Raw genomic sequence first — 72,089 nt, 5'->3', positions numbered from 1 at the left:
ACATCATCCACAGGTTTGGGGTCCCCAACACCATCATCACCGACAACGGGACGCAGTTCACCGGCAAAAGGTTCCTGATGTTTTGCGACGACCACCACATCCGTGTGGCCTGGTCGGCCGTAGGACACCCAAGGACCAATGGCCAAGTAGAGCGTGCCAACGGCATGATCCTACAAGGCCTCAAGCCAAGGATTCACAACTGATTGAAAAAGTTTGGCAAGAAATGGCTCGCCGAGCTCCCGTCGGTCATCTAGAGCCTGAGGAACACTCCAAGCTGAGCCACGGGATTCATGCCTTTCTTCCTAGTCTATGGGGCCGATGCCATCCTCCCCACCGACTTGGAATATGGTTCCCCAAGGCTGCAAGCCTATAACGAACAAAGTAACCGCACCACCCGAGAAGACGCCCTTGATAAACTGGAGGAAGCCCGTGATGTCGTGCTACTACACTCGGCCAAATACCAGCAGAGCCTGCAGCGCTATCAGGCCCGACGCGTCCGAGGCCGAGACTTGAAGGTAGGCGACCTGGTGTTGAGGCTAGCACAGAGCAACAAGGGTCGCCACAAGCTGACCCCGCCATGGGAAGGACCGTACATCATTGCCCGAGTGCTGAAGCCCAGGACCTACAAACTAGCCAACGAGAAGGGCGAAGTCTTCACCAACGCTTGGAACATAGAACAGCTACGTCGCTTTTATCCCTAAATTTCCAAGCATTGTATATATCGTTTCTCGAAATACAATTAAAAAGCGTTCTTTAGTTGGTCTAACTTTTCGAGAAACCCCCCGAGCCCATCGTAGGCCTCAGCAATACAGTGACACGGCAAGGGAAACTCGGTTCTGCCTCGGTAGAACCAAGCCTCCCTCGGGGGCTAGATAGGGGACCCCCCCTAGGCGTCCCCTAGGTCCCATGCACCATTCTTCAGTTGTTTTTCGCAAAAAATTCCTACGCCAAGTCCCTAGCAGGCCCTGACGAATCAGTTGTAAAAACCCCTCGGACCAAGGTGTGTTTCCTAAGCAAGAGGCCGGTAGAGTCGCGAGACGGCCTACGCCTCTGGGCTACGGGACTCCCTCACTACCTCTCGCTCAAGGGACGGCTTAGGCCCCAAGGGGGTGTTTTGCAAATGAAATCCGATTAGGAGCGACAGAGGGCAGAGGCTCGGAAACATAAGAAAAACAACTAAGAAACACAAGTACTTCAAAAGTAAGGGCCTCGACGGCCACAAGAGTTACGATACAAAAAATAACCCCTATTCTATTTTTACATAGCCCCCGGGGCCCAGATCAAGGCTCAGGGCCTTCAGCACCGGTAGATGGTAGGGGAAGAACCACCTCCTCTTCGAAGAGCGTCGCCAGCGCCGTGCTAGGGCCTTTCGCCGCCTCCATCAGCTTCGCAACCGCCGCATCGGCCTCCTCGTCATCATCAGGCAGAACATAGCCATCACTGATGGCCGGGAGGTCGACGCCAAGGTAGTGAGAGGAGATGACGGCCAGCGCCCGCTTGACACCCGTGTGCAGTGCCCCTCGGAGCTGCTCGCGCATCTGGCTGCTCAGCGCAATCAAGTGGCTCCCAAGGGAGCTGCCTGACTGAACCCCCTCGACCTCCAAGGCCTCGTAGGCGGAAAGGGCAGCACGCTTCAGCGCCTCGTGCTCCCCGATCTCGGTCTCGAGCACCGTCTGCACTGCGCTGGAAGCCTCGGCGGCCTGAATGATCTCTGCCTCTGACTCTGCACCGCGGAAAATGGAATGAAGTCGAGCGAGAGAAAGGACAACCTAAGTTAGGGACGGAAGCCCATAGAACTCACCCTTGGCCTTCTATTCCCAGCGATGGGTCTCGGCTTGACAGGCCTTGGCCTTCTCCTTCAACCGTTGGGCCTCGAACCTAGAGGCCTCAGCCACCCTGGAAGCTTCACTTCCCAGCTCTGCGTCATACAAGGAAGTCAGGGAGCAAACATAAGGAAAAGGAAACAAAACAAGGGGACTGGAACTCACCCTCGACCGTCCCCTTCAAAACCACAGCCTCAATTTGCGAGGCCTCAACCGCAGCAAGGGCCTCGTTCAGAGCGCCTTTGGTCAGCCGGTGCGCACTCTCCTCTGCCCCCAGCTGCCCGGCAAGGGCCTTGCCCGAGGCCGTCGCTTCTTCGGCCCGAGACCTAAAGGCATCCCGATCGCTGACCGCGCGGGTAAGCTCCTCCTCCAACTCCTTGACCCGCGCCGCCAAGGGGGTGAGCTGCATCTGGGCTGTGGCCGCCTCGACCTTCGTGTCGGCACAGCGAAGGCGAAGGTCCTCCACCTCCGTGCTTCGCGCCGACAGAAGCTCATTAGCGTTGGCAAGAAGGCCCCTCTGCCGCTGAAGCTGGTCCTAGACACCCCTCTTCCGCCGGAGAAAGACCGACTTCCCAAGCGACCGGGTCTCGAGCTCCTGGGGAAGCAGAACGAGGGTCATTGGTCGCAACAAAACCAAGAAAGGAAACGTCGCGCGAGAAAGGAAAACACGAACCTGGGCGACTCCGGGTAGTTCGTTGGCCACCACGGACAGCGCCGTTCGTAGCGACCGCTCCGCCAGCTGGCGGTACTGCTCGAAGGTGTTCCAGCGCCCACCCTCGGTCGCGTCCTCAAGGGCGAACAGAGGCTCCCCTCAGGGTCGTCCTGGCTCCGCCACAGTACCCGCGGGTGATCCCACCCGCGAGGCTCGGGTCGGACCCGCACGAGGGCCGAGCTTCCCTCGTCCAAGAGCGGCGCCGGCTGCTCCACGGCATCGGTCTCCTCGGCGTCGACCACCTCCCGCGCCCGGGAAGTATCATCGGAGGAGATCGGATAGACCTCCGCCTCCTGGGCGCTCTCTCGCAACAACAGCGGGCCCTGAACCAAGGGCACCACTAAGGCCTCCGCCGCCTGCATCTCCACCTCCTGGACAGACAGCCTCGCCGCCATCACGATGGCCTTGGTGACCTCGGGGGCTCTGGCCTCTGCAATTACGGCCTCGACGGTCTTAGGGGCTTTAGCCTCCGCCATCGTGGCCTCGGTAGAAGCAGAGACACCAACCGCGGCCACCGTGGTCTCGGCGATCGTGGGCGCTGTGGCCTCCGTCGCCTCAACCTCGGAGACCCCGGGGGCCTCGGCAACCAAGGGCACGCCGGCCCCATCCGACTCGTGAGCCTCGCCCCCACGGGATGGGAGCGATCCCTCTCTCGTCGATGTAGGGGCCGCCTCGGCAGCCCCTCCTTGGGCGGCCGGTTCTTTCAGGTCGACCCTCGCCGACGCCACGCCGCGGTGGATGGCGGCTTGTGCCTCCACCACCCAGTGGGCAGAGGAGCCGGGGCTCGCCTTAAGCGCCTTAAGGGGCGCCAAGGGGAGGTCGTTCGCAGGCCGCTTCCGACTAAGGAAAACTAACCTACAGGGTCAGCGCAAAACCAAAAAAGCGACTGGAAGGCACCATGACCCTGCCAAGAATACACTTGCCTTGAACGGGGCGGCCCCCGCTTCGCCATGGCAAACCTCATCCGCAGCGGCAGAGGCGTCGCCTCCGTATCCATCGACGCCAGTCGGTCTTCAGCGGACCCCGGCGCCCCTTCGGTCCTCTGCAGGGGCAGTGGCATCGCCTCCACCGCCACCTGCTCCACCATGGCCGCCGAGCCTACCGGGCTGACGGCGCGTTTGCCTAACGCCCACGCCTCGGGCGTGTCGACCTCGGCCCCGGAGCGGGCAACCGCCGGCCCTAGGTCTGCTTCTCCTCCCCTTCCCGAGGGTGCTGGGCTGCTTGCCGACACCCCGAGCGCCACCTCCACGATGTCAGGAAGGTGGTCCAGGGGACCTCACCCTCCCTCGCCCTTGTCGTTCCCGTCCGAGGCCTCCGTCGATAACGACGTCGACGGGGATTCCTCCAGCTGGAGACCGTCCTTCCATTGTTGATGGCGGCGCTTATCTAGCTCCTCGCGCGAGAGGATGTGCTTCGTGCGCTTCACCGCCTTGGCGTCCTTTCGCCTCTTCTGCGCATCGGCGTGAGCGCGGTTGATCGCCCGCCGCCCCGCATCCTCGGGAACGGGCGGTGGAGAGGAGCGCATGTCCCTCATCCCCTAAAGGAACGACAAACGCACATGAGGGAACAAGGGGTAAGGGGAGACTGAGGAGATTTAGAGGCTACAGCGGCACATGACTTACCAGTGAAAGGAACCCCCACGACGGCCGCATCGCGATAGGGGTCAAGTTGCCGCCCCTCAGCTTCGCCTCTACCGTCTCCCCCACCCGACGAAGAATTTCCTCGTCGGAAAGGGCGGAGGAGGACATCCGGGTGCCCTCAATGGGCTCACCCGGCTTCATCTCGAACAGTCGCTGCCGTTGAGCCATCAGCGGCAGCACCCTCCGGTGGTGGAAGGCAGCCACGACCACAGCCACGGTGAGGCCATGGCCTCGCAGCCTCGCCAGCCCCTCCAGGAGCAGCTCCAGCTTGGGCTGGTCGACCTTCGGGACACCCCACTTCCATTTCTCCGGGCAACTCCCCACAATCCGCCCGATGTAGGGGGGAAGCCCTCCGTCGTCGTTGTGGAGGTAAAACCAACTCGTGTACCACCGGCGGTTGGAGGACGCGAGATGGGCCAGGATGTAGAGGTGCAGGCGGTCCTGACGCACTTGGAGAGTGCAGCCTCCGGCCCTCGCCACCTTCCTCTTACCCAACGTGCCCGTCGGCTTGGTAGTATGCCCCGCCCAGAACAGATGGAGCCACAACTCCCAATGGGGAGCGATCCCTAAATACCCCTTGCAGACGGCAACAAAGATAGCCGCCTGAGTGATGGAGTTGGGATTAAAATTGTGGAGCTCCACACCGTAGTAGTGCGGAAGCGCCCGCATGAACCGGTCCACCGGGACACCGAGGCCATGCTCGTGGAAGGAGACGAAGCTTATGACGTAGCCGTCGCGAGGCCTCGGCTCCGGCTCGCTATACGGAGCAATCCACTCCGGCCTAGTGGGGTCTGTCACCGGGCGGAGGAGTCCACTGTCGACAAGCGACTAGAGCATCTCCTCAGTGACATCTGACGGATCCCAGGGGTCCGCCTCGACAACAACGATGTCACCGGCCATGGGTGTGATGGAGGAATCAGGTGCGGCGGTGAGTTTTTTCTCTCCCTCCCACGCTCTCGCTTTTTTCTCGCTTTCTCCCTAGGCTCGCTCTTCCTCCTCTTCTTCTCGGCACCCGCTGCTCTAGCGACGGCTCGACGGGGGCGGTGCTAATGCAGGCAAGGTAAGACGAGGAGGGGCGAGACTCTTCGGGTATTTATGCGGGGAGGAGGCGAAATGAACGGACGATGAAATCGGGGAGGTTCCCCCCCCCCAATCCGGCGTGGTTAGCCACGAGCCGATTTTGCCGGCCCACGCGCCCACGTCTCCCGCATTAAATGCGAGGACAGTTATGTCCCATCCACCATGCCACGCTCGGCCACTATGGCAGTAGGTGTCGTTTCAACTCCCCATGAAACTGCCTCAAAAGGCGCGCTGCCCGTACCGAGCCAATAGGGAAGATATTCCCTGCGGCCTATTCCTTTCGTATGAAGGAACCGGGCTCTGAACCTATTACGATCCAGGGGTTTGAAGGCTAGGCCCCAAAGGGTTTCGACAGCCGCCCCAGGATAACAGAGTCAGGGAAGACCACGGGCGAGCCCATACGGGGCCGAGGCCCAAGCAAGCGAAACGCTTGGGACGCCCAAAGTTGTGTCCGAGACCGGAGGAAAGTCTCCGAATGGGATCCCACCGTAGGGAGGCACCGAGCCACCGAGGCCTAGCGAATAGCCTCGGCACCCACTAGAGACATCCTCTGGTACTCTTGGAGTGTGTCTCTGGACCGCTAGCCGTCCCCTAGCGAACGGGGTATGGGCCTCCACTCAGACTACCCGATAACAGCTCACCGGAAGTGCCACCGCTCGTGCCCATCGAGGGTAGCGAGGCACATTCCACCCCTCCTTCCGAGCGAAAAGGAAGTGCGAGGGTCGCACAAAAAGTCAGGGGAACCCCTGACGGCCTTCTCGTTTTATACAGAGGCTAGGGGGCTCTTCCTGCAATCTTGCCGAGACCCAGCGACCCCAGCTCGCACTCAAAGGGGCTTGGCAAAACAAACCCTCCTTCCGAGCGAAAAGGAAGCGTGAGGGTCATACAAAAAGACAGGGGAGTTCCTGATGGCCCTCTCACCCTATGCAGAGGCTAGGGGGCTCTTCCTGCAAATACGCCGAGACCCCACAACTTGGGCCCGCGCCCAAAAGGGGCCTCGGCAAACAAACCCTCACGCGCGAGGGGCGTATAAAAAGTCAGGGGAACTCCCAACGGCCCTCTCGCTCTGCACAGAGGCTAGGGGCTCTTCCTGCAACCTTGCCAAGACCAGAATGGGCTCGGCAAACAAACCCTCCGTCTGAACGAAAAGGATATGTGAGGGGCGGATGAAAAAGTTAGGGGACCCCCGACCATCCTCTTGCTCCAGGCGGAGGCTCGGGGGCTCCTCTTGCACCCAAAGACCAAGACAAACGGTTCAAAGCCACGCTAGAGATTTCATTACAAAACACGATAAAGGGCACCGAGCCCGTTATGGTCCAGGGGTTCGAAGGCTGGGCCTCCAAGAGGTTTCGACAGCTGCCCCAGGGCAACAGAGTCAGGGACGACTTCGGGGCGAGCCTATGAATGGCCTAGGCCCGAGCGAACAGTCGCTCGGGGCGTCCTAAGTCGTGTCCGAGACCAGCAGGAAAGTATCTAAATGGAATCCCACCGTAGGGAGGCACCGAGCCACCGAGGCCCAGCGAACGGCCTCGGCACCCACTAGAGAAATCCTCTAGTACTTTTGGAGTGCGTCTCTGGACCGCTAGCCGTCCCCTAGCGAACGGGGCTCGGGCCTCCACTCAGACTACCCGATAACAGCTCACCGGAAGTGTCCGCGCTCACGCCCATCGAGGGTAGCCTGGCACATTCTACCCCTCCTTTCGAGCGAAAGGAAGCGTGAGGGTCATACCCAAAGTCAGGGGGGCCCTGACGAACCTCTCACTCTGTGCGGAGGCTAGAGGGTTTTTTTCTGCAGCCTCGCCGAGACCCCCGCAACCCGAACTTGCGCTTATGGGCTTGGCAAATGCAATAAGAACTAATCGCTCAAACGCGAAAATGGAGAAAGCCCCTGGAGGAGTAACTTCACTCCTCCAGGGGCTCGGGGCTACACCCAGCGGGTGCGCTTGCGCGCACCCACTGGAACCTCAAAAAAAACAAACCAATTCCTACGGAGCAGGCATAAACCCAGCCTCGACAAACCCTCAGGGAGAGTGCACGTACTCCCCCGAGGCTCGGGGGCTACTGTCAGGTACCTTAGAACGGGGTACCCCAAGCAAACATCAAATGGGTCGCTAAAATCCCATCTAAAAAATAAAGCTAGAAGGTAAGCCGTGGGCCCCTCACCTGCCATGACCAAGCCCACTGGGTCCTCCTCCTCCTCGCCTTGAGCCTCGAGCAGGAGGTCTCCGCATCCTGACACAAACTCTGCCTCACGCGAGGCTCCCCAGGGAAGGCCTCGGCAGGGAGCGCCGTCTCCGTCTCGCCCGAGGCTCTCCACAGAAGGCCTTGGCAGGGGGTACATTCTCCGTATCGCGCGAGGTGTCTCGCGCAAGGCCTCGGTGAAAGGTCCTAATATGGCTAGAGGGGGGTGAATAGCCTATTTAAAAATCTACAAATCAACTAGAGCAATTTGATTAGTATGACAAATAGCGTAATGCAAACTTGCTCTAGCTCTACAAGGGTTGCAAGCCACCTATCCAACAATTCTAGTTGCAATGAATACTTAGGCACACAAACTAGCTATGTAATTACTCACTAAGAGCTCTCAACCTTGCTACTCTAAAGAGCTCAACTAGATGAATGTAAACAATAAAGCAAGCTCTCAATTCTAATTACACTAAAGAGCTTGTATCAACTAGTTTGCAAGAATGTAAATGAGTGAGTAGAGTGATTATACCGACGTGTAGGGGATGAACCAATCACAAGATGAATATATAGCCAATCACCGGGAGAATGACAAAGAAGAGAGACAATCGATTTTCTCCCGAGGTTCACGTGCTTGCCAACACGCTACGTCCCCATTGTGTCGACCAACACTTGGTGGTTCGACGGCTAAGAGGTGTTTCACAAACCTCGTCCACACGATTGGACACCGCAAGAACCGACCCACAAGTGAGGTAACTCAATGACACGAGCAATTTACTAGAGTTACCTTTCGGTGCTCCGCCGGGGAAGGTACAACTCCCCTCACAATCACCGAAGATGGCCACGAACAATCACCAACTCGTGCCGATCCTTCACCGCTGCTCCAACCGTCTAGGTGGTGGCAACCACCAAGAGAAACAAGCGAAATCCGCAGCGCAATACGAATACCAAGTGCCACTAGATGAAATCACTCAAGCAATGCACTTGGATTCTCTCCCAATCTCACAATGATGATGGATCAATGATGGAGATGAGTGGGAGGGCTTTGGCTAAGCTCACAAGGTTGTTATGTCAATGAAAATGTGCAAGAGTTGTCCCTTGAGCCGGCCATGGGGCTATAAATAGAGCCCCCATCAAATAGAGCTGTTGTACCCCTTCACTGGGCAAAACACGCTCTGACCGGACGCTCCGGTCATACCGACCGGACGCTGGCCCTCAGCGTTCGGTCGCCCGATGGACGCCACGCGTCACCAGCTTCAAACGCTGTTCGTCAGATTTCAACGGCTACGAAGCTGACCGGACGCTCCGGTCAAAACTGACCGGACGCTGAAGCCCCAGCGTCCGGTCGTTTCCAGTAAGCTCCCCGAGGCATGTTTTTTCGACCGAACGCGTCCGGTCCACCTTGACCGGACGCAGACCAGCGTCCGATGCTCAACCCTACCCACTATGCCGTCTGACAGCTCGACCGGACGCAGCCTTTCAGCGTCCGGTCGCTGAGTGACCCAGCGTCCGGTCAGTAGACCGACGCCAGCATCATTTCGACCAACTCCATTTCAACTCTAACTTCTTCACCCTTGCTCAAATGTGCCAACCACCAAGAATTTTGCATCCGGCGCAATAGAAAATAGACATTTCATTTTTCCAAAAGCGCCGAATCCCACCGAGCAAGCTCGGCGGGAGGGAGAGAGGGACCCAAACCCATCTCAACCCTGCAAACACCTTGTGCACATGTGTTAGCATATTTTCACAAATATTTTCAAGGGTGTTAGCACTCCACTAGATCCTAAATGCATATGCAATGAGTTAGAGCATCTAGTGGCACTTTGATAACCGCATTCCGATACGAGTTTCACTCCTCTTAATAGTACGACTATCTATCCTAAATATGATCACACTCACTAAGTGTCTTGATCACTAAAACAAAATGGCTCCTATATTTTATACCTTTGCCTTGAGCCTTTTGTTTTTCTCTTTCTTCTTTTCCAAGTTCAAGCATTTGATCATCACCATGCTATTACCATTGTCATGATCTTCGTCATTGCTTCATCACTTGGAGTAGTGCTACCTATCTCATAATCATCTTGATAAACTAGGTTAGCACTTAGGATTTCATCAATTAACCAAAACCAAACTAGAGCTTTCACTCGGCGAGAAGCCCGATCTTCGTCTCGTGCGAGGCCTCAGTCTCCATGTCGCTTGAGGCCGGGTCGCCCGCAGCCCATCACCCCCCGCCTCGACCAACCCTCCAGACAACACGTCATGTCTCATTAATGCTTCAACCACTCTCGCAATCTCAGCCGGATGATGGCTCAACACCATAGAATGGCCGACGCGACCCGAGGTCGCATCAGCGCCATACCGGCCGGGACAGGGCACGGCGGGTATTACCGGCCACTATGTCCTAACACTGTGTCCATGATCAGTGCCATACCGGCTGGGATAGGGTATGGCGGGGATTACCAGCCACTGTGTCCTAACGATGTGCCCACGATCAGCCGCCGACTCGAGGCCTCAGCACTGTACACCAAGGTCTCGGCGATCTTGGGGTTCGCGCCTGCCGAGACCCCTCCACCGCGGTGCAGCCTCGGCACCGACCAAGCCTCGGCCTCGCACACAGTCCGTCCATAGTGGCTTGCACGTGCACCACCGCACCCACTCCGAGGCAGTCCCGGGGTTCCCACGACGCACAAAATCTGATGGGACGACCACGCCGCTCCAGTGCTCTAAGGACGGACCACTCCGACGACCACGCCGCCACAGGAACAGGCTACAGGGCCCGGACATGCCGCCTCTATGCACACGACGCCGTATAGTTAGCTCATGTACCGTCCTAGTCCTCCCTTCAGGCTATAAAAGGAGAGGACTTGGGCCGTTTTAGGGGGACGAAGAAGAACACCTTGTAACACACACACACACACATACGCACATCCCTGCCGCCTGAGAGCAACGTCTCAAGCGGCCCGCACAACACCCTGTCGAGACCTGGGACTAGCTCCCTCTCTCCTTTAGCTTGTAACCCCCTACTACGAGCACTTTGGTGCAAGGAATACAAGATCGACCTCTCAGACTGGACGTAGGGCCTCGATTGCCTGAACCAGTATAAACCTTGTGTCTCTTTGCATCACCATCCAGAATCGGGAGCACGCAGAATAAATTCACTGGTTGGTTGAGGACCCCCGGTCCGAAACACCGACAACATGGGTTTTAGTTCTTCTTTCAATGATTTCTTAAGGCGTTATCAAAAGCCAATGGTCCACAAGAATTCTGGAGCAAATGTAAAAAAAAGATATAGCTCTTTTAAGCAAAACTAATGCATCTACTCATGCAAGTATGTGCAACATTGCTAGAACAATAGTAAGAGTTCGGTTCAAATGTTCGAAACAAGCTAGCCAAATGAACCAACCAATATTATTGGATACAATGTCACAGCCATACATTTGAAAATCTTACTCTTTTGACCAACTCAGATTCAACTGAACATAATTTGAGCAAAACAAAACTAAATGAATTTCTTTCCACCCCATTCGAAATTTTGATTCCTTTTCAAAAGAAGAGAACATGGGGCCACTTAGGCTAGTGATGATGATGACATTCTACTGACTAAAGATTAAGACACAATTTCGTAGTTTTATATATCTATATCGAGCCTATTAAGTGTGTTTGCATTACTCCACTGGTCCTGACCGACAGAGAATGGGCATGTCCATCCAAATAAAGAATCGTTGGTGTTCTAGTCACATGAAAATTTTCACGGCATAAACTCGAATCTCATTGTACACCGACATCATGAGTACCAACAATCTAACTTTGATACTTAATATCTTGCTGTGTTTCTCTCACGATTTGTCATTTCCACGTACCACGAAATAAGAAGATATTGTTAGGAAATTTAGGTATAAACACAGAGGTTGTTCCTCTCCCATGACATTTTTTCAATAGTAGTTAGAGCTCTTTATATAAACCATACAACAGTCTTAATAATTCTTTGCAGCAACTGAAACTTTGTTCTCCTCTATACAATGGGCACTATATTTTTGTGATCTTCCTAAAAATGTCAATAAGCTACCATACAACAATATTGTTCATCCAATTTTCACTATATAGAACTCTTCTTGTGTAATGTTGTTGCGAGATAGTAGGGAAATTCCATGCCTCGAAAAATAAGATATAGTATGAACATAGAATAAGTCGCCACAGCCACACATAGAGCTGAGCTATACAACATGCCTCACATTTCTGAAGAGAAGAAGTCCAACAACATATAGCTATTGATTAGGATCGGCAAGGAAGCAACTGTCCAGGTTGCAACCTGCATCAAGATGCCGAGGTCAGTTGATAATGCTGTATAGTGAATTTGCAATTTGACGGAACTACAACAACTAAGACATTCAAATTCCCATCATTCAAGGATAAGATCAAATTCAGACTTCCTGAGCAATTAGAGCACACATTGAAAGATAATATGTCAGTCGTTTAACACATAAATAATATGTTTGTGTTTGTCTGTATTTGGTAGATAGGAATGTAACCTAGTATCACCATATGTAACTAGAGAGGTGTCTGCCTCCTGAGTCTCTATACTCTATTTATACTGTCTGAGAGGCTCAATGTAATACATCTGCATGCAATCTTTCTACTTACAGTTAGAATCTAAATGGATTCACCAAAGAGGCTCAACACAATACATCCACACATTGTATGTAATCTCGCTGCTTATAGTTAGAACCTAAATTATTTATACGGGAAGAAACCATACAGTGACAATATAACATTGAGTTAAGAAAACAATTTTTTTAAGAAACCAAGAAAATTTGACACCTTTACATGAGATGAGAAACTCTGAAATCACTAAATTGGGCTATCATTAAGAAAATGAACAACCCATTATATTTTTGGGTAATAGGACACTGATGATATATGCAAGCTATGCCTGCCAATGTTTGCAATAGAGCCGACGATATTTTAGCGCAACAATATCTACCACCTATTAATAATCATTGGTAATGTTGCAAAGGTATGTAAGCTTACACACATGTCCCAAACAAGTAGTATGATTATAAAGTAAAGCACATATCAGCATCATAATGCTCCTAGACGCTAGTTCTAGATGATAGGTATTTTTTTGAGAATGTGCCTTAGCATGAGTTAATTATTGATAATCTCTACAAACAGTATTTAAATGTGAAGTAAGAAACACACAAACTAGGTTTGTCATAAGGCGTAGTTTGGTAAGAAATTTGAGCTTGGTCTTGGAATGGTAAATGAGTGAGCTAGTGCACCAAAGCTCGTCAAGCCTCATGAGCTAAGATCAAGCAGTTTGGGAAGGGTTCAATTTAGTCAAACCAATATTAGCTTATCAAGTTTACATTATCAATAACCATTACTTACTTTCATTCTTGAACCTATCTTGTACACCCCCATGACTTCCTCCTTGGAAACCATTGAATTGACTGAGAACATCCAGCTCAAAGCCAGATTTGTTGAAGAATAAAGCAACGGTTATAGTTGGCACAATCGCGAAGCTTCTAGTGATCAATGCTCTGATCCATTTTTTCAACCGCCAATTCAGAAATCCACCCATTATAAATTGTCTAGTATAAGTTCCAATTATGGTACTACTAGTGCCAGCTGCTAACAATCCAACACCCCAGATATAAAGGATAGGGAAAAAGTCCCCCGAAACTTCTCTTGTAGATATTTTCCAGCATTCTCGAGACCGATATTATCTGCTTCCTTGGTACCATGAAATCCTTTTGCAAAAACTGTTATGACAAATAAATTTATCATGAGGGGCACTACCAATGCTAGGGTCGATTCAATGGAATAGTACCTCAACGCTTCACGAACTTTATATTCCTTGTCTAGGTCAATTTTTCTTGATTGCACAGGAGCATAATGGAGGAACACATTATGGGGTGTGATAACACCTCCAACAAGACCAACAGCTTGTTTTATTGATCTTGAGCTCAGTTTTGGAAATAGAATACCTATTGTACATAAATTACAATGTGATAAACTGAAGATAACATCACATCAAATGGCTATTATGTAGTAGAGTCACTTGTTGCACGGATGCCCACCACCACCACGGGTTTAAACCTCGGCCTAACCATCTCACTTTTGATTGTGAGCTCTTTTACAAATTTTGAATAAAAAAGGAGGTTAAGAAGAAATAGACACTCACCGATTAATAGATCTTTGCCACTAGGCTCGGTCTCTACAAACATCCATGCGAAGGAACATGCCATTGTTGTAATCAGAACCACAAATAGAGCTTCCAACTTTCTCACCCCATAGTTCTCCAAGGAAAGAAACATAAAGCTGATGAAAATAGTATTATGGTAAGTAGGGTGCAAGTACAACCCTCCAACCATCTAAGCACTAAATACGACAAAATCAGTGCTCACAAGTCATGATGTTAACAATAAACTTTGTAAGGTCGTATAAAAAACATAAGCTTTGTTTTACATGGCACTCTTATACTACTCATATTGTTGGAGACATATTGGAACAAGTGCACCATATGTCCATACTAGATAAAAACCCTTGTTCAGAGCACTATTGTATATGCTAAAAATTGGAGAGAGAAAAATATCATGCGCTTGTGTTGTTATAGCTCTTTATACGCAACGTAAATAGAATAACTAAACATAGTAAAGTTTGTTGATCGGTTCTTCTAGGTCACCATGTTAATACCATCAACATTTATTTATCTCACGTGCATCCAAGTGCTTTGTTGAACTATATGCAATAAATCACTAATAATCTACTAGCAGGCTAGACAAAAAATAGAATATCTATCACATTTTTTAATACTTTATATGATAAATATTGGAATATAATTGGCTATGTTCTTTCAAGACACATCTATGGGAACCCTAGGGTCAAATAGACAAATTTTACTACCCTTATGCTACACTCTATCTAAAAAAATTAAAAAGGCAAGAAGGTTATCTAGCCGATGACCACCGGTCTCCAAAAAACATTGTAGTGACAAGGCCTAAATACCCCAATCTAAAAAATAGCTTAAGATTTAGCATCAACATCACTCAACCATTCATCATATATGCGAAATGACTGTCGGGATTTAACAACATTCCATATACCAAGAAGAGGCAACCAAAGATGCCTACCAATCCAAAGTGGTAATGACAACGCCGGCCCAGAGCGGCAATAGGCCATGGTGGAGGATCTTGATGGCAATGGCACTTTCGATGACCTCCTGGATGTCGGCACTGACCAAGGCAACCTCAACCATCAACCAAAGCGCACGACGCGCCTAGTCCGGGTACTCATCACAACTTAACTCAGCAAGGTGCCTTCCCGTGGCCACCACGAGGCGCGCAGCGTGAAGCTGCATGAGTAGGCCCATGGTTGTGGCCCACAGGAGCACCCAGAGCAGTGTGCGGCCTGCCGTGGCACCGGCCTACAGGTCGCCCTCGATGTTTCCTGGGTCCATAGATGCAATGCTCATTAGGAAGCCAGGCCCGTGAATAGCCACAACTTGCTCCATGAGAAAGGTGGCATGTAGCCCCCCGAGGCATAGAATGATAGAAGGCACCCTCTTCATTGGCGTCGCCTTTGGGGTTGCCAGAGACGGAAACAATGACCTTCTCAGATGGCTCAAACGCACGCTCCTCACATCCTTCATTGTTGTCAGAGATGGTGGAGATGAACGACGATGGTCGGAGGAGGGCGCGGTGCTAGGCTTCATAGGCGGGCGGAGAGACACTCACAATAGGCTCTCTAGCGGCATCCGCATTGTGGTTGCCGGCCATCGAGAGGTAGGACTAGGTAGATACACAAATTAATGCTAGTGGGCCCACATGGTTTGTGTTGAAAACAACCTATGTTTGTTGCCGCGCATCTTAGGGACTCCTATATTTAGAGCCTATAGGACATGAGGCTATGGAAAACTAACATGAAGAACGCTAGAAATGAGACGACGCCGACTTAGAAAGGCAGTAGAGTAGCAAAACAACACTTACATAAGCAGCATAGAGAGGCTAATGCAGAAAAAAGCAAATCTATATTTTTTATTTACAATTAGGCCCTAACTTTCTAAACTAAGGGCATGCTTATTTTATACTTACATGCGTATTGATCATAGAATGAGAATTTGGAAACCATAGATTCTATTTTTAAAACCATTGACTCTTGAATCCTAATTGTTGATCACTGAAGCTATTTGGTATTCTACAATTTGACCATATACTAAGGAAAAATGAAACCCCATCATTCTTATAAGGGTGCTAGATGAAATGACCGACGACATGAGGTGAATAATGATAGTATTTAGCAATCTATAATACTAGAAGCATACCCCACACGTTGTTGCGAGAATTGCGGATTAGGGATTGCATGGTACGATGACGTGTTCAACAAAATGCTTACGTGTCTTGCTTACGTGGACATTACATTGTATGTGCTAGTAAATTTTAATTGTATGTGATAGTGCATTGCTTAGTTGGACAGCTTGCATGTTGAGATAAATAGTCAGTGGGGTTTTGCTTAGTGGATTTTAATGGTATATGATAGTGCATTGCCTAGTTGGACAGCTTGCATATTGAGATAAATAGCTAGTGGGGTTTTACTTTATAAGAGTATAGATAAGATAAGATAAGATCATCTATCTACAGACTACACTGATCAAATTGTGTTGCTAGTTGTATGAATTTATTCAAGTTGAGTTATGGAAAGGTTATCCTACTTGGCGTAGGGACCCATCATTTTGTTGTTGTTGTTTAAAGTCTAATAAATAGCAAGCGGTGCATCGTGAAATCATGTTGTTACATCCCCGTAAAGATTCATACAAATGGGTAAGATCTAGGGATGGTAACTAGGCGGATTTGGGTCGAGTGAAGGCTCTGCAGATTCAAACCCGAAACCCAAACTCAAATCCAAAACTGCCCTAACACCGATTCAGGTGAAAATCCACCCCACCATCAAACCTGGTGGATCCCAAAACCCAAAACCCACCACTATATGGCAGTACAATAAAAACAATAAGGAATTTTTGGAAACATATGCATACTATATATAACATATTCACATGTATAAACAAGAGTCAACAAATAACACACAATTCCATGACTCAACTTAGAACAAGCCTAATAACTTACATAAATAATCTATTAATTAAGGGCATGAGTTTTTATTCAAAATGATTTATTTTGGATCTCCATTGGGTCTCCGCAGGTGGAAACCAAAACCCAAAACCTAACCCAATAAGTTTCGGGTCCCTGAATCCGAAGAACGTGGGGGGAGGGGAATCACCCCGCACCCACAACCGATGGACCCGAAACTTGCGTGCCCCAACCCAAAACTGCCCACTGCCATCCCTAGTAAGAACAATGGCAAAAATAAGAGATGCGTATGATATTGTAACATGCAACATTTTAAATTGTCATAATTTAAAATATTTACCATTGAGTTCATCATATATTATTTATTCTTCTTCTTCGCTTGTTTGGAAAAGCTCTCGAGTAGGATAAATGATTATAAGTGGTTAAGAGACCTAATTTTGGTTTTGAATTGAGCTAAGAGCATGACAAGTGAAGGGGTACAAGGCCATTTGACTATGGAGTGTATTTGGCACACATTTAGTACTCCAAATTGAAGATCAACACCAAGCTCAAGACAAAAATGAAGTTTGAGTTCAAATGATGATCAAGATCGATTGGAAGAAAGAAAAGGACTCAAACAAGAAGAAAGAAAAAGACTCAAATAAGGAATCAAGGATCAAAATTGAAAACAGATTGAGTTCATCATACAAGATCGTCAATCAAATAAGTTATCATATTTCAATTGGTACCAATTGGTGGTCCTTTGGTGACCGACCGACTTCGCCCTAGTGCTCGAGTTGTTGTGCATGTGAGGCTATTAGGTGCCTGAGCTTCTGTACTCGTGACGCTAGTGAAATGGTGATCTAAAAGGACATTAGCGGTATCACATTGAAGAATAAAAAACTGATCAAGAGCAAGCAAGTTACCCCAAGAGAAAGCAAGCTTTGGAGAACAAAGAAAGTGATCATTTCTACAAATGGTATTACCGTCACAAGTGAGTATCATGACCAACAATAGTTCTCACAACATGTGGTATCTATCAAGAATCGTAGGCCAACCACAACAAGAAAAGAAGCACTTGATCATTAGTGGTGTTTACTTCATGCAGGTGAAGAATATATTTCAATATTGATGATTGGTCTTGACCAAGCTATTAATGGACTTTACATTGGTACTGGAGAAATGAAATTAGAGTCTACCTCTTCTTCAACATAACAAAGGTACCATTGTAATATGCATGATCATTTCATCCCTTATTAGGGTCATGCATAACAAATGAAAAGTTTAAATTCATGCTCTATTACTATAGCTTGAATTGATTGTTTGATCTAGTGGTATTATATGAATTTGTTAATGAGATAGTGAACCCAATGCAAGTATCTGATCTGTTTTGGATTGCAATGCATTCCTATACTCAAGAATTAAATATAAAAATAATTTAACCTAAGTTTGAACCTTCATCCATCCATTTCTTGTCACATTGATCATGCATATTTGAGGGTCTTCATCACTTCATATTTTGAGCATGTCAACCGTGAGCTTGTGACTGAATCAATTCACCTATAATTTCTAGCCATAGATTTCAAGTCAGGCCTTGTTTAGATCATCTCCAAATTCCAAGTTTTTTCACTCTTTCTCCATCACATCAATTTTTAGCCACTTGCATGGAGCATTAAATGTAGGTAAAAAAAATAACTAATTGCACAGTTTAGTTCGAAATCACGAGATGAATCTTTTGAGCTTAGTTGGTCCACAATTGGACAATATTTACCAAATAAGACGAAAGTGCTACTATTCATCGAGTTGAAATTTTTTACAATCTAAACATGGCCTCACTTACTTCTATTGATCCAACAATGATTTATCCTCCACAACGATATGGCTTTCATAGATTGACTAGTACCTTGACTAAGTGTAAGTACTCTTTTCTTCAACCTAGCTAGGGTGAAGATAGGAAGAAAATGGATAAATATCAAGAAAAAATTCAAAATTAAACGCGTTTAAAACCTTTTACGATAAAAAACATAAGACACAACCAGCACAAATCCATGGTATGAAATTGCATTCGATATTAATATATGTTGCATTCATGTTATCTCATATTTTTTGTTCCATACAACGTTTGTCAAGCACGTTTAGACATTGACTAGAATGTTTTTGAGAATTTTCTAGATTCTTTTGATATTTTATCATTTTCTTAGATTTGAGGTTATAGAGATATTTTCATGAGCACTAAATATTTTATTTAAATTCTTTATATCCAAATATGTCTCTATATTTTCTCAAAAATTTTAGTTGCTTAAATATTTTTTGCTTAAAAACCTTGAGAAGTAATTATCGGACTTTTTAACTAAAATATTAAAAACCAAAAACCACTTCAAACCAGGATAGAAAAGGTGATTTGAATGGTTTAAAGTTTGAGAATAAAAATTAGACTACAGCCTATTGGCAATAGCTCGGGTTAAGATTTTTACCGGTAAGGGTGTCCACAGCTGTCCTAACTACCGGCTAGCTCGGAGACTGCACGCTAAAAGCTAGCAATCCAAAGGACTATGTATTGAAGCTACTCCCTTCCTAAATAACTGTCATGTGCGCCGTTTAACTCGATTTATAAAAAATACGTGCAATATTTGCATCTCTAAATAAATTTATTAAAAACTAGATTTAAAGATCTTTCCAATGATACTAATTATGTACTAAAAATATTAATATTTTTTAATATATATTTAGTTAAATTATTTCTTAGAAAACAAAAATGATAGATATTTAGAGGCAGAGGTAATAACTATTTGAGATTTTTAATACTTCCATGCCAAGCCATACACACAGAGAAAATAGTCTGTTGTCTCGTGTTGTGTGCGAGATAGGTGACGAGAGAATCGCAGGCTCAATCTTCTATGCATGTTCTCTTTTCTCCCCGTAAGATACATGCTGATGTGTATACTCAAACAGCAAGGTGAGTCAGCCTTGCTGAGGCGCGACCCGTTGCGCTGCAGGCGAGCGTGCATGTGCGTGACCAGACCCACTTCCCTCCCCGCTAGCCCTGCATGCGACCAGACCCACTCTCCTCCCCACTACCCGCTCGACCGGACCCACTCCCCTCGCCGCTCCTTTCTATTTTCAAGTGGCCGTCGATGAACCATGCAAATGTCGCTTTCCATGTGACGTCAGCCAGAAGCAAATTTTGAACGGTGTGTCTATTTTCAATTTAAGTGCAGGGTGTAGTTTACGTGAGGAGACGAACAAAACTAGACCGCACAACTTACATATGCTTCGTAGAATTTTATTCCTGTAGCAATTTATATGTAAATATGTGCTAGTAGATTTATTAAGGAGTTGCTACCGTGGAATACTAAAGTTGTTACTGCAAAATATACTAAAGTTGTTACATAACCCTGTTCGTTAATGCTAAAATTTGACTTATGCTGATACTTATGCTAAAATATTGCGAGAGAAAAATACTATTCCATGACTGAAAAATAGTTCTGAATAAGCTCAAGCGAACAGAACCGTAATATGCACATCGGTTTTTATAGAATAATAAAGTAAAATTGTTACATAGTATTGAATAACCTGCCAACTGGGTAGGGAGTATCATACAACCCAATGTAGGAGCCGGAAAACCGGACTAGCTAGCCACTCCAAGGTATTTATTACGAAAACAAGAGTAGCGGTCAAAAAAAAGACAAGCTACAACTTGAGGTACAAATTATTAGGACAGATATAGCGTAAGCTGCCAATTGGAGAGGCACGTTATTATACAACCCATTGCAAAAGTGGCACTTCCCATAAAATTTCTCAGCAACAAACTTATACAGTTCATCAATAACTTGATTGATAAAGACAAAAATAAATAAATAAATAAAAATACCAACATGAAAATTGAAGGAAAAGACAACTATTCTTTAAAATACACGACAACTTTCTCGTTGATAACTCATTTAACTAAAACTAAAAGAAACATTTTTACAAGAAAATGAAAGATATTGAAGAACAACTAATAAATAGGATTTAGGAAGACACTCAGCCTCAAAGAGAAAAATGAAACTCATAACTCATTAAACTGAAAGGGTGACTGAAAAAATAAAACTCATAACTCAATAAACCGAAACTAAAAAACAATGAAACAAAAAAGACACTAAAAGGAACACAGAAACTGAAAAAATGGAACTCATAACTCATTAAACTGAAAGGGTGACTGAAAAAAAATAAAACTCATAACTCATTAAACTGAAACTAAAACAAAAAAAATGAACAAACCGAAAAATTGAAAAGCATGAAATATTGAAGAACAACTAATATGAACGATTTAGGAAGGCATTCGAAACGAAAACGGAAAGGGTGACTGAAAATTGAAAATCATGACACATTGAACTGAAACTAAAAAAACAATTTTACAAAAAAAGAAAATTTTAAAAACGGGAAATATTGAAGAACAACTCATATGCAAACTATTACAAACTTGTTGAAAACTGAAATTGAAATTGACAAATAGAAACTAAAAACTAAAGTAGACACAATGAAAAACAAAAAACTAAAACATAAAACTGAAATTGAAATTGACGGCCAAAAAATTGTACTGAAATAGACAAATAGAAACTAAAAACTAAGGTAGACATAATAAAAAATAAAAAACCGAAACTGAAATTGACAACCAGATAATTGAACTACAATTGACAAATAAAAACTGAAAACAAATTGAACCACTGAGTCTCATAACTCATAGAACTGAAACTAAAAGAAAAATTAATACTAAAAATGAAAATAAACAAAAAAAAAACTTGATTGAACAAAAACGTCATGCTAGGGCCTGTTGGTATGCTGCTGTGTAGAAACAACGAATGGGCAGGCGAGTAGACCTGCTGAGCTACAGCCGCAAAAATTACAGCAAATTTTACTAATGAACTGCAAGAGATGCAGAACAAATTGATTTATACTCAACAGAACAATCAAAAAAGCCAAGATACCTGATGCAATCAATCTAAAACTGAACTCTGAATTTTTTCTGTTACCCACAGGCATACATCAAAAAGCTAGAATATCAAAGCAGTGAGGAATTATACCATGTATCAAATATTCACCAATGCAGAATAAATTGATTACCTTACTATTCATCTAAATAAACAAGCTATTGATGCATCGATGACACCTGCCGGACTGGATTTAATTTGCTACTGTCATTGTTTGCCTGAAAGAAGAAGCAAGTTATGTGCTACGCTGCTGCAGATTAGAGACAATACTACAGCTCGAATTGATGCACTTGCACTGAAGAAGAAGCCTGAGCAAGCTGCCGGTACTACTAGATATGAAACACAACGACTGCAGAAAACCAAGGAACAAATGAGCAAGGTGTGACTGCTGCTGTTGTAAATAGCCAAACTGCAGAACAGAAAAATATTAACAATAGCACACCTAACTATGTGTTTAGCTAAATTGCGCACATCAATTGCAATAGGTGGTGTGTAAACAATTTTGACATAGCAGGTTAACTGACTAACATACATATAAGTGTCATATATGAACACTTATCAGTTGCCACCCCTTCATGTAATGCTATCATCAATAGTGGAAACCTAGTGGAATGTAATGTCAATAGCATCTGAGTATCATGCCGCAGCAAAATAACTGAAATAAATTTCATTTTAAGAAACTTGCCACAGACAGATAATCTAAATTGCTAAAAAAAAATTGGGGTACACTCTATATACTATTCTAAAAACAGGAACATTGCAGAATCATCATCAATAACAACAAGGATAACCAAAATCGTAAACCTTAGATGACAGGACCAAAACTTAACAACATAAAAATGGTTCACAGGAACAACTGAAATATGATTTGAGGTGAATTCACATCGACCGCAACAGAGGAACAGACCACAACGACAGGAGAAGCAGCGACAAGCAGGCTGCAGAAGGGTGAGCTAAGCATAACGGGAACGGTGGCGGAGAAGAAGCCAGCACCTATCTCAGCACCAAAGGGATGATATTTGACGGGCTGCAGAAGGGTGAACCGAGCACATCGGAAACAATCGCGGAGAAGATGACAGTACCTATCTGGGCACCAATGGAGTGGTATTCGATGGCAGACAAACTGAGAGCTGCGGCCTCTGCAGTGGGATCGGCCGACTGCGGGACCGAAAGCGACGGCGGAACGATGGCGACTACGGGACCAAGAGCGGCGGACCAAAAGCGGTGATGGGAGCGAGAGCAGCCGCCGCCACAACGGGATTGGGCGACGGCCGCGGCCGAGCCAAACGGCGGAGCAACTAGGCTTCTTGAACTACGAGTGAGACACCGCTCCGTCCGCCCCGACAGCAGCTTCCTCGCTCATCTCGGACATCGGCTTCCGGAGCTTCGGCGGAGGCGTGCGAACGAAGACGACGAAGAAACCCAGATTGGGGCTCGGGGCCTATGGAGGCGAAGGCCACTACTGGGCCGGCCCGTCTCGCAGGTGTGTCGCGCCGTGGACATTGCCGGCAGATGTTATTGGGCCGTACCTCGCTGTTTGGGCGGCATACAGCAGCAGGCCCATAACTGCACCCACGCGTTCCAATGGCGGACAGCGGAGCGCGCTCACGTGGACGAGCCACAGACGTAGGTGTCATCCATCACCTGTTCGCTCGCGTGGCTTATATGCTGTTTTATCGTGAGAGGACGGATACGATCAAGGTGCATGCAATTCCACCCCGCCCCCACGTCAACCCACCCGGGTCCAACCGCGGCCGTCCACGAGTTCCCCGCCGGGCCCGCCCCGTCAGCGACCCAATCTCCCCGCGAGTATCCGGGCGCGGCTTGGCTACCACGGCCGCGTGGCTCACAAGCCGACAAGCGGACGCGGGGCGAAGCGCACCGAGGGAGACCGAGCGAGACAGCCAGCCAGCGGGGCAGCTGAGGCCTGAGGGAGAAGCCTATCTTCTATCACCACCACCTCGGGGCCCCGAGGCAGGAATCGCCCCGCCCGCGCCCCCCATCCGTCCGCCTTCGGCGAGGGCCCACATGCCTACCGCCTACAGCCTCCGCGCGCCGCCCTCCGCCGCGCAGCAGCGCCTCAGGCTGCCCCTACCGCCGCCGCCGCCGCCGCTGCCGTTTTCCCTGGCGGGTGGAGGGGCCGCCCGCCGGAGGAGGCTTGTCGGGGTGGCGGCCGCGTCCGCGTCGCCCTTCGACGAGCTGCACGCACGGGGGAGGCCCGTACATGGACACTCCAAGGTGAGCCTTCGCCTATCTCGGGGACATCGCCAGAAACGACCAGCCTCTCTTTTTTTCCCCAAATTGAATAGTATAGTTGGTGGTAGTATCGATCGAATACTACTGCATGATTAGCATCCATGGATTTCGTTGGCCCCGATTTTGAGGTTTCTATGCTGGAAAGCCGCTACCCGTAATCATTTCCTGTTTGAAATTTGATGTCTCATGAAATTCCGGGCCTTTGGGACTTGGGTCATGAATAACATCTGCGTTCCAGCAAACGGTTCATATTGTGATGACTACCTCCTGTGATAGATCATCGCTCACAGCTCACCTTCGTCTGTTAATTGAATAGAATACTTGCAAATAAGGTGGCAACATTACTGCCAAGTAGTCTAATACACGAGGTGCTTAGAAGCGGCTATTTGTTAGCTGCGTTCACTGTCCATCAAGAGAAATAAGAATTCGACACGCCTGCAATTATAGTTATCATCAAGGTTTAGTTTGTGTACATAAAGTTGTGGTTTGTGCCACTCAGAAGGGGGAGGGGGTTCTGTTACTTCTGTAAGAGTGTACACTGTGAAGCAATGGAGATTTAGCTGCAACTGCATGGGCTTAACTTTAGGCTTGGTAAATTGTCAGCAACCATGGTCCTTTAGACATATGTTAGTTGTATGATGCCTGCCTGGATCATGAGGCTGATGACAAATTTTTGTTTTAAGCTCCATTTTCACCTTCTTTCTGCGGTCAAGGTTGTGGTTTAGGAAAGAATGGTTGCTTGACTAACAGCCTACTGTCATAGGGGTCATATAGCATTGCGAAAATAAACAAAATGTTTTGTGAGCCCCATGTGACACGAGGAACCATGGCGCTTAAGCATTCAGTGCTCCACCACTGTTTTTGTTTATTGCTAGGTCGAAACATTACATACTGCTAACTATCTTAGCAGTAACGTTGGTACTACTACTGGCTAATACTGAGCTAAGTGCTCCTTAACATAGCAAACTCTTTTTTTTGTAATTTGTACTCACTGAGCTAAATTTTGGATTGAAGACTTATGACCTTGAACTTTAATACCAAAGTTCTTTTGGATAGCTCAGGATGATTTGTCCATATTGAGCTGAGTCATTCTCAGCATTGCGGCGTACTATGTTTCTGTAGGACATTTGCTTCTGTATATCAGTTCACAATGTATTTGTCAGATGGAGCAACCTGTGAGGCTGTGACCTGTCATCTATTCTAGCTAAATGTAGCAGCCGTTGTTATGACCAGTAATATTTTTTCTAAGTAATTTTGAAATACTGTTTGCCCATGGATCATTTCTTAATGAAATTGTGGGATTCTTTGGGGATGATTTTTTACTGATTAGCAGCTATTTGTCTTGTAGGGATTTTGCATGCAATACATTCTGACTAAATGATTTTGAGGTTTATAGACACTTGCTAGGGGTGACAATAATACATATGTTCAGAAATAATATTATATAAAGTGCCTCTAAACTTCCTTGATATAACTACTATATGGACATTCATTACTTTTTCATCTATTAAAAGACACTTGGACATTGTTTTGGTCATGCTGTAAAGTTGTCTTATGATGTGTTTGGTTCTCTGTAGAAATCCATGCTCTGGAACTTGATCCAGGATATAGAGCCCCTGGACCTAAGTGTCATTCAGAAAGATGTTGCTCCTGAAACGGTTGATGCAATGAAGAGGACTATTTCTGGCATGTTGGGTCTGCTTCCATCTGATCAGTTCCGCGTCGTTGTAGAAGCCCTTTGGAATCCCTTCTTCAAGTTATTGGTATCTTCAATTATGACTGGGTATGCTTTGTAGTTCATAGTTTTTTCTATGATGGTGATTATGAAGAGTATTTCTGAGACTTGGTTGCATAATTAGGCACATGCTTGTTTGAACTGTTGTTGAATTTGGAATTCTGAGTCAACATCCGTTACCTTTCAACGTGTATCAGTCAATTAAATGACATGTGAAACTGATGGCAACTCTTGCAGTCTTGCTATTTATTAGTTCAGCAGGACAGCATGTGGACCTAGAAATGATGAAAATTTTTTGTTGTATGCCTTTCTGACATGTTTTGTATGAGAAAGAGGCCTGTCATTATCAGATGATTAAAATATGGTAACCTTCTAGTGATGTTTAGTAGTTTCCATGGTAGTGACATTTCTTCTGCTTGTACCACTTCTTGGTGGTTGCTGGTTCTTTCGCTTCTTTTAGGTCAAGTAGAGAGTTGGAGCATATTCTGCTGTCTGGAGTCAAGTCATTCTGCTTGTGTGGCTTCCCTTTTCCATAAGAGTTTGCTGTGGTATGGTTTAAATATGTTGATCTGGCTAGTTTTCCTAGGCTAATAGTCACATCACAAAGTTAGCTGTGCTTGATAGCTGCTTCTGAATTAACTGTTAGTTTTTTTTCCACTTTTCCAAAACAAAGAAATGAAAATTCCTGCTCAATAGTTTAGTTAATTCTTAATATTAGCTCTAATAAACTCTGTCCGAGATCCTGTCTTATTAAACAATATGAACCTACTTCCTATTCCCATGTGATAACTCTTATTATATTATTTTCTGTAATAGCTACAGCTATGTAATTTATTAATTGAAAAGCTGAGATAACAAGAAGCAATGCCTTGTTTCATGGAAATACAGTTTGCATGTATACATTGTACGAAACTCAGATCTCTACTTTGTTTTTGTGTCCAGGTATACTCTGCGAAATGCTGAATACAGGCTTTCTTTTGAAAGAAATCTAGAACTGTCTGAAGAAGTTGCAGAATGCCCAAAAAGTGATGTCACTGAAGATAATCATCATAACATCAATTTGGGTAGACCTGTCACTATTTTTAGATTATCAGAAGACGACATGCCCCAGGACCCTGGAAAAACTGATGAAGAATCATCATATGAAAATATGGGAGAAGAGCTCGGTGACTTAACACCACGGACAGAAGAGTACATTATTCAGATGCAATCTCATTTGGATGCCATGAAAAAGGTAACTACAGTCTGTTGCTTTATTAGCCAAACCATTTCATTTACTACTATGATTCATTATTTGGCATTATATCTACTGCAGTCATGCATTTATTAGTTCATAAATATGGGTGATGCATATATATACCTAAGAGGAAGATCAGAAATAACATGGGAGTTATACACAGGCTAGAGATAATATTTCTGTAATTCAGTTGAACTTACCCACTATATGTTTGTAGTTTGTACTTCTATCTGAACTTGTGAACGTCAGCTTTACGAGATTTATGGAACACATCGATAGGTTGTTGAGAATATTTGCATACCGTACATACAATTTTGTTTTCTGTGCCATCATTCATGTCACTTGTTCTTGCAAATATGCTGTAATGCTTACGGAAGTCATAGTTTATTGATTGTATTTAACGAATCCATAGTGCTATTTGATGAAAGCCGGACAGGAGTGAATCAGAAACTAGAGTTATGGCGGGAGACTTTGGAGTCTAAAGGTTTTAGACTCAGTAGAACTAAAACTGATTATATGAGATGTGACTTCGGCACTACTACTCGGGAGGAGGAAGATATTAGTTTGGAAGGTCAAGTAGTGCCTAGGAAGGATACCTTTCGATATTTAGGATCAATGCTACAGAGAGACGGGGATATTGATGAAGATGTTAGCCATAGAATCAAAGCAGGGTGGATAAAGTGGCGCCAAGCATCTGGTGTCCTATGTGACAAAAGGATACCACAGAAGCTAAAAGTCAAGTTTTATAGGACGGCGATTAAACATGCTATGTTGTATGGTGCAGAATGTTGGCCTACGAAAAGACGACATGTTCAACAGATAAGTGTCGCGGAAATGCGTATGTTGTGTTGGATTTGCGGTCATACAAGAAGGGATCGAGTTCGGAACGATGGTATACGTGATAGATTAGGGGTAGCACCAATTGAAGAAAAGCTTGTCCAACACCGGTTGAGATAGTTTGGACATGTCCAACGGAGACCTCCAGAGGCACCGGTGCATAGTGGAATCCTAAGCCAGGACAGTAACGTGAAGAGAGGCAGAGGAAGACCGAAGTTGACTTGGGTAGAGGCAATAAAAAGAGACTTGAAAGGATGGAATATACCCAAAGACTTAGCCTTAGATAGGAGTGCTTGGAAAACAGCTATTCACGTGCCTGGACCTTGATTGTTTCTGTTGGGTTTCAACTCTAGCTTACCCCAACTTGTTTGGGACTTAAAGGCTTTGTTGTTGTTGTTGTTGTTGTTGTTGTTAGCGAATCCATAGCTTGCTCCCAGCAAAATAAGCAATGTAGATTATTTCTCTTTCGGTCATGAGATGATATGGTAGAATTTTATTTGATCGATCAACACATGCTACTAGAGAAGCCAAGCTCAAAGAGCCATAGCTCGTCTTGAGCTCAGCACCAGTTTTGGTTGATTCAAACACAAGTTTGAGCTGAACTGAAGCAAGCCTAGGTTGGTGTTCAAGCTTTGTGCGCTCAAGATCAGCTCTGTCAACACTGGAGCTCAACTCAAGCATGGGTAGGACATGTATCTTGTTACTCTTGTACAGTTGCACATCGTAAATGGGAACAAAAGCCCAAGCGGGGCACAAGTAAGCTCAGTGTGCAAGCTTGGTACCATAGATTGGGTTAGTCTTTGGCAAACCGCTCAATCTTCGCAGCTTTCTTGCAGGCCCAAGCTTCCCTCAATGAACAAATTGAGCGAGGGCAAGGGTCAAGCCAAGCTGGAATATCTTGTTGAGCTAGACAATATTTTCCAGCTGAACAAAAATATGAAAAAAAATCATGTCATCTTAGTTCACCTGTTGAAAACGTATCATTTATGGTCAACCAGGTTTCATTTGGGATCTATTCAGTTGGATATCGCTGATTCGATCTGTGCGTCTGTTCTCTCCAATAGATTGAATAGGACTATGCATACGGATGGTCATGGTTATTAATATGGCATTGGTTTGGATCTAATCCAGTGATATAGAATACATATAGGCTTTCCCGCAAACAAAGAGACCAAGACTATAACATTACTTAACCAATTTTACATGTCCAAAATGAACCAACAAATGGTTTACCATAATTATCAGCTTCAAGTCACATACTGGAAGCTACCATATATTTATGATTTGTCTGATTTCAAATTTGCAAGACAAGGGTACAAAGAAATATCTCCGATGTGGCAATATCCAAATAACCATGATCTAATAGTTTGTACATATCTTTTGAGATCCCTGAACCAATGGTTTCTGAAGGACACCTACCATATCTGACTCATAAAGAATGAACTCCAGTTTCTAATCCGACAAGTACCAAGGCAGACGTTTAAACGCACTCTGGGCTGAACAATTAATTGTGGATGAGAAAAAAAATCTAAACCAATTGCACCTCTATATTTTGTGTAGTTGGACCTGTAAAAAAGGATTTATCATTTTGAATCTCACAACCTGTATTGTGTCATATATTCAAACTTGCCAGGCTTATTGCTTTTGTTGACATTGCAGGAGCTACATGATCTCAGGAGAAAGAATTCTGCCCTACAGATGCAACAGTTTGTTGGGGAGGAAAAAAATGACTTGCTGGACTATTTGAGGTCACTAACACCAGAGAAGGTATGTTCTAAATGGAGATCTTATGGCTCATGAGAAGGGTCTTTTTTTTCGTTACATTTCATCTTCTTAATGAATCAATTATGACCAAATAGTCTTAACACAAATCTCAAGTGCAAAACATAATTCGAAGTTCTCTCCTGCTCGGTTGCCTAACGTAGCTGCTTTGAACAGGTTGCTGAACTATCAGAGTCTACATGTCCCGGCGTGCAAGAAGCAATTCATTCTGTGGTTCATGGTCTGCTTGCCACTCTTTCTCTCAAGATACACTCGAAGGCCCCTCCACTGCTAGATAACACTTCTGGGGGTGTCCTAAACCTTGGGGGTGAGGATGATGACCGTGCAGAACTTGTTGAGAATGCTTCCCTCCCATTTCAGCCCCTAATATCTGTTCCCCGTGATTATCTTGCACGTTTGCTGTTCTGGTAATGTGAAGCTGACTTAATAGGCATTCTTTGTTCTTATACCATGTAGCAACTTACCACCTATTTTTCTATTGTTAAGGTGCATGCTGCTGGGTCACTACATCCGGGGTCTGGAGTACCGGTTAGAGCTTGCTCAGCTTCTGCGAATATCCAGCGACGTGGGTTCTTTCTCTGGTGGTGGTGATCATGTTGTTTGAGGCTACTACGTTTACTGATATTCCTCACCTGGAAGAATGGAAAGACCTGGCCAAGAAATGGGCCAAATGGCAGAGCCGCAGAGGCGGCCGTTACACTGCGCCCCCTGTCAAAAGGATGCCCTAATACAGGGGGCACTGCTGAGCTATATAGTTGTTGTAGTTCCTGTAAATTCGGAAAACAGTCACTCGGGTGTAAAGCTAGTGTTACATATGCACGGTGGTTCGTTGGTGTTTATCTCGTGGTAGCATGATAGGCATCCTTGTATTCTAGTTGTAATGTATCTGGTGGTTGTGATTGTTGTTCAATGTCCATTTAGTTCTTGTGTCTCTTCTTGGTTCGAATAAAGCCTAACTTCTCATTTTTTGGAGGTCACAAGTTCATACTTTCATTGGAATTGTATTTAGATTAGTAACATGGCCCCTTTAGGCCTTGTTTAGATTGTAAGTTTTTTCATTCTCTCTCCATCACATCAAATCTTTGGACACATGTATGGAGTATTAAATGTAGATAAAAAAAATAACTAATTACACAGTTTGATTGTAAATTACGAGACGAATCTTTTAAGTCTAGTTAGGCCATGATTGGACAGTAATTATCAAATACAAACGAAAGTGCTACAGTGCTAAATACTGATTTCTAACCTCAATCTAAACAAGGCCTTAGTGAAATGAAAGTTGCAACTAGTTCGGATAAGGAAATGGCTCGTACTTTCTCTGATCAAATATGGAGCCTATTTAGGCCCCCCCTCTGGTTCACGGGTGAAGCGTAGGAATCAGTTCTTATAGATTTGCTGACGTCATATGGTGTTTGGAATGGAGGAAAGCACAGTGTTGATTTCAGAGGAAAGCATTCGTTCACTTACGAGAACGTAAGAAATAAAACATCCTGATAGAGCTCATGTTTTGGGAAGTTCGAGGTAAATGACCAACCCGACCAGTTGAAATGTACTGCACTGTGCAAAAGTTGGCCAATGATTTGCACAAATTACTATACTGTGGAAAGAGAAAAGTGCTACGGATTGATGTTTTCTGTGCTGTCAAATCGCATCTCACTACAGTATTCCAGACGAAGGGGGTGTTTGTTCCATGGACTATTTTTTAGTCCCTGTCACATCGGATGTTTGGACACTAATTTGGAATATTAAATATATTTTAATTACAAAACTAATTACATAGATGGAGACTAATTTGCGAGACGAATCTATTAAGCCTAATTAGTGCATGATTTGACAATGTGGTGCTACAGTAAATATACTCTAATGATGAATTAATTAGGCTTAATAGATTCGTCTCGTAAATTAGTCTCCATCTGTGTAATTAGTTTTGTAATTTGAATATATTTAGTACTCTAAATTAGTGTCCAAACATCTGATGTGACAGGGACTAAAAATTAGTCCCTGAAACCGAACACCCTCGAAAGTTTCCTCTGTTCCAAACGACCGTGACGCTTCCTTTCCTGCGTGTTTTTCCTTGGAAAAACCAACGCCCACCCCTATCTCAAAGTCTCCCTTTCTCTTTTCGGGATTGCCCTATCTCAAAGTCTCCCTTTCTCTTTTCGGGATTGGGAGCAGATCTGAAAAAGATAAGAAATTCCGCGATGTTCAATAATTTTTTTAGGAGGTCCTACACTTCACCGATCAGAGGCCTTATTAGGTATATAATGCCATGTTTGTTTTCCTCGTGCAAAAGTTTAGTCCTGTCACATCGAATATTTAGACATATGCATGGAGTATTAAATGTAGACTAATTACGAAACTAAATGTACAGATTGAGACTAATTTACGAGACGGATTTTTAAGCCTAATCAGCCTATGATTTGATAATATAGTGCTACAGCAAATATATGCTAATGACGAATTAATTAGGCTTAATAAATTCGTCTCGCGGATTACGGAGGACTTCTGTAATCACTGTCCGAACACTCGATGTGACACCTTATGTGACACCCCTAAACTTTAGCCTCTGGATTTAAACACCTAGTCTGTTAGGCTTGTACTAAGTCAAAATAGGTCTATTTTTATATAAAAATAAATTGATTCATGTGAAATTCTTATATGATTTTTGTGAAATTCTAACGCTCTAAAGAGGCTCTAACGTGACTTGAGAACTCATACAAATCAGAACAAAGACAGATTTAAAAAGGTTGTACTTGCAACTGTTGATCCGGACAACAATTCTATCATAGGGAAATATGTGATGGACTGAAAGCCTGCTCCTGCTGCACAGACGTTGGGTGCTGATGAGCCTGCAGCTGGTTGTAGGATCCACCGGCCTGGTGGTCTTCAGCTTAGGGGTGCTCCGGCGCCAGCACCTATGGGGACGGCAGATAGAGATAGCACTCTCCTGAGGTCTGAGGATAAGCAAACGGCTTGCGCCCGCCAATGGTGCCGGGGTGGTTTTGTCGTGTGCCACAGGCACTCAGCAAAGCCCACAAAACGCTCGGTAAATAGCATACGACATCTACAGTGCCAGCAAACGTCTCTTTGCCAAGTGTTTTCTATCGGGCACTCGACAAATACTTTGCCGAGAACTGAAACCGACGTTCGGCGAAAAAAAGTAACGCGATGGCACGGAGACGGTCAAGGCGCGTTTGCCGAGTGTCCTGGACCTGACACTCGGCAAACCTGCCTTCTTTGTCGAGTGTTAAATCCCGAGCACTCGGCAAACCTATCTTCTTTGCCGAGTGTCAAATACTGGACACTCAGCAAAGACTGGCCCAGAATATACAAATGTTGGCTTCTTTGCCGAGTGTCACAGCGCAGACACTCGGCAAAGAAACCATTTTAGTCCCAGAATACACAGAAATTTGCCACGTGTCCGCTTTGCCGAGTGTTTTTACCCCGGCACTTGGCAAAAGGCCTCTTTGCCGAGTGTAACACTCGACAAAGCGACCATATATTCCCTATTTTTATTGTTTGGTCACGTATAACGTACCCCACTCAAATAAACATTACAGGCATCACACATAGTTCACAATAAGCATCAGGCAGTTCATATAGATATATCGACAACATATAAATGTAAATAAACTTCAGAATCACTAGTAGGTTTATTCACAACCACAAATAGTCATAAGTAGTCACATGTAATCCACAAATACAAATGCAAATATATCACAAGTAGCCACTTAGGTCACGGGTTCCACTTCGACCACGCTGGGTCATGAGGCTCATTCGATGTCGCCGATTGATTCTGCACAAAGAAGAAGAGATTGTATGTGTGAGACAAGATTGAACAACATGTATGGTCTCTCTGTTGCCTAACTAGTATAACCCTTACAACTATCAGCAATATCTTCTCAGTTGCATTGTGCTCTAGTATGATTGCTTAAGTACTAGTTGGTAACAAACATATAGCATTAGTCACTAAGTTTCTAGTGTCTAGGCATCTTTGTAAGATTGATTCTACATAAACTAGAAACAGTGATTATAAGGTTGTAAAGTGACTCACAGTGCCTGAAACGGTATTTGGAGCAGGTTGAGGAGGAGAGACTGGCATCAGTGGAGGAGGTTGACCGATTGCAGCGTAAACACCCCTCATATATTCAAACATCTGCAGCCGCTCTGCCTCCACCCTCTGCCGCTCTGCCACCATATTCGCCTCTAGCTCCTCTCGGCGTCTCGTTTCTTGTTCTAGCTGAGCCTACAATATTTCATCCCAATGTTACAATGCAATGCAAAAAGTATGTAAAAATCAATGAACGATGAATAAAATAGAAATAACCTAGAGTGCGTTCATCTGGAACTGTGTAGAGTCTAGCCGTGGGTGTATCGTCGGGCTAGAACTCGTGCTCCGTGCTCGAATCTACGAGAGAGTGGGAATACTGGCCATGTCGATTGTGCCTTCGCCAATCCAGAATCGATCATGCTTCTTGCCTCCTCCTGCCCTCATGACCACTTCTCCATCAAGGTCATGGGCGCTCGGATCGTACAATGGGCTATGGATCGCCCTTGCCATCGATGTGTATCATCGAGGCGGCTATGGACGGACTCGTTGCTGTACGTCGAGGACGGGTCCTCTGAGTTGTAGGTGACATCGGTCGTCGCCTTGCCCTTGTGGGCCAAAGCATATGCCATGAGCTAGGAGCAAGGCTCGCCACCATGTGTCGCCGACTGCAAAAAAAACAATATGATTAGAAATTATGCAGAGTCGAGCGTTAGAATAAAGAAATGAATTCGTGTACCCATCTAGCCATGTATTCTGAGAGGTTGAGGTTGCCTTGATGGTGTGGTGCACCTGGCATCAACAAATGCTGCTCCCAGCAAGCGTTGTGATTCTCCTCCCACGCGGGGTCGCACCACCTGTCCACCATCCGAACCTAGCACCGTAGATCGTAGGCGCACCACCACGGAGGCACCTACGTCATCAAGTATATGACATATAAGAAGATGAAATTAAGCGTAATTAATCTCAGAAAAATAAGTATTAATATTCTATATTTACCTTTAGGTATTGTTTCGAGGTCAGCCTCATGGTTCTTGCCGCACTTTTAGGGAGCCTCACTCTAAGAATTTCTGTGTGGTATTGGATCACAGCCTGGATGCACGCCCCGTAGTGCATGTCCTTGACAAGTTTCTTGGCGGCTTTGTCAGCCATAGCATCCGCCTTGGCCTCATATCCCTCCTCGCATCTAAAGAAATGCTGCATATAGACGCGATGTATCCAGTCATTATTTCAAAAATGTCCAATCAATGCGATGTATTGAGCAATGTAGTGCGAGAAAGACTTACCCAAAGCTCGGCCTTGACACGTTGTGCCTTGTCAGCGAATACCCTACCATCCTGATCAGGGGCGTCGGGGATGATGGCATAGTGGGCCCACGTGTAGGCCGACTCAATAGTTCCACCGAACTGCACCAAGCCAGGGAACCTTTCCTTGATCAAAAGACCAAGGATGCCGTTCACATGGCATGCGTGATCACCCCCACTGACCTTCCTCCAACCCCTACCCAAGTGATTAAGATAAATTATTAGTTTCTATTGTAATTTCAAACATATCAAACGAAAAAATTAGTGATAACATCTAAAGTTACTTACTTGTCTCCATCAGGTCGAATCAGCGGGCGACTATCAAGAGGTATCGGTCGCCTCAGGAGGGTTGAGGGACCTCGCAACCACACACGCGATGAAGTAGAGGAAGAGGTACCCCCTGGCTCCTCCTCCACCCCTACCTCCTCCTCCACCTATACCTCCTCCTCCTCCTGTACCTCCTCCTCCTTAGAGGATGAGTGAGAAGAAGGTAACTCAGACGGTGACGAAGGTACAGGCAACGGTGGCCTCGTCTTGCCTCCACCCTTCCCTCAACCCCTAGGTCTACCCCGAGGTCTCTTCCCAGACCCCTCAGCTACATCGAACCCTTTACGCGTCGCTGTCGCTTTTGAGTAAAGCGACGTTATCCTCTTCATACCACCCACCATTGTTCAATCACCCGCAATTAAAAAGAGTAAACCAATTAGCACAGATAATACATCAAAATAGATGCAAAATAAATAAAACATACTTAGAAAATAACATGGTATGACAAATGATAAATCAATTAGCACGGATCATACATGTATTAGAAATATTCATTAGGATCGGGATTAGCTGGATCATAAGTCTCATCATCACTATCACGTATGTCGATATAATCATCCCCGTGCTCTAAAGGAGGAATGTCGTCATCACCGTCATTGCTTAGATGTAATCATTGAAGTAATTCTAAGTCCTTCACATTTTGAACCTCATCTCTGGCGTCCTCGTCAGCACCACTTTCATTGTCTACTTCCATACCCTGAGCTTTGGTTAAGTCTATCTCAAAACTCCCTTCGAGCCCATCTTTTTGAAAGAACTCTTCATCATATGTGTTGGGGTCTATGTTGTAATCTTGATTGTTTGTGACAGGTAGTTTACCGTGTGGCGATACCTTGTACACAACATACCAACCCTTAAGACGGTCTACAGTTTGGCATGGGTAGGAGAGATAATTAACTTGCGTGTTGAGCCACAATATAAACATCGTCTCCTGGTAAGACGGATGATTGTCGAATTTCGACTAGCCCAAGATTAGGGGTCCATCTCACTACTTCAGGATCAAACCAATGGCATTTGAATATAACGGGATTAAGAGGTTTGCAACTATGAAATATGAGTTCGTATATTTCTTCAATTCTTCCGTAATACTCAACCCCATCTAAGCCTTGCATAAAAACTCCGGTGTTTGTGGTTCTTCGATTGGGCTGACTCTGCTCGTGGCTTGTTGTGTGAAAGCGATATCCATTCATGTCATAATCGGTAAATGACCTAACCCTATAGGCACAACCATCGGCATCTTGTCTCAACTCGGCACTCATAGATGCATCGGTTTGTCCCTACAAGTTCAAGTAGGGTAGTTCGTTATATTAGTCGCACGTATGAGCAACTTGTAATGTCAAACTAAGTACGAGCCAAATTGGATAGTACCTTCTATTTGAACCAAGAAATGAACTCAGACATTCCATTTCCTGCACCCTCTCTAAGAAGGGTCAAAGTTTCCTGCAGGGTAGGTTCCCTTGATTCATGCCAGAATTGTTCATGAAATTCTCTGTACCAACGAGAAACAAGGGAGTTGGACACAGAATTATGACTACTTGAGAAAAAGTTTGTTGAGAACTTACAGCATGTACGGCTCCACTTCGGATAGGTTGGTCAACACATATAGCATAATAGTGCGCCACTCTTCATGTTTCAAGGTCTTGTTAGTCGCACCACTTGCACTTCCTAGTTGCCCTTGAATAATGCTAAGGTTCGATTCATCTTCGTCAGCATTGTAACGAGGGGGTGGATTATGCACGCTAGGAAGGTTCTCAGCATAGTATTTTGTTGTGAAGTTTGATACCTCCTCCAGAATGTATGCCTCTGCTATGGATACTTCAATTTTGCATTTATTTTTATATTTAGTTCAAAAAACCTTTTGAAATCTCTCAATTGAATAGCACTAACGGCCCTACACAGCCCCCCCATTTGTGCCTCATATGGGAGGTGCAAAATCAAATGTTGCATCGGATTGAAGAAGCCAGGTGGAAAGATCTTCTCCAACCTGTAGAGCAACACAGGCGCCATTCTTTTCATATCTGCAACCATGATACGAGATAACTTCTTAGCACAAAGCTGGTGGAAGAAATTGCTCAACTTCGCCAGCACTATCCAGACATGCTCAGAGACATAGCCCCGAACCATCACCGACAATAGCCGCTCAAGCCATATGTGGTAGTCATGACTCTTGAGCCCGTTGATTCGCAAAGTAGCTAAGTTCACTCCCCTCTTCAGATTCGCTGCATACCCATCAGGGAATATTAACATTTGGAACCATTCTAGTACTTCCCTCCTTTAGGCCCTCGTTAGAACAAAATTGGCCTTAGGCTTTCTCGATGACTTCTCATCTCCAGGAGGCGCCATGTCTAGCTTTGGTCTATTGCATAACCTCGCTTGATCCACTCTAGCCTTAACATTATCCTTTGTCTTATTAGGAATGTCCATGATTGTACCAAAAATTGTCTCGACGACATTCTTTTCAGTGTGCATTACATCAATATTATGTGAAAGTAGAAGGTCATCAAAATAGGAGAGGTTCCACAAGCATGACTTGTGAGTCCATGCATGTTGCTCACCATATCCTAGAAAATGATCTCCTTGGTCATTGACCTCGAGAGCATCTAACTGAGCATGAACCATGGCACCAATCATCATCTAGGGTGCAGGGCCTTCAACTACTACATCTTTCATAAAGTTCTTGATGTCTCATCTGAATGGATGGTCAAGAGGGAGGAATTGTCAATGTTTGTTGAACGAAGAATACTTGTCATCCTTCGTCAACCAAATGGACATCAGAGACGCCTTGCATACTAGGCAACGAACCCTGACTAGAGCGGCCCATGTACATCCACTCATGGTCGTCCATCCTCTAACATATCAGCAAGTAATATAAAAATCAATCACATCTATAGGTTCCTACATGGCGGTCTAATAGGTGAAGAAAGGTCCTAATCCCACCTGAGGATGTGTAGATAGGGTTAGTTTCCATGCTCTACTCCTATCCGAGATAGAATTTCGGCAGCACCTCCTCGTTGTTCTCTAAATACACGTCCTGGCAGGGAGATTGTGTATTCGGAGAACAACACAGAGATGCTACCAAAACTTTGTCTCAGATCAGAGTACAGCATGGAAACTAACCCCATCTACACATACTCGGGCTGTCCAAAAAACGTGGACAATTCAAAATAGATATGGTTATAGATATGGAGAGATCTACATATTTCCAATCGTCTCTTTTGAACGGGAGACACCTAGCTAGGTTACATGATATACGAACATCATATGGAAACAGGGGTGTAGGATGCCTCACCTTGTTGTCCTACAAAGTGATGAGTCGAGGATGGTGGGGAATGACCTTTGCAATAACCTCTCCTGCAATAAAGGAACATAATAGTGTCAATTATAAATTTTGACAGCACCTCCCCTGCATGGTGAGGTAACCAAAATCTACAACAAACTAATGGCACGATGGCTGACAACCACATACACAGCAATATAACACTCATCAGACCATCAGATTGAACTAAGAATAAAATCTAATCAAACATCTAGCAATAGCAGGTACTATCTAGATTCAGATATGAAAGGACATAAGAGTTTATTCTGCTTCCAATCCTAGTAGACAAAATCATGTTAGCATTTGCTATGTAGCTTCATCCTCATTTGACACATCATATGCTCCAAAATATGTAACTATTTCATGTGAAAACAGATGGAGCTGTGCTAAATAAATGATGCTCACACAACGATATCAAATTCCAGTGCATTCAATTAGCTACAAAGTGCGAAAGTAGTGCCTTAAGAGTAATAACATCTTTATGTTTCCACCAACTATTATGGGGTACTAACACTGACACATTGCTATTTAGTGTCACCAGATAAGGTAATGTTGCTAAATAGGGTGCTTACAAAAAATGTTGCAATGATTAGTCATTCTAGAATCCTAAGGTGCCTACCTGATCGAGGCGTAGGGGCGGCAGGGGTGAGGCCGGGGCCTAGGTAGGGGGCCGGCGGCCGTGGTGTGGTGGCGGCGGGAGCAACGTAGGGGCCAGCCGCCCTAGGGCAGGGCACCGGGGGGAGGGTGTAGGGGCGGCGAGGGTGGCTGCGCATAGGGGCGGCTCGCCTGCTCCTGCTCGGCTTAGGCTCTTGGATTAGCACGAGAGGGGCACGACCACATGCACAATGTCGTGAGACGGCAAAGGCGTAGCCGAGCAGGGTAGGTGCGGGCATGGGGTCGGCGGCGGCGCGTGGGGCTAGGCATGGGAAGCCGACAGCTGGCGCAGGCACGGCGGCTAGCACGGGCTCAGAGCCAGGGCCATCGGCTGGCTGCGTGTGTGTGCGGGCGTGGGTGTGCGTGTGTGAGTGTGTTCGTGCATGTGTAGCTATGGCTATGTATGATGGAGGTTTGCCGAGTGCCTGCGATCTAGCACTCGGCAAAGCCAACGTTTGCCGAGTGCTAGATCGCGGGCACTCAGCAAACCCGTTTTATTTTTTTTCATTTTTAAACCATAAACTACTATGCGTGTGTGGGGCCATCAAGTGGTTTGCCGAGTGTTTTAGGTCTGACACTCGGCAAACCCTAGTTTTGTCAAGTGTCAGATCATAGGCACTCGGCAAACGTATTTTTTTCATTTTCCTCCTTTTCCATAACATGTTTTCCTCAATTTGTTCCAATGTACTTTGAAAATACCTTCTCAAATTCACCGAATAATATATATTCGATTTTTTAGGAATATTATTTGATTATTTTTATGCAGTTATAGCTCAAATTCAATCTATATCAATTAAAATCCTATAATTGCACTTAATAAATTAAAATTATCAAACAGATCAAAAAATTACCAAAATTTCATATGAATCAATCTTTGTTCTCTATTGCCTATAAAAAAGTTTTGAAGTCAAACCCCAATTTGTCTGTCACTTTGACTCCAAATCCTACCGAATCCTTCTCAACGCTACGATTCTTCTTCTAAGATACTTTGGTTTGTAAACATCATACGTAATAGATTATGTGAAACCTTCTCATTTTTTACCACGGCCTCCACGTATGATATCATGAGATCTTGACAAATCTCATGATTTTTAGACTTCGTTTGCTTTTTTAAGAATTTAAAAACCATTCGGCCACACATTCGTGGTCGTGTTTCCTAAACAAGATGTCCGAAATTTCTTTTCATTTCCTAGGTAAGGCCTCACACTGGACTCAATAACATGAATATTATTTTTCTACTCATTGTATTATATTATTTGAATCACTTGCAGTTCAAATTTGACTTATACAAAAATAATTCCTTAAAATTCAATAAATTAATTAAATATAGCAAACAGATCCAGAAATATACCAAATATTAACATGGAGTACTACATGTTGTATGTGGAGAGTAGAAAAAGTTTCAAGGTCAGAAGACAAAAAAACTTATTATTTCATGTAGTTATAGCTCAAATTCAATCTATAACAATTAAAATCCTATAATTGCACTTAATAAATTAAAATTATCAAACGGATCCAAAAAATCATCAAAATTTCATATGAATCAATCTATGTTCTCTATTGTCTATACAAAAAGTTTTGAAGTCAAACCCCAATTCGATCGTCACTTTCACTGTAAATCCTACCGAATCCTTCTCAACGCTACGATTCTTCTTCTAAGATACTTCGGTTTGTAAACATCGTATGTGACAGATTGTGCAAAACCTTCTCAATTTTTTACCACGACCTCCTCGTATGATATCATGAGATCTTGACAAATCTCATATTTTCCATACTTTGTTTGCTTTTTTTAGAATTTAAAAACCTCTCGGCAACACTTCGTGGTCGTGTTTCCTGAACAAGAGGTTTGAAATTTCTTTTCATTTCCTGGGTAAGGCCTCACACTAGACTTAATAACTTGAATATCATTTTTCTACTCATTTTATTCTATTATTTGAATCACTTGCAGTTTAAATTTGACTTATACCAAAAAAATTCCTTAAAATTCAATAAATTAATTAATTATAGCAAATAGATCCAGAAATATACCAAATCTTAACATGGAGTACTACATGTTGTATGTGGATCGTAGAAAAAGTTTCAAGGTTAGAAGAGAAAAAAATATTATTTCATGTAGTTATAGCTCAAATTCAATCTATATCAATTAGAATCCTATAATTGCACTTAATAAATTAAAATTATCAAACGGATTGAAAAAATTACCAAAATTTCACATGAATCAATCTATGTTCTCTATTGCCTATACAAAAAGTTTTGAAGTCAAACCCCAATTTGACCATCACTTTGACTCCAAATCCTACCGAATCATTCTCAACGCTACAATTTTTCTTCTGAGATACTTTGGTTTGTAAACATCGTACGTGATAGATTATGTGAAACTTTCTCAAATTTTTACCAAGGCCTCCACGTATGATATCATGAGATCTTGACAAATCTCATAATTTTTAGACTTCATTTGCTTTTTTTTAATTTAAAAACCATTCGGCCACATGTTCGTGGTCGTGTTTCCTAAATAAGATCTTTGAAATTTCTTTTTATTTCCCGGGTAAGGCCTCACACCGGACTCAATAACATGAATATCATTTTTCTACTCATTTTATTCTATTATTTGAATCACTTGCAGTTCAAATTTGACTTATACCAAAAAAAATCCTTGAAATTCAATAAATTAATTAAATATAGCAAACAGATCTAGAAATATACCAAATCTTAACATGGACTACCACATGTTGTATGTGGAGAGTGAAAAAGTTTCAAGGTCAGAAGAGAAAAAAACTTATTTATTTGTTGATTATAAAAAAACACTCGGCAAAATTATTTCTTTATCGAGTGCTAAAGGAAAACACTCGGCAAACTTACTTCTTTGCCGAGTGCTAAAGGAAAACACTCGACAAACTTACTTCTTTGTCGAGTGCGACTAACGGACACTCGGCAAACTCCTAACGGCAGACACACTAACTGACGGATGTCCACGTGGCGGTTTTTTGCCGTGTGTCTCTGTTTTGTCGAGTGTTTTTTTCTAATTTGTCGAGTGGTCTTTTTTCAGCACTCGGCAAAGAGTTTGGTATGCTGAGTGCTATTATTTTGCCGAGTGTGGTTTCTGCAGCACTCGGCAAACAACTTTTTTGCTGAGTGCTAGATGGAATGCACTCGGCAAATGTTTGGCACTCGGCAAATCACCTATTTCTAGTAGTGCCTGCTCGTGCATGGCTTCCGAAGGGAGGAGGTCTCCGGTTGTAGGGGTCAGAGTGGCAACAGCGCAGGCAAATGCCATAGTGTGTTGTGCGATAATGGCGAATCCAGAGGCTGAAAAATGGAATAGACTTAGGTTCTGTTTGGACCGCAATCTTCCACCACGTGGTGTCATAGATGAGCAGTGGCAAGAGAGCCACGATATGCAAAATCATATTTGTACTTCATTTTCATGGTGACTTAGTTGGACACAAAAAGAAATATCGAGCATACTACATGGCCTTTGGCGGTATAGTGACCTTCATTGAACCGCCATTACATGATACGTCCATCTCCGAATAGGGATTCATTCAACCTATTAGTAGATATCGGACCTAGAAAAAAACTAGACATGTTTTTAATAAAAAAGAATATACATCTAAATTAAATTAAAGTTGAAGAGGACTTGAAGTTCATTTACTATCGCACAAGTAAAATCAGGTAGTCAAATAAGAAAGTAAAGGTGTTAGTAGATATAAATGATTATTTTTCAAAATGGTAGTATTACTAAATTTGTTTTAGATAAAAAGCTTTGCTCATTGTGAAAATAATGAGTCTGTTTGGTTGGGTGTCTAACCCCTATCTAGGTCCAAGGGCCATTTTTGGTATGTTTGGTTGCTAGGTTGAACTTCTTAGCCACCGTAGCATGGCTTGACTAAAATGACCACTCGTTTCCCACTAGCCAGGTCTGACTAGTGTTCCACTCACTTCCTACTCTTTCTAATGTAGACTAGACCCGATCTTCCGAAAGGTATGATAGCGTCGATTGGTGGAGACTTGACGTTCACGATCTATGCTTCGAACCAAGATTTATTCGGACCCCCGCAACCGTTACACCACTGCTCCGTTGGTTATCAATCACGCGAACGCGATTGACCTCGCCTAGAAGGCTTTCCTGCAAACGAATCGAGAACACAAGCAAGAACGGGATAAACGCAATCTGAAATTGCAAATAAATATGAGGCTTATGATAACAAGAAGGAGTTCAAGTCTTTATTCGAAAGGACTAATCACCACAGGCAAACAAGATCAAGAACTGGGGCCCTGGTTCACAGCAAGCAGCCTTGGTGGCACAGTTGCAGCAAAACGATGTCTGTTTGACAAGGAAATTAGGAACTAAATAAAACCCAAACCCTAAGGAGAGCGATGGCTGCTAATTATAGAGTCTTGGGCATCACCTCCCTAGACACGCCCCCTAATGGGCCCAAACACGATACATGGTCCAACGGACCAAAAGACGGTGTCGCAATACCCTGGTAGATTCTAGATGCTGACTTGTTTTGATGATTCCCGTTGATTATAAAGGTCTTTTGATGTGATACCACTTGTATTGGCTTCCTTATCAATTAGCTTTCCATCCATATGTGGATCGTCGAAAATGGAGTCCAGATGCATCCTGGGTGACCAGTTTAAGACAGACTGGTCCTGGAGGCCGAGGCAGACTCGAACTTGAGTTGCTTTGGGCCTCCACCTTGAGGATTCAAACCGAATTAGCCTCGGACCTCCTTCTTGACTTGGACACCCTTGCTGGCCTCCTACCCCTCCATACCATGCGTCAAACAGGGTCATATGTATGGGTGTCCTGCATCACTCTCCCTCTTCACTCCTATCGTTGTTCACCACCGCGCCTCCCGCCCTTCTCTTCCTCCTTGTTTCCGGGCCCTCCACGTGACCTCTGTCGGGCCAAAAAGCCCCACGTGAGCTCAACCAAACACCCCGCACACACGCATGCGAGCTCTGTTGGGATGGCCCCACACGAGCACCACACTCCACCAGCTCCCCCGGTGCGCATGCTCTGTCGAACTTGGGCCCCACACTACATGGCCATGTGAAAGTGGATAACCAAAGAAGCAAGGAAGGAGTAGCAGAGTAGCTGGAAGGTGTGCTCAAGGAGGATGGTGGCGGAGGTGGAAGGTGATGGAGCTAAAAATCACCCTCACAGAGATGAGGTGATTCTACCAAGACCATCCAAAAGACCAAACACGATTTTTGTTAGCCACAAAGGTAATATAGGTAAACCAAATAGCACAACTTGCGTTACCCTACATTGGCTTAGGTTAACCAAGTTTGATAGAGAAACACAACCAAACAGACCCAATGTATATACCAATATCAAGCTAACCAAACAGACCCTTCGCTAGCTTCTGTCCACGCCACACAGCCCTGCCACCATCTGCTCCCACCATCCCCGTGCGTGCCCCCATCCCGCACCATGCCACTCCCTCATCCATGAAAGGATCAAGATGCCCAAGAGGGGGGGGTGAATTGAGCTAATTCTAAATTTCTTTGCAATAATTAAGTCCTATGGTTAGCCTAATTAACCCCTTATGCCTAGAAAGTGTTTCTATTGATCTATCGCACAAAAGTTTAGTAACCTAGGTTCCAATCCAACTCTAGCATGGTAATTCTATGAATATAAATGACAAGAATTGAATTGCTCAAAGTAAATGCACAAAGTAAAGAGAGAAGGAGGAACGCGGCGATGTTTTGCTAAGGTATCGGAGAGTCGCCACTCCCCACTAGTCCTCGTTGGAGCACCCGCGTAAGGGTGTAGCTCCCCCTTGATCCACGTAAGGATCAAGTGCTCTCTATGGGTTGATTCTTTGACACTCCGTCGCGGTGAATCACCCACAACCGCTCACAACTTGAGTTGGTCATCCACAAGCTCTGCCGGATGATCACCAAACTCCCAATCACCACTAAGCCGTCTAGGTGATGGCGATCACCAAGAGTAACAAGCACAAACTGTAACACCTCAGGTGTTAGCCTTGCATAACTTGACTTGCATAACATGAGCATGATCATCACACATTCATAAACAAGCATTTACAATTGAAACATTTGATTGAAACATCTGCAACATTTGCTTGTTATCGCATGTTTCATTATCATATGCAACCTTTCTCGTTATTTCATGTCTCCATGTGTATCTGCAAATGATCATGAATGAAAACATGTACTTGGTAGAAGTGAGTCACAAAAACATGTAACCACACTTGGGTTAGCAATTAGAACATTGTTCATGAAAGTCACTTTTCTTAATCAAGCCTTTAAGGCATGTTTCCTGTGATTGCCCTAACTAGCTCTATGAGTGACTACTACATAAAATGATTGAATGACCTTGCAAATTGCTTAAACATGCTTAGGATATCTTTATGAACAACTTTGGTATTTAGGGCTAGGGCTAATTTGGTCATTTAGTCATGGTTTGAGTATGTATCATGATTTCAAAGTGACATGTTTGACTAAAGTTGAACTAGGTGCTAGAGACCTTGCATGGAGGAGTTCACTAAAGCAAAGTTGTAGTGTTTGACATAAGGAACAACTTTTATTTTTAGGTCATGGACTGATTTAGCTTCTAACATGCTTGAATAGGTCCCATAAAAATCAGAGAAATCAACAATTGCAACACTTAGCAAATTTTTGCTAAGTCATGAACACTGGCAGCCTGACAAGCCGAACTTGAGCATGATTTTTCTCTGTTTCTATTGCGAATTAGAACAAGTGCCTTGAATAAGAAGTGTAGCTGGTACATAGGTCTACAAATTCGGTTTAGGATGTTTGCATAATGGAGCCACGGATTTTCAGTAAAATCGTTTGCGAAACTCGTCGTCAGGCTCGGCATGTCGCGACTGAACGAACTGAATCAAGCCATTAGTGGCCGACCGGTTCAGGCCATGGTCGCCGCGTGGCGCGGAGCGTGGCCGCGCGTCGCCGGCGCTCTGCCCAGCGCGGCCAAGGTAGGCCGAAGCGCGCCTTCATCATGCCAGCACCCGCCCGCAATGCCCAGCGCCCTCAGTTCATTTTCCCCGCTCCTCCTTCGTTGTCTCGCAGCGCCAGCAGCAGCCGCCGAGCTCCCGCAGCTCCGCCGTCGCCATAACCGTGCGCCAGCTCGCGTCTAGCCACTCCATCACCACCGCAGCACTCCATCACCACCCCAGCAACCTACTACCTCCTCCCGTGTCTGCCGGTAGCGCTTGGTAAGCCACCGCAACGCATGCGAGCTCGCCGGAGTTCCGCCACGAGCCCCGTCTTCGTGGCCACGTCGCCACCGTCCACCCCAGGCCGTGTTAGGGCGCTAGATAGCTCCGCCGCAGCTCGGTGATGCTCGGCGTAGCGTTCGTTCGAGCCACCGTAGCCCCCATCGGTGTACCAACGTTGTCCAGCTCCACCATGCCACCATGAGAGCCGCCGCCGTGCGTAGCCCCGACGAGAGGTCCCACTGAGTGGCTCAGTAGATTCGCTAGGTCACGTAGATCACGTAGTGAAGGTGTCACCGCCGGCGAAGCTCGCCGTCGACGAGCCGTAGCCGCGCAGTGCCAAGCAGCGCCGCTGCTCTGTTTCATCTCGATGACACGTGGGTCCAACTGACGTGTAGGTCCCACCGGTCAGCGACAGCAGTGTTGAGGGCTAGTTCAAAAATTCTAGATTCAAGTGTGATTTGTGATTTTTGTATCTTCAGTTTGGTAGCTCCTAAATTTGTGAAATAAATTTTGTAGTGTTCCTTAGGAAGTGTAGTATTTAGGAAAAATATGTTTTTAACATTTACAGTAGAAAGTTTTGGAGATTGAAATAGGGATTTGAAATGTGCTTTTGAATGCATTCAAATTTGTTTATTTTATATCTAGAGTTCCTTTGCTCCAAAAATTATGAAATTTTTGTGGTAAGCTAGTCTTAGCATATATGAGCTCTGGTAAAAATTTGAGGACCAGTGCATGGGTAGATTTATAGTTATAGATTTTTCTTTTATGGATAGTCAATCCTGCATGAATTCTCATAAATTAATTATGAGTCCAAAATTCATGAAATTTGTTGGAGGTAATCCTAGTACCATATAGATGTTAAGAAAAATAGGAAATCTGTTGGTTGACACTTTTCAATAGGATTTTCCATTTATGCTATTTCAAGCCTTGCTTCCTTGTCATTTTTGTATAGGATGTTCTACTTAGTAAAATGACATGAAATTTTTATAGTAGTCCTTTGATAGAATTAGTAAGGCACTGTAAATTTTTTAGAATTTATTAAGTACATCTGATATATGTTTATTATTTAACCTAGATATCTAAATAAAATAATAAAGGCAATTAAATAAATAGTTTGGGCTTCACCATTATATTACCTTAAATGTATTTGGTATGCTTAAACTGTTGGTAGATTCTATGTTGTCAAATTTTGAATGATTACATGAAGTAGAAGTATTATTACTTTATATTGCATATTAAATAGTTTCCGGACTGATTCTAGAGTTTGATGAGTTGCATGTTGAAACTGATGTGTACTGTAAAAATGGTTAATAACAAAGTTGTAGAGAATTTGATAAGCTTTCCAGAAAGTCTAGGATCACTATTTTTGGATTAGTAGAACTCCAGTTATGAGGGAAACAAGTAGATACTATTTGTGGCATAGTCGATGCATTGTAGAAGTAGTTAAGTAATAATCGAGAAGAGATATGCACCTACTCAATAAACATGATGCACTTGTTAACATTTATGCATTCGTAATACTTATGCCATACTCATGCATCTAGGATCGGAGGAAGAGATCACGTTGCTGGAATTCGAAGAAGCAGAGGAAGGGAACCAGCAGGAGGATCCACAAGCCGCAGCTCCCTAAGGCGTGGAGCAGAACCCTGAAGAGCTTCCGGAGTGTCCTGACCACCGCCCTACTTCCTTTCTGTGAGGCAAGCCCCGGAGCATTATAAGTCTCCCAGTAATTTACAAATGTTTACTTACGTATTTATGGTTGATGCATTAGGTTATAAGAGTTGAATGAAACCACTTGATGCATGTACATTCCTTGTCCAGATATTACACCTTTAACCGGTATAGGTCTAGGATCGAATAAATGCTTAGCCATGCTTAGACCGGTAGAAGTCGGGTGATGTCCTATCACCTGCGAGATATAGGTGGATACCGGAGCACGGTTGGCTATATCTGCCATCGTGGAACAGAACCATGAGGTAAAAGTAAATCAAGACCGGACGGGAGGTCGATAGAGAAGCAACAAGACATGGAGGTCTTGGGTGTGGATCTATCCCCGTCTGTGTCGATCAAGGACCGTATCGTTGTTGGAACTTCTAACAAGATTGAACGCATGCCTCTCACTTAGCTGGCCGGATAACTCATTCCGACCGCGAAGCCGAGTAATTCAACTCAGGCCGGGAATCGTTCTGTTGTGCGCTCCTTCCGGGGAACGATCAGACTGAGCCCAAGGGCAGGCTTGGCCTGAGCATCCTGGCATCTGGTGTTCCAGATTGTGTGGCACAGTATGGACCCGCGAAATGTGTACCGGAGTTGTACCAAAGGTGACCTAAGGCTATCGTGGCTGGTAGACCTGGGTTTGTGTTAGGAATAAATTCCCAGCTGGTAGAAATCGATTTGAATCACCGTCTCTCCCGGATAGTGAGAAACTTGACTAGCTCCAACATTGTAGTAACTGTGTTATGAAACATGATGGTTCGGATGAATATGGAATTACAACACCTGCTATGGTTACTATTGTATGCTTCTAAATGATATACCACATGTTTGGCACAGGATAGTTGCTAATCTAGAAATGGATAGTTATAGTTAACCTGATAAAGAAATTGTAACTGTACCATGACTCAATTGCTTTTACGCAAAATGTTGTCAAGTTACGTCCACTTATACAGCCTTGCATAATCCTTGGAGTCATTTTATTTCTGGTTCATGACGGGTAAGTCTAGCTGAGTACCTTCTCGTACTCAGGGTTTATTTTCCCATTGTTGCAGATGACACTGTGTATCATGGGTATTGCAAGAGTTGCTTCTATCCCGCCATGGATAAGGAGTAAGCCTTGGGTAGGCTTCTTTAGTAATTCCTATCTTTGCTTTTGTGGACCATGATCTGGCTTGGCACTGTATCAAACTATGTTGGAAACTTTATCTTCGAACTTATTTGCTTCCGCTTTATTTATCAAACTCGGTTTGTAATAACTTTTATTCGTACTCTGATGATGAAAAGTATCTGTGAACTTTATGTAATATGTGGCATATAGGTTGAATCCTGTACGATCTTGGTTGTTGTAAATCGTTTATCGAGACCCGTCGCGGTACTCGACGGACTACCAGGTTTATATGGGTTCAAGTATGACAGCGCGACCGCTTGCGGATTGCCATTGTACTTGTATTCTTATAAATTGGTCGGTTCTGCGACAGCTGGCATCAGAGCAAGATTCAACGTTAATTATCACAAGTGTATTTAAAACAAAAGTTTTTGTTTTTCAAAAACCCTTCTCTAGCAACTATTAGTTATATAATAGGTATTTGAAATCTAAAGTGTGCCAATGATCACTTTCCTTATGCCTAAATTAAGGACTATTAGGTGGCTATCTAAGTACTAACATGGGGGTTTTTACTTCGTCGTCCATACGGCGTGCTATTGTATGGATGCCATTCACTTGAGTGGTAATGTATGGATCGAATGCCTCTACGCCAAGGTAAGATGAGTGTATGACCGCAAGATGTGAGCGTGCGGTCGGGAAGAGTTAGCTTTGGTACGGCTAGGTATGCATGCTTGCATGTGTATATGGTACGTATTTAATTGTGGATTTAAATTATTGTCGGGTAGATTGATACGGAAGTATATGTATGGGTATACATATATGAAAGTATTTACAATTACATTCTGCATATTTCATTATGGGTTTAGGGCTGAAATGAAATTTTATGCAGGTACACTAACAACGAAACGTGTGGCTCGATTAGTTACGCTATTTATGAGAGAACGTATGTATGCCACCGTGTCTACCGTTAGAAACAAATTTTTCCTAAGTTTGTGAGGACATACGGCACGAGCATGCATCATGTTAAATTACCATTCACATAATTACATTGTTCCTCCCCTTATAAAATTCTTACTCGGTTATGTAACTCTTATCCATTATGGCATTGTCTCACCAAGGGGTACAGGTTAATGGTGCAGATGGCACGCACCAAGCAGACTGCTTGCAAGTCCACCGGAGGCAGAGCTCCTAGCCGTCAGCTTGCTCCACGTACCCGTCAACATCACATGTTCCTTGGAGAGTTTGGGATGCCTACACTCTTGTGGAGAGTGCTTAGCTATGTAGGCTATCCTAATGGAATGGAACCCCACTACTTCTGGGCGAATGAGCGGTTGGGAGAAGGTCTCTTAGTTACTGTGGAGGCCGTTGTTCGTCCCCGAGGTGACGATTTTGAGTGGACAGGCTGGTGTTATGAGTCAATTGGCAGGACTGCTAAAGAAGCAGCTACTAGGGCAGCCTTTGGGATCCTGAGAGATATCATGGATCATTTTCCTCAGGAGCTGGCAACCGCTTTGGTTGGAGTTTTTCTGAGGGGCAACCCCTCCACTGACTCATGGCAGCAGGCAAGAGGAAGACCCTTGGAGATTGGTGCAGCAGAAGGGCAGAACAGTGACAACCCTGCCATGAGCACCATGTTCGCAATGATGAGAGTGTTAGATGGAGTTGAAGGTAGCCTCAGACGTGTGTCTGGTGCTCTTGGTCATGCCCACGAGGATCGACGTCAGCTTCAGAGGGAGCACGACGCCAAGATTGAGAGGCTCACTGAAGAGATGACTCGGTTAACTCACCAGTGAAATGCAGCTTGGTTAGGGAAGATGTCCTGAGAGCTCGACAGTTTGAGCTGGGACAGCAGCTGGCCAATGCGGAAGAATACAACGATAATCTACATGAAGAGGTTCATCTACTGAACAATCAGATCCACCCTTATGTCCCACCTGGAGCCGCAGAAATGGATCTAGAAGGGTACGAGGAAGGAGAAGAAGAAGTGGAGCCTGAAGAAGAAGTAGAACCTGAGGAAGGAGATGATCCTACGTCTGACCTCGATAGTGATCATGATGAGGATTAGATCGCTTAGCACTTAGTGGAAGGACTAATGTATCACCTTTATTCATGTAATGGACCTGTAGTTCGAATTTGGCATTAGTGACCAGACTATCATGTAATGTTGATTAATCGCATGTTTGGATGAACATCAGTGCAATTCCAGTCCTTTGTCGGTAATCACGATTAAATTTGCATGCGTTCTAAGCTCAATAAGTGGTCAAATTGGTGATGTCATGTTGCGGGAATGAATTGTTATGCCTCTGTTTTTATTGTGCTTTTGAGAATTTTCTCCAGTAACTTCAGTTTGGCATGAGTACTTAATTCATCTACAATCTCTTGACATCAACCAATAATCGCTTATTGTTGCAACTTCGCAGATGACGCGCACCCATGCTGGAGTTGGTGGCAGCCAGGATGGCAACCAGGATGACTTGCCACCCCCACCGCCACCGTCTGCTCAGGAGTTCTTTACCCAGTTCCTAGGTAGCCAGAGGAACAATGGAAGAAGCTTTGCGCCTTATCGCGCAAAACACTGCTCGTGGCCACCCACATCAACTAGGGGCCGAGCCAAATTAGCACAGTATATTCAAGGAGTTTCTGGACATGAAGCCTCCGATCTTCAAGGTGGCTGAGGAACCACTGCAGGCCGATGAGTGGCCTGAATACCATTGAGCAGAAATTCCGTCTATTGAGGGTCACGGAGCATCTGAAAGCAGAGTATGCTTCTCATCAATTGCAAGGACCAGCAGGGATCTAGTGGACACACTTCCTATCGTCTCTGCCTGCTAATGCGCGAGTGACCTAGGAACAGTTTAAGCTGGCTTTTAGGGGACACCATATTCCCCCGGGCCTGATGCGCATGAAAGCAGCCGAATTTATGAGGCTCACTCAGGGAACAAAGTCACTCACAGAATATATGCACGTATTCAACAACTTGTCAAGATATGCTCCCAGTTTCGTGGATACCGAGGAGAAAAAGATAGAGAGTTTCAAGCGAGGTTTGGGTACCAAACTGATGAAGACTATGGCAAATTCTCGATGTGCCACGTACAATGAGTTTATTAGTGATGCCTTGACCCAAGAAAACCACAACAACATGCATGCAGTTGCTAAAGGTCGCAAGAGGGCATATGAGGCCGGTGCATCCGGATCTTTCCAGTCAAAAGCACCTATCACAGCTAGGCCACAATTCCAGTCCACCTGCACCCAAGTTTAGGCCTCCACCACCGAAAGCTCAGAATAATAGGCCACAGAAACCATTCCGTAAGGCATTCACTATTGCCTTACCAAAAGGAAATGGCAATCAGGACAGCTCCACTGGATTCAGAAGTAATCAACCATGTTTCAACTGCAACCAACTGGGTCATTGGTCCAAGGAGTGCCCCCACCCCAAGAGGAATGGCAACCCAAATCAGAATAATCAGAGGCAGGTGAATGCCAGGGCACGTCAGGGACAAGTGCATTATATCGCTGTGGAGGAAGTGCCCGCCGGAGAAGTTGTCACGGCTGGTATGTTTCTCGTCAACAAGCATCCCGCTGTTGTTTTATTTGATTCGGGAGCTTCTCATTCATTTATGAGTCAAGCATTTGCATCTAGACATGATCAAGAAATAATTGAAGTAAGCAAAGGGGGTTTTAACATAAGTTCAGCAGGGGGAACTGTTGCTACCAAAAAGATAGTAAAAATGTACTCATCTTGATACAAGGGAGGGAGTACACAATAGATTTGATAATATTGCCAGGGTTGTCGATAAGTGTAATCTTAGGCATGAATTGGATGAAGTATCATGGTGCTCTTATTGACACTAGCACCCATACTATCATGTTGAGAGAACCCACGGGAGGGAATGCTTTTCTAGTCCCACTCTCCCTGCGATTTCAATCCCCAACATTTAGCCTGTGCTATCCAAACCACCACAGTATGTGATATCTCCGTGGTTTGTGAGTTTCCGGATGTATTCCCAGAAGAATTACCAGGTCTACCACCGGATAGGGACGTGGAATTTAAGATTGAATTAGTGCCAGGTACCGCACCCATATCCAGAAGGCCCTATAGAATGCCACCCAATGAGTTAGCAGAACTTAAGGTTCAATTGCAAGATCTATTGGACAAGGGTCTTATCCAACCTAGCTCATCTCCGTGGGGATGTCCAGCCTTGTTTGTGAAAAAGAAGGATAAGTCACTGAGAATGTGTGTAGATTACAGACCACTCAATGCTGTGACCATCAAGAACAAATATCCGTTGCCCCGCATAGACATCTTGTTCGATCAGCTAGCGAAGGCAAAGGTATTCTCCAAAATTGACTTGAGATCAGGTTACCATCAGATAAAGATCAGACCGAAGGATATACCTAAAACTGCTTTCTCTACTAGGTACGGCTTATACGAGTATTTGGTTATGTCTTTCGGACTAACAAATGCTCCTAGCCTATTTCATGTACCTGATGAACTCGGTATTCATGCCCGAACTTGATAAGTTCGTGGTCGTGTTTATCGACGACATATTGATTTATTCAGAAAATGAGTCAGATCATGAGGAGCATCTGAGGATTGTCCTATCTAGACTGAGGGAGCATAAGCTATATGCCAAGTTTAGCAAATGTGAATTTTGGATGAGCAAAGTACCTTTCTTAGGTCACATTTTATCAAGAGATGGAATCTCAGTAGACCCATCAAAAGTACAAGAGGTCATGGATTGGAAAGCCCCAACTTCGGTCCACGAAGTTCGGAGTTTTCTAGGGTTAGTAGGATACTATCGTCGGTTTATTCTAGATTTCTCAAAGATAGCTAAGCCTATGACCAGACTACTTCAGAAAGATGAGAAGTACCAATGGACACCAGAATGTGAAGCAGCTTTTCACACCCTCAGAACTTTGTTGACTACAGCACCTATGTTAGCACAACCAGACATTGAAAAGCCATTTGATGTATTTTGTGATGCATCAGGAATAGGTTTGGGATGTGTGCTTATGCAAGAAGGGAGAGTAATTGCATATGCCTCTCGGCAATTGAGAAAACATGAAGTCAACTACCCTACACATGATCTGGAACTTGCAGCCGTTGTTCATGCATTAAAGATATGGAGACATTACTTGTTGGGCAATGTATGTCATATCTATACTGACCACAAAAGTCTCAAGTATATCTTTACCCAGCCTAGAACTGAACATGAGACAACGAAGATGGTTAGAATTGATTAAGGACTATAATTTAGAAGTGCATTACCATCCGGGTAAAGCAAATGTAGTAGCCGATGCACTTAGTCGGAAGTCCCATTGCAACACTGTGGAAGCATTGTTGGAAGATGGATTCAACTTGTTACATCCTGCTGTACTACACAATATCACAATCAGTTGTTCACTTGAGAGCAAAATCATAGAGCTACAGCAGACAGATGTAGGAATAAGTCACATCAAGAGAAAAATGCAAGAGCAAGAAACCAAACATTTTAGATTGGACGAAAGAGGTGTATTATGGTTTGAGGACCGACTGGTGGTACCAAAAGACCGTGAGCTAAGGAATCAAATTTTAGAAGAAGCTCACTCATCCAAATTGTCTATCCATCCGGGTAGTAGTAAAATGTATCAAGATTTAAGAACCTATTTTTGGTGGACTAAGATGAAGAAAGAGATCGCAGCCTATGTTGCTAGGTGTGATAACTACAGTAGAGTGAAAGCCATCCATATGAAAACTGCTGGATTACTTCAGCCATTGCCTATTCCAGGATGGAAATGGGAGGAAATCAGCATGGACTTTATCACAGACCTTCCAACGACGCCACAAGGTCACGATTCAATATGGGTTATTGTTGATCGTCTCACCAAGTCAGCACATTTTGTACCAGTTCACACAACATATCACGTGGGGAAATACTCTGAGTTATATGTTTCCCTAGATCGTGAGACTGCATGGAGTACCCAGGACCATAATCTCAGATCGAGGACCACAGTTCATAGCTCATTTCTAGGAGCACTTACACCAGGCTTTGGGAACCAAGCTAATCAGAAGTTCAGCTTATCATCCGCAAACTTCAGGATAGACAGAGCGAGTGAACCAAATCCTAGAAGATTTACTTAGAGCTTGTGTTATATCTTCAAAAGGTTCATGGGAGAAATGGTTACCTTTAGCTAAATTCTCCTATAACAACAGTTATCAAGCGAGTATCAAAATGGCTCCATTTGAAGCCTTGTATGGCAGAAAGTGCAGAACTCCATTGAATTGGATTGAGCCCGGTGAAAGGAGATACTTTGGTATTGATTTTGTCAATGAAGCCGAAGAGCAAGTACGTATCATCCAACAACACATGAAGGCAGCTCAATCAAGATAGAAGAGTTATGCCGACAGAAGAAGAAGACCACTAACTTTTGAAGTGGGTGACTATGTATACTTGAGAGTATCACCCATGAAAGGTGTGAAAAGATTTGGGATGAAAAAGAAGCTTTCACCAAGATATGTAGGGCCATACAAAATTTTGGAACGAAAAGGGAAGGTTGCGTATAAGTTACAACTTCCACCAGAGATGAGTGCAATCTTTGATGTGTTCCATGTTTCTCAGCTAAAGAAATGTCTTCGAGTACCGGAAGAAGCTATTGCACCCACCAACGTGCAGCTTCAATTGGATTTGACCTATGAAGAAAAGCCAATTCGAGTATTAGAAGAGATGGAGAGAGTGACAAGGAGTAAGATTATTAAGTTCTATAAGGTGGTGTGGAACAATCATAGTGAACAAGATGCTACGTGGGAAAGAGAAGATTATCTACGAGAAGTTTATCCCGCCTTTTTCCAAGAATGGTAGGTCTTGCAAATCTCGGGACGAGATTTTTATAAGGGGGAGGCGCTGTAACACCTCAGGTGTTAGCCTTGCATAACTTGACTTGCATAACATGAGCATGATCATCACACATTCATAAACAAGCATTTACAATTGAAACATTTGATTGAAACATCTGCAACATTTGCTTGTTATCGCATGTTTCACTATCATATGCAACCTTTCTCGTTATTTCATGTCTCCATGTGTATCTGCAAATGATCATGAATGAAAACATGTACTTGGTAGAAGTGAGTCACAAAAACATGTAACCACACTTGGGTTAAGAATTAGAACATTGTTCATGAAAGTCACTTTTCTTAATCAAGCCTTTAAGGCATGTTTCCTGTGATTGCCCTAACTAGCTCTATGAGTGACTACTACATAAAATGATTGAATGACCTTGCAAATTGCTTAAACATGCTTAGGATATCTTTATGAACAACTTTGGTATTTAGGGCTAGGGCTAATTTGGTCATTTAGTCATGGTTTGAGTATGTATCATGATTTCAAAGTGACATGTTTGACTAAAGTTGAACTAGGTGCTAGAGACCTTGCATGGAGGAGTTCACTAAAGCAAAGTTGTAGTGTTTGACATAAGGAACAACTTTTATTTTTAGGTCATGGACTGATTTAGCTTCTAACATGCTTGAATAGGTCCCACTAAAAATCAGAGAAATCAACAATTGCAACACTTAGCAAATTTTTGCTAAGTCATGAACACTGACAGCCTGACAAGCCGAACTTGAGCATGATTTTTCTCTGTTTCTATTGCGAATTAGAACAAGTGCCTTGAACAAGAAGTGTAGCTGGTACATAGGTCTACAAATTCGGTTTAGGATGTTTGCACAATGGAGCCATGGATTTTTAGTAAAATCGTTTGCGAAACTCATCGTCAGGCTCTGGCATGTCGCGACTGAACGAACTGAATCAAGCCATCAGTGGCCGACCGGTTCAGGCCGTGGTCGCCAGCGTGGCGCTGGAGCGTGGCCTGCGCGTCGCTGGCTGCTCTGCCCAGCGTGGCCAAGGTAGGCCGAAGCGCGCCTTCATCACGCCAGCACCCGCCCAGCAACAGCCCAGCGCCCTCAGTTCGTTTTCCCCGCTCCTCCTTCATTGTCTCGCAGCGCCAGCAGCAGCCGCCGAGCTCCCGCAGCTCCGCCGTCGCCATAATCGTGTGCCAGCTCGCGTCTAGCCACTCCATCACCACCGCAGCACTCCATCACCACCCCAGCAACCTACTACCTCCTCCCGTGTCTGCCGGTAGCGCTTGGTAAGCCACCGCAACGCATGCGAGCTCGCCGGAGTTCCGCCGCGAGCCCCGTCTCCGTGGCCACGTCGCCACCGTCCACCCCAGGCTGTGTTAGGGCGCTAGATAGCTCCGCCGCAGCTCGGTGATGCTTGGCATAGCGTTCGTTCGAGCCATCGTAGCCCCCATCGGTGTACCGCCGTTGTCCAGCTCTGCCATGCCGCCATGAGCGCCGCCGCCGTGCGTAGCCCCGACGAGAGGTCCCACCGAGTGGCTCAGTAGATTCGCTAGGTCACGTAGATCACGTAGTGAAGGTGTCACCACCGGCGAAGCTCGCCGTCGACGAGCCGTAGCCGCGCAGTGCCAAGCAGCGCCGCTGCTCTGTTTTGTCTCGATGACACGTGGGTCCAACTGACGTGTAGGTCCCACCGGTCAGCGACAGCAGTGTTGAGGGCTAGTTCAAAAATTCCAGATTCAAGTGTGATTTGTGATTTTTGTATCTTCAGTTTGGTAGCTCCTAAATTTGTGAAATAAATTTTGTAGTGTTCCTTAGGAAGTGTAGTATTTAGGAAAAATATGATTTTAACATTTACAGTAGAAAGTTTTGGAGATTTAAATAGGGATTTGAAATGTGCTTTTGAATGCATTCAAATTTGTTTATTTTATATCTAGAGTTCCTTTGCTCCAAAAATTATGAAATTTTTGTGGTAAGCTAGTATTAGCATATATGAGCTCTGGTAAAAATTTGAGGACCAGTGCATGGGTAGATTTATAGTTATAGATTTTTCTTTTATGGATAGTCAATCCTTGCATGAATTTCTCATAAATTAATTATGAGTCCAAAATTCATGAAATTTGTTGGAGGTAATCCTAGTACCATATGGATGTTAAGAAAAATAGGAAATCTGTTGCTTGACACTTTTCAATAGGATTTTCCATTTATGCTATTTCAAGCCTTGCTTCCTTGTCATTTTTGTATAGGATGTTCTACTTAGTAAAATGACATGAAATTTTTATAGTAGTCCTTTGATAGCATTAGTAAGGCACTGTAAATTTTTGAGAATTTATTAAGTACATCTGATATATGTTTATTATTTAACCTAGATATCTAAATAAAATAATAAAGGCAATTAAATAAATAGTTTGGGCTTCACCATTATATTACCTTAAATGTATTTGGTATGCTTAAACTGTCGGTAGATTCTATGTTGTCAAATTTTGAATGATTACATGAAGTAGAAGTATTATTACTTTATATTGCATATTAAATAGTTTCCAGGACTGATTCTAGAGTTTGATGAGTTGCATGTTGAAACTGATGTGTACTGTAAAAATGGTTAATAACAAAGTTGTAGAGAATTTGATAAGCTTTCCAGAAAGTCTAGGATCACTGTTTTTGGATTAGTAGAACTCCAGTTATGAGGGAAACAAGTAGATACTATTTGTGGCATAGTCGATGCATTGTAGAAGTAGTTAAGTAATAATCGAGAAGAGATATGCACCTACTCAATAAACATGATGCACTTGTTAACATTTATGCATTCGTAATACTTATGCCATACTCATGCATCTAGGATCGGAGGAAGAGATCACGTTGCTGGAATTCGAAGAAGCAGAGGAAGGGAACCAGCAGGAGGATCCGCAAGCCGCAGCTCCCGAAGGCGTGGAGCAGAACCCTGAAGAGCTTCCGGAGTGTCCTGACCACCGCCCTACTTCCTTTCTGCGAGGCAAGCCCCGGAGCATTATAAGTCTCCCAGTAATTTACAAATGTTTACTTACGTATTTATGGTTGATGCATTAGGTTATAAGAGTTGAATGAAACCACTTGATGCATGTACATTCCTTGTCCAGATATTACACCTTTAACGGTATAGGTCCAGGATCGAATAAATGCTTAGCCATGCTTAGACCGGTAGAAGTCAGGGTGATGTCCTGTCACCTACGAGATATAGGTGGATACCGGAGCACGGTTGACTATATTTGCCATCGTGGAACAGAACCATGAGGTAAAAGTAAATCAAGACCGGACGGGAGGTCGATAGAGAAGCAACAAGACATGGAGGTCTTGGGTGTGGATCTATCCCCATCTGTGTCGATCAAGGACCGTACCATTGTTGGAACTTCTGATAAGATTGAATGCATGCCTCTCACTTAGCTGGCCGGATAACTCGTTCCGACCGCGAAGCCGAGTAATTCAACTCAGGCCAGGAATCATTCTGTTGTGCGCTCTTTCCGGGGAACGATCAGACTGAGCCCAAGGGCAGGCTTGGCCTGAGCATCCTGGCATCTGGTGTTCCAGATTGTGCAGCACAGTATGGACCCACGAAATGTGTACCGGAGTTGTACCAAAGGTGACCTAAGGCTATCGTGGTTGGTAGACCTGGGTTTGTGTTAGGAATAAATTCCCAGCTGGTAGAAATCGATTCGAATCGCCATCTCTCCCGGATAGTGAGAAACTTGACTAGCTCCAACATCGTAGTAACTGTGTTATGAAACATGATGGTTCGGATGAATATGGAATTACAACACCTGCTATGGTTACTATTGTATGCTTCTAAATGATATACCACATGTTTGGCACAGGATAGTTGCTAATCTAGAAATGGATAGTTATAGTTAACCTGATAAAGAAATTGTAACTATACCATGACTCAATTGCTTTTACGCAAAATGTTGTCAAGTTACATCCACTTATACAACCTTGCATAATCCTTGGAGTCATTTTATTTCTGGTTCATGACGGGTAATTCTAGCTGAGTACCTTCTCGTACTCAGGGTTTATTTTCCCATTGTTGCAGATGGCACTGTGTATCATGGGTATTGCAAGAGTTGCTTCTATCCCGCCGTGGATGAGGAGTAAGCCTTGGGCAGGCTTCTTTAGTAATTCCTATCTTTGCTTTTGTGGACCGTGATCTAGCTTGGCACTGTATCAAACTATGTTGGAAACTTTATCTTCGAACTTATTTGCTTCCGCTTTATTTATCAAACTCGGTTTGTAATAACTTTTATTCATACTCTGATGATGAAAAGTATCTGTGAACTTTATGTAATATGTGGCATGTAGGTTGAATCCTGTACGATCTTGGTTGTTGTAAATCGTTTATCGAGACCCGTCGCGGTACTCGACGGACTACCGGGTTTATATGGGTTCAAGTATGACAACGCGACCGCTTGCGGATTGCCATTGTACTTGTATTCTTATAAATTGGTCGGTTCTACGACACAAACTCTCACTTGACCATGACAAGCCTAATGAGAAGGGTGGATGCATACTTTGCTACTCTTGCTTTCACTAATGAGGGCTCTCTTCGGGATTCTCAAATCTCAATTACCTCACTAGGACCATGCTCTTCTTGGTACTCTCAAAGGTGTTTCTCTGCTGTTGGAATGAGCAAAAGTAGCCCCATACACGAATGGAGGAAGTATTTATAAACCTAGCTGAAAAACAAACCGTTATGTGCCTCTACGGGGTGACCGGACGCTCCGGTCAGTTCTCCCTGAACTCCAGTATTTAAGATGTGACCAGACGCTGGATAGCGTCCGGTCAACACTAACTAGACATGTACGATCACGATTTTACCTCTCTGGAACCTTACTAGAGTCGACCAGACACTGGGACTTAGCATCTGGTTACTTCACCTCTTAGCGTTCGGTCGCACCAGACGATTTCACCTTAATAAAATGACCTGACCGGACTCTACGCCAGCGTCCGGTCAGTATTTGACCCTCCATTCACTTCCAACTCTCGATCATATGTGAATGAAGTTTGCTCCAATGGATCTAAGGGCTTTTTAGGAGCTACCTAGTGCTAGATTTGGCAAGTGTGCACCACACCTAACTCACTAGACTCACCTAGGTCAAGCTACCCGTCCATACCCCCCTTAATAGTACGGCCAAAGGAAAAACAAAGTCCTAAACTACTCTAAGTGTCTCTTCCACTCCAATAGACACTTAGAACTAGTCCATCCTTAACCATGTCGTCCATCCTTTGAAAACCAAAACGATTTCCATCATAGGGGCATGACCACAATGATAGCCCAATCGATCTCCATTACCATGACCTAACTTAATTGCCTCTGCAAAACACACGTTAGTCATAGTAATCACGTATTGTCATTAATCACCGAAACCCAACTAGGGGCCTAGATGCTTTCAATCTCCCCTTTTTGGTGATTGATGACAATACCACCTCGAGTATGTGAAAAAGTTGAGGTTTTTAACATGCTTGGTTCATATAAGCTTTTGATAATAAGAACAAAGGAGTTAGGCAAGCTTATATGACCCAAGTCAACATGATGTACTCAAAAGATATGAAATAAGCATGAGTACAAGTAATAAAGCTCATTTGCATCGGAGTAAAACACGGAAGCAAAGCAAATGAGCATAACACTAGTGATATGGCATATAAAAGATTCAAAGTAGAGAGCACACATGTCAAATATCACGATCACATAGATATCACTATCACATAAATATAGTTTGATGCATGAAAGTAAACACACATGAATGCATAATAGTGTATCACACATAAAAACCAAATATAATATAATACTAAGCTCCCCCTAAGTCGCTCCCCCTAAGTCTAACATACTCGATCCCTCTCCCCCTTTGGTGTCAAACACAAAAACCTAAGGGTTGGTCGGCGGGGCTGTAGCGGACGAGTCGGGCGCTGAGGTACAAGGAGCGAGCTAGAACTATGTGCCATCATCATCTAACCCTGAGCTTTGAGCTGTTTGACCCTGTGTAGCTAGAAGCGATGCTAAAGCGGTCTGGGTCAGATCAGGGACTGGAGCAACCATAGGCTGTGCAGGTATCACTGAAGCAGGTGGCTCTGATGATGCAATAGAAGAAGGGAGCGTCTCTGTAGTCCCGGTAATAGGTGCAACTATAGAAGGACCTAGGACATATAAATATGGCAGAGTAGGCTGCCCTGTCAACTCACTGAAAGTCGCTCCAAGGCTCCTAGAGACTAAGGTATCTGGCACTAGCAGTGAAGAAGTCTAAGCCAGTGTGAAGCTCATCTGAAAAGGTGTGAACTATGGGGCTAGCACTAGCGAGGCAAACCACTGGGACACCTGCTCTGTAGGTGAAGCAAACTATGCTAGTGGTTGTCCCTGACTCCGAAGCCCACTAAGCTGTAATGCTGGAGTCATAGAAGTGGTGGTAGGCTGACCAAGCTAGGGTGAAGGCTGTGGCGGTGGAGCCCTAATAGCTGTCACAACATGCTGCATAAACCCAAGTAGCTGCTGCTACATGAGAAGCTGCTGCTGATGCATGGCCTACTGCTGCTGCTGTATAGCCTACTGCTGCTACTAGATCGCCTGCTACTGTTGCTGGAACTCATCCTGTCTAGTCTAAAACTGTGCAAAAGTGGCAGCTATCTCCTGAGCCTGGCGAGCCTGATCCTGCCTCATTCGCTCAAGTATGGCAAGTAGAGCGGGGTTTGTCTACGGTGTAGGTGGAGCTAAACTAGAACTACTGGCCTCATGGTCATGTTGTCATGGAGGCATTTGAGGAATAGGCTGGTAGTCATCATCTGAGCTATCACTGGGGTCGCTTTTGATAATCCCCTCCTGCTGAGCATCAAGCTGCTCCTCCTCTATAGCTGTTATGCCCCTGATGGTCTCATTCTGCTGAGCTACAGTCTCTGGCACCTCTGGATGTCGGCTCGGCTGGTTGGGTGTCCTCACTGCACTATGATGGATCATCTGAGTCATGTTGTATGCAGAGAACTCTATAGTAGCACCACTATACTCTGCCAGCATCTCAGGTGGCCTCACAGTAACTGCCCTATGGATCAAAAATGTAATCCAGTGAGCATATGGTAGCTACCTATGACCCCTGAACCCCTCTGCAATAGTATCCTCCATCTCTGATAGAATAAGATCCTAAATGTCAAACACTGTCTGCTGCATCGGAGAGTTTAGTAACCATAACTATATGCAAGTCAAGCCCTCGCAATACCCCATCCTCAGAAGCAGTGTCCTCCTCATAATAGCATCTAGCACTATAGCTGTAGGAGTGAGATCACTGGGTGTCCTGTTCGACCCCTCGCCTAATGGCTCTATAAAGCAATGGTGGACTAGATCTGTAGGGGGCACAAGACCGCCGTGAGGGCGTCTAGGAGGCATTGTCTATCCATAGCAAACCTCATGTAGCTAGATGGGCTACTCTTGAAGTCTAAGTATCTCTCTGACCCTAGTGCTTATCAGCCTATAATCTCTGCCGCTGAAAGCAAAGTGAATGAATCTATGCTGTGGGTCAATCCAAAGTGTAGCATAGAACTGACGGACCCAAGATGGAACATATAAGCCTGTCTGTCCAAGTAAATCTGTCAGCCCTGGTAGGTAAGATAGGTAAGGGTGAATATGCTCTCTAGCTGATGCTACAATGGTCTCAATGTTGCACACCTTCTGAGATCTGAATACTACCCCACTGTTAAGATATGCATTATAAAAATCTTCCTGCAGGGGTGTGTAGAAACCCTCTGAAGCATGCTCATCCCGCCTCGGTGGAAACCACTACTCAAAGTCCACAAATCTAAGCTGTTGCACCTGCTTGGCCATGGTGGCCCTCAAATCCAAGTGAGTCACTGGAGGCGGACCCTGTGGTCTAGGCGGTGGGCAAGAACACCTCCATTGTGCCTCTGACCTCAGTGTGACTGGAGCACGGGTACAGCCAGAGTGGCGAAGCTATGGCTAAGGTACCTGCTCTGTCTCCTTGGCCTGCTCTCCCTCCTGAGTCTGCTCTGCTAGCTGTGGCTACTGCTGAGGCTCCCCCTGAGACTAACTCTCATCAATAGCGACACACCGTCCTCCAACCATGAGAGTCCTAGCTGGACCACCATGACAGCGCTCAACCTGCTCAAGTGCAGCCCTCGTAGATGGAGAAAGCTGATCTGTAATAACAACACCACTCTGAGCACCTCCTCTCTCTGTGTGCTCTACGGCCTCTGCAACTACGGCTGCTCTCACTGTATCTGCATCACAGTACTTGTGCTTCCTCGTTGCTAGCTTCTTTATCGCCTTGCCTTTTGCATCTGTAGGCTGGCGAGGCAGGGGACTCAGATCCTCATCACTGGGACCTCCTCCGACATTCTTGACATTAGCCATCTAATGAAGCTATAAAGACCAACTACCCTAACAAGAATCAACTGCCAACTGTCACTTTCGAGGCTTGGCCTCGATCCGTACTCACGAGCTTGGCCTCAAGTTAACTAACAACTGCTAATGGGACCACAATGGCACCGACTCATTGCACGATAGAATAGATAGGATATACAAATAAATACAATATATCTAGAGATATGAAACCCTAAGAAAGCAAGCAATGGATATGAATTTGCAAACGAGGGCTTGCTACCTTATGAACCGGCGAATCAACGAGAAGAGGAACGAATCGGGGAACCACCGGGTCAGCAACTGAACAACTAGGGTTAGGGTTGTGGCGAAATTCGGCGACCGTGCTATCCAATGAGGGCACTGGATGCGGCACTAAAGCAGGGTAGGGCCAAGGTAGGGCTAGGGCATGACGTGGGCGGTGGTGTAGGAGCACGGCACGGATGGTAGCGCAGGAGCACGACACGAATGATGGTGCAGGAGCACGGTGCGGGCGGTGGCGCAGGAGCACAGTGCGGGTGGTAGCACAGGAGCACAGCGTAGGCGGCGCGTAGGCATAGGCTAGCGGTGCATGTAGGTGGCGCGGGCAGTGAGAGTAGGGTGGCACAGCTACAGAGGCATGGAGCTAGGGCGCGAGCAAAGGCAAGCTCAAGTACGGCGAAGTCAGCGCGGCGGATTAGGTTAAACAAGGCACGGCACTACAGTTATATGGGGTCCCCCAACAGAATAGATAAGGAAACAGAGAAGAAACCAGATCCTGTACATTTTCTACTGATCGGACGCTCCGGTGGCAGCGACTGGACACTACCACCCAGCGTCCGATCGATTCCAGAGAGGTCCAAAACCCCTAGAATCACAACCGGACGCGTCCGATCACCACTGACCGGACGTAGCTAGAGTCCGGTCGATCCTGACTTTGTCTTCTTCGCTTGATCAGATGCTGGATCACCATATGACCGAATGCTGGGAAAGCACTGTTTCAGCGTTCGGTCACTCCTTCCCAGCAGCAGTTCACCTCCTGTGAACTAACCGGACGCTAGACTTCAAAGTCCGGTGCAGCGTCTGGTCACTCTTTTTCCTGCAAATCTTCAAAGTCCTTCGTGCTGCCAATTCCCAATCAAGTCCCAACTTGAATAAGATCCAAATAAACACCAATTAGGACTGATGTGAGTGACCTCTCTCAAACCCTCAATTTTTTTCAAAAATATTTTGCCTTAGGCTATAATTCTTTTTAAGAAAATAGGCAATAAGAGGGCAATTGAAGATAAATGACAAAGCAACATTCATGCATGTGCAATGCAATACTTGAAAGTAAATCTAGTTGCTTGTCAAGTTTGATCCAATGTTAAGCTTCTTCACACACTTTATGGCGGTTATCTTAACCATGTTAGACAAGCCCTATATGCATTACCAAAGATTAAACATATTGTATATTACAATGCAATGCAAGGGACAACACAAGCTCATTTTTTTAGTGAAGTTACTAAAATCAAGCACATTGAGCTCATTCCGCAATCGATAAAAAGTCGCCTCATCTAGCGGTTTAGTGAAGATATCCGCCAATTGATCCTCGTTCCTTATACCTTCTAAGAAAGTGATGATGGATATCTATGTGCTTGGTGCGAGAGTGTTGAACCAGATTATTTGCAAGTTTTACTGCACTTTCATTGTCGCACAAAAGAGGTACTTTTTCTAGAACTACACCATAGTCTAGAAAAGTTTGTTTCATGTAAAGTATTTGTGCATAACAAGCACCCATGGCAATGTATTCCGCTTCGGTGGTGGACAAAGCCACACTATTTTGTTTCTTGGAGGACCAAGACACAAGTGATCTACCAAGCAAATGGCACCCTCCGGATGTGCTTTTTCTATCAACTTTGCAACCGGCATAATTCAAATCGAAATAGCCAATTAATTCAAATATAGCTCCTTTGGGACACCAAAGACCAATGCTTGGTGTGTGCTTAAGATACCAAAGGATTCTTTTAACGGCAATCAAATGAGTTTCCTTAGGATTAGCTTGAAATCTAGCACACATACACACACTAAACATGATGTCGGGCCTAGATACGGTTAAATATAACAAGCTACCAATCATGGAGCGGTAGAGAGTTTGATCAACCATGTTACCTCCCTCATCTAGGTCGAGATGTCCATTAGTTGGCATTGGTGTCTTGATTAGCTTACATTCATCCATCTTGAATCTCTTGAGAAGATCATTTGTATATTTGTCTTGAGAGATGAAAATCCCTTCTCTCATTTGCTTGACTTGAAAACCAAGAAAGAATGTAAGCTCTCTAATCATTGACATCTCGAACTCTTTCGACATCAATTCACCAAACTCTTTGCAAGAATCTTAATTTGATGATCCAAAGATGATATCATCAACATACACTTGACAAATGAAGATATGCCCATCAAGCTTCTTGGTGAATAGTGTGGTGTTGACCTTCCCAATGGTGAAGCCCTTCTCAATGAGGAAGTCCCGAAGGCGCTCATACCAAGCTCTTGGGGCTTGCTTAAGCCCATATAACGCCTTGGACAACCTATAAACATGATTAGGATGTCTAGGGTCTTCAAACTAGGGAGGTTGATCAACATAGACTAGTTCATTAATAAAGCCATTTAAAAATACACTTTTCACATCCATTTAATATAGTTTCATGTCATGATGTGATGCATATGCAAGGAGGATACGAATGGCATCTAGTCTTGCAACCGATGTAAAGGTCTCTCCAAAATCCAAACCTTCAACTTGGGAGAACCCCTTTGCAACTAGTCTTGCCTTGTTCCTCACAACTACGCCTTGATCATCTTGCTTGTTGCAGAACACCCACTTTGTTCCAATGACTCTTGCACCTTTTGGTCGCCCTTCAAGAGTCCAAACTTCATTACGGGTGAAGTTGTTTAACTCTTCATGCATGACATTTATCCAATCTAGATCTTGAAGAGCTTCTTCTACCTTAGTAGGCTCAAAGCAAGAGACAAAAGAGTGATGCGCAATAAATAAGGTAAGTTTTTGTGAGCGAGTCATTACACCCTTTGATGGACTCCCTATGATGAGATCTTGTGGATGATCTTGTAGTAGAGGTGTGTTTCTTCTATTGACCACTTGAGGAGGGGGTTGTGGAGCATCAACATCTTGTGCTTGTACCACCATTTGATCATGAGAGACATGAGTGTCTTCATTTTCTACTCTCCCATCTTGATCACCATCTTGTGGCATATTTGATGAAGAAGGTGGATCAATTACTTGTACATCATCTTTAGGCTTGATGTCTCCAACCGGAATGTTCTTTATAGCCTCCCTCAATGGTTCATCACCTACATTATCAAGATTCTCATGTGCTCCTTGGGAACCATTAGATTCATCAAATTCCACATCATATGTTTCTTCAACCAAGCCGGTGGCATGATTAAATACTCTATATGCTTTGGACTTTGATGAGTAACCAACAAGAAAACCAATATCACAATGTCTTTGAAACTTCCCTAGGTGTTGCCGCTTCTTATAGATGTAGCATTTGCAGCCAAATACCCTAAAGAAAGAGACGTCCGGCTTCTTCCCATTGAGCAACTCATAAGGTTTATTGCCAAGAAACTTTTGAAGGACTAGGTAGTTTGATGCATAGCATGCGGTGTTGATAGCTTTCGCCCATAGAGCTTCGGGGTGTTGTACTCATCTAGCATTGTTCTTGCAAGAGTGATCAATGTCCGGTTCTTTCTCTCAACTACACCATTTTATTGAGGAGTATATATTGTGGAGACCTCATGCTTGATCCCAACTTCATCACAATAGGCTTCTATGTTTGTGTTGTCAAATTCTTTCCCATTATCGCTTCTTATCTTCTTTAGCTTCACTTCAAACTCATTTTGTGCTCTCTTGGCAAACTTCTTGAAGCAAGATGCAACTTTGGATTTGTCATGAAGGAAAAATACCCATGTGTATCTTGAATAGTCATCAACAATCACAAGACAATAAAGATTTCCTCCCAAACTCTTGTATGTTGTTGATCCAAATAGGTCCATGTGATGGAGTTCTAGCACTCTTGTGGTTGACATGAAGGCTTTTGTTGGATGAGTATTTGCAACTTGCTTGCTGGCTTGACATGCACTGCAAAGCTTGTCCTTCTCAAACTTCACATCCTTCAACCCTCTCACCAAATCATTCTTCATTAGCTTATTGAGTGAGCTCATCCCAACATGAGCAAGTCTTCTATGCCATAGCCACCCAAGTGTTGTTTTGGTGAATAGGCATGTCTTCAAGTTAGCATCTTCAGAGGTGAAGTCTACTAGATATAGGTTGTTGTATCTAAATTCTTTGAATATCACTTGATCAGCATCTGTTGGGTTCATAAACCCGGGGTCCCTCAGGGACCGGCTTCTGCGCCAAGGCTGGGCCCAAGAGTCTAAAAACAATAGGGCAAAGGGGCGGTCCAGCAAACAACCGGAAGGCCTGGCTCAAGAAGAACAACGCCCGCTTATTGGCTAATTTGGCCCACCTATCCGACCGGAGCGCTTGATTTGGGCTCCAGCCATCTCCGGATGCCCTCCAATTAGAAGGCCTACCCTGAGCCCTACTTCCGACTCCGACCCCGCATCCCTCCGACCAAGGCTCGTAGGAACCCTGCTTACCGCTCTTCTCCGACCGGCGCACTTAGAGCCGACTAGAGCCATCCGACCGGGGATGCCCCGTTCGGTAGGAACCAGAAGACGTGCGAAGAAAGGCAAGGCAAGGATCGCAAGTCAAAACCACTGTACCAGGGACCATACCCTACACGAAATAGTACTCTATGGCCACCCTGACACAAATAGTATTGTAGGCACTGACATCTCCCTCTATAGTATTATAGGGGCCGCTAAAACTCCCATACGGTAAGACCCTCCGCGTGTCTCTGACATCGATAGCGGTATGGGCACCAGGATTTACCGTATCGGGTGAATATAGCAAGACTCCTCACATGCCTCTAGGGATCAAATAGTATTTATAGGTATCGATGTCCACCATCCTAGAAAAGGCAGCATGACCTCCTGTGTGCATCAGACATTCTACAGCGACATCAACAGTGTTGTAGGCGCCCACCAGTATCTGGTACCCGCTGGCTGTGGGCAACAAGTTTTGGTAAGCATGGACAACAAGGCTTTGTAGTATACGCACCCTTTCCCTCTCACTGATAAAGTCATCCCCTTCATCTATAAAAGGGGGTGCGCTTCCTCCAACAGGAGGAGGGATTCCAGTAGATCAGAGTTCCTTAGATCGGTAGCTCACAACCGCAGAACTGCAAGGTTCAGACCTCAAGCATCCGCTTGAACACTTAGCTCATAGCGAAGTTCTTGTCTCTCTCGGCCCTTCTGGTCACAGCCGATCGGACCTCTTGTACACCCCATCTTTCTCTATCTTGTTTGTAACCCCACTGCAGACTTCGAGCACCTAGGGTCAGGAATAAAGTCACCAACCGACCCTGACTGGACGTAGGGCACATTGCCCAAACTAGTATAAATCATGTGTCATTGAGTGCTAGGCCACCTCCGATCACAACGTACAGCAAAACTATAAATATTCACTAGTTAGTCACATTCTGCACCAACAGTTGGCACCGCCCGTGAGGAAGATGTTGTACGTTCAACACTTTTTTGGTCATCGGATGGCCCATTCTTTCGCCACCCCTGCCGTGGCGGGCTCGGCCGATACGATTCGCTTCAGCTCATTGGAGTTCCCCACACTCTCGCCCACCGGGATGTGGGTTCCACCTGTCTTCGAGCCATCTTAGACCTTCCTCTTTGAAAACCTAGACTTCATCGCCGACTGACTCGGCGTACTTCACCTCCACGAGGAGACTCATGACCTAGCACCCGTCGGGGAGACATCCTCCATCGACTCTGGGATCCGCGACTTCGACGACACGGCATCTGTGCTTTATTCCGAGCAAACTCTCTGCTCAAACCCCGCTATGAGTAATATACATGCTGTTATTCACTTACTACGTTCTATCCTCCACCAAATACCCGGCGGAACCCTGTTATCCCCAATGCAACCGCCGTACGACTGGTTCCCCTATGGCCTCATGTCTTTCACGGACACATACTCTCGAGGACTCCAAAAGGTGCTGGTGCCACACCCTCTCACATCTGAGTTTCTGGGGATGGCAAGCTATGCTCCCACCTATTTCCTCGACATCATGGATGACAACGTCGGGAGTGACGGCTCCAGCATCGGTAACATGGTGCCTAGCCACCGTCCGTCCTGGGAGTACGCTATGGCAGATGCTCCGGAACAGCCGCCAGGGGTAACATAGTCCTTCCGGACCCATGTCCCGCCGGGCCCTCCCGTGAAGACCCCCGAGCTCACACGTGAGCTCGGGGAGGATCTATGACGATAGTGGCTGCATCAGCCACCGACTACACCAGCGCGCTCGGCGCACCACACTACGCCACATGCGCACAGACTGACGAACAGCGCTCGAGGTTGTGCTCATCAGCCCCAGCGCAACGCCCCAATTAGGGGGACTGATCCCCCGCAGTTTGCTCAGGCCAGTCAGAACATTACCACCACGGCAATGCTCCTGCGTGACCTGTTCGAGCCGACGACCCTTATGAACGGGCGATCCACCAGAACCTCTAGATGCTGCTGGAGACCGCCGCCGTTCAACAAGCAAAGTGCTCCGTATCGTGATGTCGACTCACGACCTCGCTCCCCATCTGGGGAACAGGGACGCAGCAGATGGGGCATTACACCCTATCACCGCAACAACCACAAAGTGCGGCATAGGCAGCCACAATGGCACCTCACCTCAACTTGATGACCGCTCCATGCCGATCGCCTATCCACGCACGGCTCGAGCTGAACTAAGATATGCATAGCATCGACCAGAGTCCTAGCCTTGATAGCCTAGGACCACGGACCTTTGTCCAACACCTCTAGCAAGCGCCATTCCCACCGCGCTTGAACAGAGGCCACAACAAAGGTAAGGCCAAGCACCAGGATCAAGACGAGGGCCCCTCCGCGCAGAGGGGAAAAAAGAACAGAAAGGATCGCCGCTAACCGACCAACTTCACGTCGGTCGTCATGGCTGATCACGCGGGCACACAGCCCTAGCAAGACCCTCTAGGCCACTTCCATGATCTCATGGAGAGCCCATGCACCAACCACAACTACCTCATCAAACACCTCTACAAGGACTGCCAACTCCTCAAGCGCCTGCTGAGGTAAGCTGGCAGGCCAAAGGAAGAAAAAGGTGAAGAAGCAGCAACCGAAGAAGAGGGCACAGCGGGCAAGGATCCAGATGATTGAAGGATGAAGTGATCTGACCAGATGCCTACCGACTGAAGGACAACAACCTCTCTCCGAGCACCTTGGAACAACTATGTTGTTCTTTCTTTTCCTAAGTTTCAGTCTTACCTTTATTTACTTAGCGAACGCTCTAGTAAGAGCACCCCGACCCGAACACTTTTTGGCTCAGGGCGCTCGGGGGCTCCACTAGGGGGCTCTACTACCCCTCTATTTTGTTTTTACTTTAAGTACTCTTTTACTTTCATATGGAGAAACTCCTTCCTACCCGAACAAAAGGGTAGTTCGCTCCTTTGATTTACCTTACGTAACTTTGCTTTAAAACATTCCGACTGATCGCACCCCGCCTTTTCCTACGGTTACGACCGACCGAGCCTCGTGGGCCACGCCCTGGGCTCACAATGTTGCAGCCTATGGAACATATGGGTAGGTACGAGAAAGAAAGAAATAAAAAACAAAATTATGCTAAGGGAAAACTAAGGAACGAAAGGGAACAAGCTTCCCTGAACGGAGCAACTCCATCACAAAAACAAAAACCGATTACAGTCATTAAAACACACACGAATGTTTTACATAGGGGC

General features: G+C 45.0%; 1 protein-coding gene and 1 pseudogene across 1 annotated transcript; one reads left to right on the top strand and one right to left on the bottom strand.

Annotated features, from left to right (window-relative positions):
- Positions 1-11,667: 11,667 nt before the first annotated feature.
- On the bottom strand, positions 11,668-14,966 carry LOC136538636 (metal transporter Nramp6-like; annotated as a pseudogene).
- An 8,412-nt stretch (positions 14,967-23,378) lies between these two features.
- On the top strand, positions 23,379-30,301 carry LOC136522817 (uncharacterized). The gene is made up of 6 exons (XM_066516621.1): positions 23,379-23,712; positions 25,308-25,513; positions 26,408-26,699; positions 29,199-29,306; positions 29,478-29,728; positions 29,808-30,301. Exons 1-6 carry the CDS (start codon positions 23,503-23,505, stop codon positions 29,923-29,925), a joined length of 1,185 nt encoding a protein of 394 aa, XP_066372718.1. The 5' UTR covers positions 23,379-23,502; the 3' UTR covers positions 29,926-30,301.
- The last annotated feature ends 41,788 nt before the right edge of the window (positions 30,302-72,089 follow it).

Source organism: Miscanthus floridulus, chromosome 2, assembly GCF_019320115.1.
Source record: "Miscanthus floridulus cultivar M001 chromosome 2, ASM1932011v1, whole genome shotgun sequence".
Taxonomy (NCBI): domain Eukaryota; kingdom Viridiplantae; phylum Streptophyta; class Magnoliopsida; order Poales; family Poaceae; genus Miscanthus; species Miscanthus floridulus.
Note: the sequence above shows the minus strand (reverse complement) of the source record. Positions and strands in the feature narration are given on the sequence as shown.

Excerpts from the sequence above, each read along its gene's own strand:
- LOC136522817 (XM_066516621.1), top strand. The coding sequence starts at position 23,503 with ATGCCTACCGCCTACAGCCTCCGCGCGCCGCCCTCCGCCGCGCAGCAG. Across the intron at positions 26,700-29,198 it reads ATTTGGATGCCATGAAAAAG|GAGCTACATGATCTCAGGAG; the intron begins GTAACTACAGTC and ends TTGACATTGCAG. Across the intron at positions 29,307-29,477 it reads GGTCACTAACACCAGAGAAG|GTTGCTGAACTATCAGAGTC; the intron begins GTATGTTCTAAA and ends TGCTTTGAACAG.